This window comes from Arachis stenosperma, chromosome 5 (genome assembly GCF_014773155.1).
Source record: "Arachis stenosperma cultivar V10309 chromosome 5, arast.V10309.gnm1.PFL2, whole genome shotgun sequence".
Lineage (NCBI taxonomy): Eukaryota > Viridiplantae > Streptophyta > Magnoliopsida > Fabales > Fabaceae > Arachis > Arachis stenosperma.
In genome coordinates this window covers 121,808,565-121,880,653 of record NC_080381.1, presented here as the reverse complement: position 1 = coordinate 121,880,653, position 72,089 = coordinate 121,808,565, and the positions used below count along the sequence as shown (strand labels likewise).

At 34.1% G+C, this 72,089-nt stretch overlaps 6 protein-coding genes and 1 pseudogene across 7 annotated transcripts; 3 read left to right on the top strand and 4 right to left on the bottom strand.

Annotated features, from left to right (window-relative positions):
- Positions 1 to 12,161: 12,161 nt before the first annotated feature.
- On the bottom strand, positions 12,162 to 12,617 carry LOC130981281 (uncharacterized). The gene has a single exon (XM_057904882.1). The coding sequence runs from the start codon at positions 12,615 to 12,617 to the stop codon at positions 12,162 to 12,164; it is 456 nt and encodes a 151-aa protein (XP_057760865.1).
- Positions 12,618 to 41,650: 29,033 nt separating this feature from the next.
- Positions 41,651 to 42,832, top strand: LOC130981280 (uncharacterized; annotated as a pseudogene).
- Positions 42,833 to 48,877: 6,045 nt separating this feature from the next.
- LOC130981279 (uncharacterized) lies at positions 48,878 to 50,059 on the top strand. The gene has a single exon (XM_057904881.1). It carries the CDS (start codon positions 48,878 to 48,880, stop codon positions 50,057 to 50,059), a length of 1,182 nt encoding a protein of 393 aa, XP_057760864.1.
- A 625-nt stretch (positions 50,060 to 50,684) lies between these two features.
- LOC130981770 (proteasome subunit beta type-7-B) lies at positions 50,685 to 54,295 on the top strand. The gene is made up of 8 exons (XM_057905461.1): positions 50,685 to 50,959; positions 51,433 to 51,574; positions 52,019 to 52,115; positions 52,196 to 52,265; positions 52,366 to 52,470; positions 53,176 to 53,274; positions 53,368 to 53,455; positions 53,942 to 54,295. Exons 1-8 carry the CDS (start codon positions 50,816 to 50,818, stop codon positions 54,016 to 54,018), a joined length of 822 nt encoding a protein of 273 aa, XP_057761444.1. The 5' UTR covers positions 50,685 to 50,815; the 3' UTR covers positions 54,019 to 54,295.
- A 128-nt stretch (positions 54,296 to 54,423) lies between these two features.
- Positions 54,424 to 56,593, bottom strand: LOC130981769 (senescence/dehydration-associated protein At4g35985, chloroplastic-like). The gene is made up of 6 exons (XM_057905460.1): positions 56,263 to 56,593; positions 55,822 to 56,172; positions 55,445 to 55,560; positions 55,190 to 55,356; positions 54,989 to 55,073; positions 54,424 to 54,734 (listed from the first exon to the last, which is right to left on the bottom strand). The coding sequence occupies exons 1-6, from the start codon at positions 56,512 to 56,514 to the stop codon at positions 54,560 to 54,562; spliced, it is 1,146 nt and encodes a 381-aa protein (XP_057761443.1). The 5' UTR covers positions 56,515 to 56,593; the 3' UTR covers positions 54,424 to 54,559.
- A 957-nt stretch (positions 56,594 to 57,550) lies between these two features.
- Positions 57,551 to 61,928, bottom strand: LOC130979108 (uncharacterized). Of its 2 annotated transcripts, none has more exons than XM_057902466.1 (14): positions 61,842 to 61,928; positions 61,170 to 61,225; positions 60,840 to 61,014; positions 60,534 to 60,635; positions 60,356 to 60,427; positions 60,025 to 60,141; positions 59,851 to 59,928; positions 59,702 to 59,764; positions 59,499 to 59,595; positions 59,296 to 59,374; positions 59,006 to 59,217; positions 58,276 to 58,421; positions 57,997 to 58,119; positions 57,551 to 57,908 (listed from the first exon to the last, which is right to left on the bottom strand). In XM_057902466.1, exons 1-14 carry the CDS (start codon positions 61,926 to 61,928, stop codon positions 57,753 to 57,755), a joined length of 1,563 nt encoding a protein of 520 aa, XP_057758449.1. In that variant the 3' UTR covers positions 57,551 to 57,752. The 2 variants fall into 2 exon arrangements, with proteins under 2 accessions (XP_057758449.1, XP_057758450.1); XM_057902467.1 differs by having other exon boundaries at positions 58,276 to 58,418.
- A 2,144-nt stretch (positions 61,929 to 64,072) lies between these two features.
- Positions 64,073 to 68,918, bottom strand: LOC130979105 (serpin-ZX-like). Its single transcript, XM_057902464.1, has 3 exons — positions 67,636 to 68,918; positions 66,515 to 66,901; positions 64,073 to 64,682 (listed from the first exon to the last, which is right to left on the bottom strand). Exons 1-3 carry the CDS (start codon positions 68,104 to 68,106, stop codon positions 64,266 to 64,268), a joined length of 1,275 nt encoding a protein of 424 aa, XP_057758447.1. The 5' UTR covers positions 68,107 to 68,918; the 3' UTR covers positions 64,073 to 64,265.
- Positions 68,919 to 72,089: the final 3,171 nt, after the last annotated feature.

Here is a 72,089-nt window from a genome sequence, read left to right as displayed (position 1 = left end):
AATTCTTAAGGCCATAATCATGTTCTATCCAAGAAGAGCACAGCTACTAGTGCTTGTGACTTTGATTCTTTAATCGAGACAACAAAATTTACAATTATAAGCAAAACAAGAGTAGCGAGAATTAAGAACCAGATTGCATGTCAGCATTAGCTCTTAAAAGATTCACCCACTGGCTTATTCAGAACGGACATCATCATTGGCGCTAGTAGTTTAAAGACAGTTTACAAGAGCCAATTTGAACAAGATCAGATTGTAGCTATCAAAAGATTGGATTTGCATCAATTCTATGCAAAGACACCTCAACTAGTTTTGTACATGGTTTCTTGGCACCAACAAGGAAATGTACAAAAACACCTCAACTAGCACACTTAATACTGATTCTTCTCAAATAGCATTGAAGAGATATTTTCTCAATTTGCAACCATCCAAAAATGAAGCAAGCGAGACAACATTATATTATTTTCATGGTTGGCCTTTTATTATATTAGCATATTTTGCGTCTTATACTCATAACTTTTTTCAGTGTCTTCCACTTGATAATTAAATACACATCACTCTCTAAAGATTGTCTACACCAAAACCAATTCCTCCTACTCTTTTAGACTGCAAACTGCAGTATTCCATTCCAACCATATATTTGCATAAAAAATATGCTTTCAAGTTCACTCCCCCATAATTAACTAGATTGAATTTTTACCTTTTTCGATTATAAAAAGCAACACATGTATCTAACAGATCATCATTTCAACTTTTAGTCTTTTAGGTAGCGAGTATATCATTCCACCAACTTCTCAAATGATGAAAGTAATGTATACCATTCCTTTATTTCAATCGGATCAAGTATGCAATATCTCAAATGTTTCATATCATAAAAGCCATCTATTCAAATCAAATTGGATCAACTATATCATGTCAAGTTTTGGATCAAGTATGTCATGCCACCAACTTTTCAATTCATAAAAGCAATGTATACAATTCTTTACTTCAAATTGGGTCAAGTATGTAATCTCAAAATTTTCAAATCTTAAAAGCTATCTTCAATATCAAATTGGGTCAAGTACATCATATTACCTTCTTATATCATAAAAACAACCTATACCATCTTTATTTTAAATTGGGTCTAAGTATTATATATCAATCTTTAACTATGATTACCTTCATTAATCCTTCTCTTTTATGCTTCTCTTTTTCAAGGAGCAAAACATTTTTATTTAATATGTTCAGCAGATGAACAATGCGAAATCATGACCAAAGCATATTAATTAAACCATATTTTTCTACAGTCAAGCTGTTAAAAAAATCATGGGTCAAAGTTAAACACTGCACCAACTTCAAGATGCCTTTAGTATTGGGTCTTCAAGAAGCAAAATTGGATAAACAGCATGCATCAATCTTTCCGCATCTTAAATCACAAAGCAACAAAAAGAGCACAATAGGTGGCAGAAGAGTTGTTTTATGTAGTTAGAAGATATGCTCTTTGACCATAAAAAAAGAAAAGAAAATATGCTTATCCAAGTTTCAGTGTCTTCCACATGATAACCACACATCAATCTCTAAAGATTGTCTACACCACAGGAATTCCTCCTACTCCTTTATACTGCAGTTTGTAGTACTCCATTCACAATCATAGATTTACATCAAAAACAGCCCTTAAATAGTTAAACCCCTGTTATTGTAACACCCTAACATGCTTCCCATATTCAAGCCCACATAATCTGTTCCCAGCGCCAGCATAAATTCAGTATATCATATCAAAACATTATAAACTTTAGGGTCAAGTATAGATATCACCATCCTCTCGAACAAAAGAAGCTAACACCATTTATTTTAGGGTCAAATATAGATATCACAATCCTCTCGAACAAAAGAAGCTAACACCATTTTATTTCAGATTCTAAGGTCAACGTATTTCCATCTTTTCCGATTATAAAAGCCACACATCATCCAACGGACATTTTCAATTTTTGGGTCAAGTAGATCATGTCCCCTTTATTTCAAATTGGGTCCAAGTATGTTGTATCTCGATCTTTTCAAGATCATAAAAGCCATGTTTAATCATTCATCATAAAAGCAACCGTATATCACCCTTTTTTTCAAATTGGGTTCAAGTATGTCATATCTCGATCTTTTCAAGATCATAAAAGCAAACGTATATCACCCTTTTTCCAAATTGGGTCCAATTATATCGTATATCGATCTTTTCAAGATCATAAAAGCAACGTTGTACCATCATTCATCCTCCTCTTTTATTCGGGCTTGGAACCGGCTATGTAAAAATTTTTGCAACAAAGTTTTACATAGGCAGAGTTATGAATGCCATGCATCCCAGGTTTCATAACATTCCAAACATTTGGGTGGATTAACATTTCTTTTAACATGTTCAAAAGAGTCATGCATATAATCGCAAAGCTCTACCACGCCATCAGATCAACTAATTTGTTTATCCCACGAATGACTTTAGTCACATTGATATCCAACATTTTTTTTAATAGTTACATACTCACCCCACAAAATTCTTTCCAAATTCAAATGTTAAAACAAATTTTTTTCAAATGAAAAATACAAGAACTTTTTAAAAGATATGCAGAGGAATTGTTTTATGTAGTTAGAAGATATGCTTATGAAGTGATCATCAAAAGAATAGCTTACCCATAATTCTTAGCGAAGACTGAAATCATAGTTGCTGGAAGCTGTGTTTGATTACCAACCTTAGAACACAAATGCCAAGAAGTAACGTGTAGCAATACTAGTGATAAAACTATACAAAATATGATTACAACAGTGTTTATCCCAACATATGTAAACAAGTTGAACAATTGATGTACAATAATATTTTCATTTTGCAAGGCCCCATATTATAAATTAGTAAATTCACATTGCAACTACAGTTTTTAAAAAATATAAACAGTTCAGGATCCTTTGATGAGAGAGTTTGGCAATCAATAATATCAAAAATACTTTTTGCATTGTTTGCCTAATAGCACAAGAGATAAAAGAAAATATAAACAGTTCACGGGTGTCAGAGAAAAAAGATGAAAGAAAATTAGCATATTGACAATCAGTAATCCACTATACTTATGAAAAACATGTTAACAACGCAACTAATGAATTACTTTACCACCTAAGAACCACCAAGAATAAATTGATTATACTGACTCTACTAAAATTGACAATATACGTGTAAGGCTTGACCACCCCAAGGCCCCAACTTCCATTTAGTACACAAGAGTTCTTTAACACGCCACAAAATTAAAGAGGCCCCCCTTTTTTTTGTATCTAAATTTTAAAACATTTATAATAATATCATTGCTTAATTTCAAAACACCAAAGCTTCAACTTGTCTTGTAACAATAAAAAAGTAAAACCGAAGAAACTCTAAAATAGAAACTTCTTGGTTCTTGAGGAATTGCCATTTACTAACTAATAATGCAGTGGAAAAGTTTCATTTTTTTTCAAAAAAATCCCATTATAACATGCAAGAAAAAGAAAAAGAACAAAAGAAATATACCCTCTTCATGAGACTCATCCTCCTTCTCGTTGATGATAAGACTTGGCTAATTGGCTTCTTAAAAATTGAGAGGCTTGGTAGGTAAAAATATAACCATTGATGAACACAGCAACTCCTTTTCGTTGATGATAAGACTTGGCTTCTTCTGAAAACACAGCAACATCTTTTGTTTCCAAAACAGTTATGAACTGCTACAATTGTGAAAGTAAAACAAGACAGAAAAGGGAAAGAAAGATAGAGTGATGAATGAAGAATAAAGAATAATTTGCCTCGAAATCCTTGGGGAAGCGAGAGAACCGATGCATCACGCATTGTGAAAGATTAAAAACCAATGGCATCACGAAATGTAAAGAGAGAAAGAAGAACCCTAATGGCAATGCTCTTGTAAAGAGTGTTTTTCTTTTTTAGGTTTAGCATTGACGCTAAACGAGGTCGGTGGCTAACTTATAATTAACACTACTTTTTTTTTTTGGTATGGTAATTAACACTACTTCAGGACCAACAAAAATAAACTTCTTCGAGCCCAACATGACCCATTTTACAAACCAAAAACCAAAACAAAAATCTAAAAGTGTATTTAGTTTGCATTTTTTTTGTTTTTGTTTTTATCTGTTTTCTGAATTTTTTAATAAAAAAATAAAAACAGAAGGTAAAAATAAAAAATAAGATTTTATTGTTTTTACTGTTTTTATTTTTTTTAGTTTTTACTTTTTCTTTTATAAAATTCTTAAAATAGAAAATACTAAAAATAAAAACAAAAAATAAAAATGCAAATCAAACACACTCTGAGCTAACCGACAACGACAATAATAAATTAATAATGGATTAATCTTTTATTTTTGCAAAAGTTGTTAATTTTAGTTTTGGATTTGATTCTTAGAATTTAATTTTTGATATTGTGTAAATAATTTTATACGTGTATCCAATTACGTAATGTCATATCAGTAAAAATAATTATCTTTTATATTGACTGCATAAATAGTCATCCAAAAAAATAGATATAATTATTTTATTCTACCAATGCATCAAAATTAAACTTTTGATCCTTATACATAAAAATTTTGATTTAGGTACAAATATATTTCAATAACCATTTATTTTTAAGCTTGGTCTGATTCAATTGAAATGATAAGACCCGGTTTATTAGTTTTTTTTTTGACGAAATGGATTACCTTTTCTCTTGTAATATAAATAAATGGCAAATAAAATTCAATAATTAAGCTTGAACACAGAGTTTGAAGTTTGAAGTTTGAAGCTTGAAGTTAGACTGCTAAGGAGAAGTGAAGAAGATAATCGCATTGGATCTGATTAAATTGAATAAAAATGAGTTTGTTGAGTCCAAAAATGGAGAAGCTAGTGAAAAGGGTAACCATTGCTGCAACCGTCATCGCTTCCTATTTCCTCTTGACCGCTGATTATGGCCCTCAGTCCAACGCTCTCGACCTTGTGTGTAATCTTTCTTTTTCTGTCATTCAAAAGCTTTAATCTTTACCCTTTTCTTCATCTGGTTCCTTTTCTATATTATTGTTATTATTATTGGATAGATGTTCTAATTTTTCCCAAACTTCTCAGTTGATTTTCTGGTTTATGGGCTATTACTTATTAGTTGCAAGCTTCATGGCTGCAATTTAAAATTTTTTTGTCTCAAACAAAGCTCAAGTTAGCTCATCTAATATTTGGTATTGGTTATTATCATATTCTATTCGAAAAACTTTGAACAAAGGAGTGTTTCTGAGGTATTCAAATTGATACCTATTGAATGAATGTTGATCTCAATTTAAAACTTTATTCAGAATCTACTGATGAATTGGGGGTTGGACCACCATGATTATTCTACTCGTGCATGGTTCCCTTCTCAAAAACTATTCAAATAATCAAATATCAATACTTTCATTTTTGCAAGTACATGCAATTGCTTGTGGATGAGCTATAAAATGTTGCACTAATAACTAACTATGTATATTAGAAATTATGGCCTTGAAATAGAGATAAGTATGTGCCTTTTGTAATTAGAATGCTATTTCTAGAACCTCTTTTCTAGTTGTACTCTGAAAATTAATTTCCTCATCTGAGTCACCTTTTCAAGTATCATTGAATAAACTTTGTTAATAGAATGCATAGTTTGAGCCCTTGATGCTTATGTGCTTCACTGGCAAGAGTGCCTCAATGTCAATACATCAATCTACGATTTTCAAAACCTAAAAGCTTCAGAACATGTTTGATTTACAGTTTTTATTAAAAGCATCTGTTAGTCTTATTATTTAAGTTTATGTTATCTTAATGGCATGTTAAGAAGCAAATACTTTTAGCTTAGAGTACCGTGAAGGAGTACATTTTCGGATCAAAGAGAGTCTCAAGAAAATCACATGGCGAAATTGGACAACGGCAAGGAGAATCCATAAACTTATCTTCATACTATGATCATAAACATTTGATTCATCTTATTGAGGGAAGGTTTTCTTTTTAGCCATTTGCATATGTGAATTAATGTTGTCTAATAGAATGATTTAATGACAAAAAATATTCGATATACTCATTTTACATGAGAAAATGTGCCGACTCAAGTTCAGTACCAATGGCATAAATGGCATAAATATTTTGTTTATCTTTTGTTAACTTTCCTCCCCTTTTATTTGGATCCTGTGGCCTATCATATAAAATGATGCATTCACAAGTGTATATTTTCGTTAAGAACCAACCTTCATACTGTGTAAAGTGAGCAAATAGCTCTCATCATTATTGAATGAGCAGCATATCCAACATTATAACACCTAAGTATGATGAAGAGAGGAAAAACAAAAACACCGCAAAAAAAAATATTAGATATGTACTCTTCACCTATAATAATCGTTAAAATATCATTTAATATGTTTTATGCTCTTTACTCTTACTTTTTCTCTACAACCAACATATTATTATTTTCTCTCCAATTCCTTTCATCAAGTAAAAGATAAGAAGAAAAAATATTTTTACTTTCTTCATCCAAGTAACGAGACTATAGGTATTTTTCTTCCCATTTTTTACTTCTCATCCAACTTTTTTTTTCATTCAATCAAAAACGTCGATGTCACAAGATTCAAGGAACCAACAAATGAACACAATATCTTGGCATTCCAACAAAAAATAGTGAAAATACAAGGCCATGATCAACAAAGCTATTCACTTTTCACACTTTTAGCCTTTTATAAAATGAAAAAAAATGAAAAATTTTGCCAGAAGTAAGGAGCCATGCTTCAATGAATCAAATCATAAAATAAATTGAACATCCTAACCAGCCCAACAAAAAAGGGAAAGGGGTGTGTCATAACCAACACTCATCTAATCCAATCACTGTTCCTTGAAGTAGTAGTCTTAAAAAAACACATTTAACTTTGTTGTTGTGGATCTATGGTGTAATTCAATGATGAAATCTTTGTAATAATTAATCTTGTGGAGGTGGTGGTTGTCATCATCATCATGCAGAACATAAATCAGCAAGAAAGGTTTGTATCTGTACAAAGCCTTATTCACTTTTGTTTAGCATTTGAACTCTTTTTAGCTTCAAGTGTTGTAACTTCTTTAATTGCTACTTGTGCTTTATTTTCCATTCCAAGTCCTCCAAGTGCAACAGATTCAAGATAAAATGCAGTGTGCCATACAGGAAAAATCACTCTTGTCTGTACTGCATCGTTCAACGCTTATTGACACATATCGCTAATAAGATAACACAAACTGCGTCGTGCATAGACTGTAGGAGAAACCATCGTTCCGGCATCAATGAACTGTGTATAATACAATTAAGTCACATTTAGATAAATATTGTAGTCCGATTAAACGGCTAAAAAGAATGGATTCAGAAATTCTACCAAAATTATTCCTTTATCAACAAAATATTGATGTGAAACTCTAGTTACCAGAAAGCGGGATATTCGATTAGTAGCACTGATCCCATTAGTGTTAACACTCTTCGGTGCATGAGCAGGATCATCCTGAATCAATTCTCCCTCCTCCTCTACCTTTATCAATTAATAAGCCAGAATCAACGTAAACTATATCATATGCTTCCTCCTACGATCTATTCTAATCCTCTAATGTGCAAAAAGAACCAAATTACATGAAAATAAGAAGATTATAATGTTATTACCCCTGACAACAGCAGAAGAAAGTCGGCGTTTAGCAGGAGGTTGACCTTCCGGTTCATTCCTGTCTCCTTGTATGTCAAATTACACTATTTAACCAAATCCCTAAACTTAGATTACAAGAAAGATAATATTTTCTGCTCTAGAAAAGAAGGGAGAGGGGGAGTGAGACTGACATGGGGAGGAAAGGGTTCTCGGCAAGGAGCTGAGAAGGGATCCCTTCAAAGGCCTCAAGGACCACGAAGCCGCTCCGTAATTTGAGAAAATTGAACAAAAAAGAAGCAGAATCGATGAATGAATTGGAGAGAGTGGAAGTAGAGTGGTGTGGTAATTGGCGAGAGAGTAATGAGTGACCTCGCGCTGTTGGCGGAGAAGCTCATCGATCTCATTGCTGCTCCTCCGACTTCTCCACCGCAGTGCCTGCGTCGACGGTTTTCCCATGTCGCCCATTGCCTTCCGTCTGGTGTACCTAAACTCGGCCAGGTTCCGATCTACGCCTCTACTTCAGCAGCGCTCTACCACTCCCTTTGCTCCGCCTGTGGGCCCCTTTTTTGAACAATTTTATTATCTTTTTGTGGTGGTTTTGTTGTTGACTTTCCTAGCCTTTTATGGCTGTTAACAAAAAATGCGTTTAATTTCTATCCCTTTTTTGGATAAAGGGTTTAAGATTAATTGGTATGTGCATGCTTTTCTACAATTTTTTCTTTGTTAGGTTTTTTTATGAAAAAAGCCCCTTCGATCTTTTTGTTTTGGAAAAACCTTTTTATCTGGGTAGGCTGTGTTTTGTCTAAGTTATTTGGATTTTTCAAAGACTTGTGACAGCTTCTGCCTTTATTTTTTATGGTTTTCCTTTTATCTCTTTTTGCATTACTCATAAATTCAAATTTTCTTATTTGAATTGTTCATAACTTAGGTTATTTTTGCGATGCATTTCAATTCTTTCTCGGTTTTTCCGACTTATTGGTCGTGGTATTTCCGAGTTATCATGATCTGCTTTTATAACCTCTTTACACCGACTTGTACCTCATCATTTTATCCTGCCGACCACGTAGGTCAAGCATGGGATTTTTACGTTTTGTCAAGCTTAAGTCGGCGCATTTCGTAGAAAAATGATAATAACTAACGGAATTTTACAAAGAGACATAGAGAAAGATCTTTATTTATTGGTGAAGGTACTTTTTGCTACTAAGGGGTTAAAAATGGTTGTCTCTTAGCCTCCACTTTGATGCCTCGTTAAAACCCCCTTCGGAAAAACCCTTCTTTTTGGAAAAAAACCATGAAGTCGGAAAAAAGAGTATATTAGGGAGTGAAATTCGCTTTTAACTATAGTACCTTTTCATATTACAAGCATGTCAAGACCTAGGTAATCCGTGTTGTTCAAGTTGGTCACCTTGTAGTAGCATTTTTCTAGGACCTCACTAATTTTGGGGTGTTGCGATTACTGTTGCCTCCGCTTCTCTTCACTTCTGCCAACAAAGGTTAGATTTTCTTTCTCCTTTTCTTAGTGCTTTATTTTGTGCATTTAGAAGAGTTTTTCTTGTTTGCAATAAGTTTATGGTATATCTAGTGACTCTATTCTTTTTGAGGGACTGCTTTGGCCTTTTAGAGACCCTACTTTTGATCTTTTTTCCATTTTCCTCTATAGGTCTCGTCGCCTTTCTCCTATTTCTTTTTACTAGAAAAAGATGACTTCTCATGTTTCTAAGTGGGTAGATGATACGGTTCTTGGGGAGAGTCCCTTAGTAGACACAGACTATATCACCGATCTCTGCATCCACTATAGGATTTTTGGCTCTGATGATGATGAGCCCAAGTATGAGTTGATTGCCCCGGGTCCTAAAGACCGGGTTTGTTTTGGGGAAGCTACTGAAGCTGACCCTCATTTCTTTTTATGTACGATTGTTCGTTTACCCGTCTGGGGGTTCTTCTACCATTTTCTGACTTTGAAATAGCTGTATTGTCTCATTGTCGCGTCGCTCCCACCCAGCTTCACCCTAACTCTTGGGATTTCATGAAAATTTACCAACTTGTTAGCTGAGAATTAGATTTTCTGACTACTTTGAAGATTTTCTTTTATATTTTTCATATGACCAAGCCCTTCAGTGGGCAAAATAATATGCAGCAGTGTGTATCTTTCCGGGCCATTCAAGGTCGGAGAGTTTTCTCCATGTTTGACGAGTCCTTTCATGATTTCAAGAATTTTTTCTTCAAAATCCAAGCAGTAGAGGGTCACCATCCCTTTTTCCTTGATGAACATTCCAGCCCCCTCTTTCCTCTATATTGGCTAAAGGCTTCTTCTGTAGAAAAGTACGGTCCAGATGATTTGGATGAAGTTGAGGAGGCCATAGTGGGGTTCTTCCAGGAAGCTTGGGGGAGAGCCCCTTACCTGAATACCAAAAAATTTCTTCAGGGGTCTCCGAGTTTCGTGCGGACCCAATTAGGTAGCTGCGTTGTTGATTTTGATAACTTCCGACTTGTAATCTTTCGATTTGTTGCTTCCAACTTATGGTCTTCCAATTTGTAGACTAATTCTTTGTTTTCTACTTTTTCAGAGATGGTGAAGAAAGGTTCTAGCACCTCTTACCAAAAAATCCAGGAGGCCAAGAAGAGGTCTCAGGCCCAGGTTGTTGCTGCCAGGGCTGCTGGTGCTCCTCCTTCTCCTCCTCTCCCTCTTGAACTGGGGACTTCTCGTCCGATCTTGGTAACTTTGTCTTCTGCTTCTCCTCTTCCTCCTCCCATCCCCCAGCCTGTTCCTCCCCTGAACCCACCCAAAAAAATTGCAAGACTTCTGGCTCATCTTCTGGGGATTTATACTTTGATGGTCCCAAGTTCGTTCAGAATCACATCTTTTCACATACTCAAATTAGTATGGATGATGCTTTCGTTCGAAACCATCTTAATATTATGGTTCAGGGGAGTGTTCAGGCAGCTGGGGTATGCATGAGGCTCCTTGATATTTTGGAAAAAACTCTCCTTAGCTCTTTGGGCTCTACCCAAAAGGTTGAGGAATTGAAGGAGAGGATCTTCTTTTATCAAGAGGAAGAGAAATGCTTAAGGAGGAGGTCGCTGAGCTAAGGGAGGAGAGGACTCAACTCCAGGAGAGGGAGAAGAGGTTGATGGGCAGTGTGCCATGGCGGAGGGCCTTAAGAAAAAGGCGGAGCAGAATTATGTCAGGCTTTTTGGGGAGAATCTTGACATGAAGAAGAAGCTGGCAAGAGGTCAGGAGGCTTATCAGGATCTGGAGGACTCCATGGCGGAGAGCTCGGAGGAGGCCTGGAGGATCTTCAAGGAACAAGTCGGCGTTATCGCTCCTGGCCTGGACCTTTCCCCTCTCGATCCTAATAAGATAGTCGTGAATGGGGCTATTATTTCTCCTCCCCGACCTTAGACTGACTCCGATCTGAAGACTCGCGGACAGAGGATAATAGAGTCTCCTCCTCGTGAGGAGTAACAAGAAGGAGACCTGCCGAGTTCTTCAGAGGTTCCCGCTCAAGATCCTGAAGAGACTGCTCCATCCTCCCCTGCTGCTGATCCGACCTCCCTTTCTGCTGGTGATTCCAATCTTTCTTCCACTTAATTGATTTCTGGCTATTTTGGGGCATGGCTTATGGGCCCCTTTTTTGAACAATTTTATTATCTTTTTGTGGTGGTTTTGTTGTTGACTTTCCTAGCCTTTTATGGCTGTTAACAAAAAATGCGTTTAATTTCTATCCCTTTTTTAGATAAGGGGTTTAAGATTAATTGGTGTGTGCATGCTTTTCTGCAATTTTTTCTTTGTTAGGTTTTTTTATGAAAAAAGCCCCTTCGATCTTTTTGTTTTGGAAAAAACTTTTATCTGGGCATGCTGTGTTTTGTCTAAGCTATTTGGATTTTTCAAAGACTTGAGACAGCTTCTGCCTTTATTTTTTATGGTTTTCCTTTTATCTCTTTTTGCATTCGTCATAAATTCAAATTTTCTTATTTGAATTGTTCATAACTTAGGTTATTTTCGCGATGCATTTCAATTCTTTCTTAGTTTTTCCAACTTATTGGTCGTGGTATTTCCGAGTTATCATGATTTGCTTTTATAATCTCTTTACACCGAGTTGTACCTCGTCATTTTATCCTGCGGACCACGTAGGTCAAGCATGGAATTTTTACGTTTTGTCATGTTTAAGTCGGCGCGTTTCGTAGAAAAATGATAATAACTAACGGAATTTTACAAAGAGACGTAGAGAAAGATCTTTATTTATTGTTGAAGGTACTTTTTGCTACTAAGGGGTTAAAAATGATTGTCCCTTAGCCTCCACTTTGATGCCTCGTTAAAACCCCCTTCGGGAAAACCCTTCTTTTTGGAAAAAAATCATGAAGTCAGAAAAAAGAGTATATCAGGGAGTGAAGTTCGCTTTAACTATAGTACATTTTCATATTACAAGCATGTCAGGACCTAGGTAATTCGTGCCGTTCAAGTCGGTCACCTTGTAGTAGCCTTTTTCTAGGACTTCACTAATTTTGTATTGCCCTTTCTAGTTAGCAGCAAGCTTTCCATCTCTAGACTAGTTGATGCCAATATCATTTCTGATCAAAACCAAGTCGTCTGCTGTGAAGCTTTTTCGAATGACTTTCTTATTGTATCTGTTTGTCATCCTTTGCTTCAGCGCTGCTTCTCTTATTTGGGCTTGTTCTCGGACTTCGGGAAGTAACTCGAGTTCTTCTTTGTGCCCCTGTACGTTATCGACCTCGCCGTAGAAGTTCACCATTGGACTTTGCTCATTGATTTCAACTGGTATCATGACTTCTATGCCATAAGCAAGTCGGAAAGGTGTTTCTCCTGTCGTAGACTGAGGTGTAATCCGATATGCCCATAATACTTGAGGGAGTTTCTCAGTCCATGCTCCCTTTGCCTCTTCTAACATTTTCATTAAACCTGCCAGTATAACTTTATTTGCTGCCTCGGTTTGTCCATTTGCTTGTAGGTGCTCTACCGAAGTGAACTGATACTTGATCTGCATGCTAGCTACTAGGTTTTTGAAGGAAGAGTCGGTAAACTGAGTGCCATTATCAGTGGTGATGGAATGGAGGTACCCTATACCTTGTGATAATGTTCTTGTAGAGGAACTTCCGACTTCTCTGGGCTATGATGATAGCTAACGGTTCTGCTTCTATCCACTTTGTGAAGTAGTCTACTCCCACTATTAGATATTTTACTTGTCCATGCACTTGAAAAAAGGGTCCTAATAGATCCAATCTCCATTTTGCAAAAGGTCCTGGAGAAGTTATGCTAATGAGCTCCTCGGGAGGAGCGACGTTGAAGTTTGCATGCATTTGGCATGGCTGATACTTCTTCATGAACTCGGTGGCATCTTTTTGCAAGGTTAGCCAGTAGAACCTAGCTCGGATTACTTTTTTAGCCAACGACCTTGCTCAGAGATGATTTCCACAGATACCGTTGTGGACTTCCTCAAGTACCTCGGTTGTTTTTGAGGTCGGAACGCACTTCAATAATGGTGTCGATATTTCCCTTTTATAGAGAATATTTTCCACCAAGATATAGTTCTGTGCTTTCCTTCGGATTTTCTTGGCCTCTGTTTTTGTGACAGAGGGTTCTTGGAGAGTTTCTTGGATCAGGCTTCTATTACTCCCTCCTAGCTTGGTACTTGCTAGTTTGGAGAGGGCGTCTGCTCTGCTGTTAAGATCCCGGGTTATGTGTTTGACCTCAGTTTCGGCAAATCGTCCTAGATACTCCAAGGTTTTGTCTAAGTACCTTTTCATATTAGGGTCTTTCACTTGGTACTCTCTATTGATTTGTAAAGTCACCACCTGAGAGTTGCTGAACACAACTACTTTGGTTGCGCCGACTTCTTTTGCTAGTATTAACCCTACAATCAAGGCTTCATATTCTACTTGATTGTTGGAGGCTGAAAAATCAAATTTGAGAGAGACTTCTACCTGAGTTTCCTCTTGGTTGACTAAGATTATGCCTGCACCACTTCCAACTTTGTTGAAGGATCCATCTACGTATAGCTTCCATGTAGTGGAAGTTTCCTCTTGATCTCCTGCATATTCTGCCACGAAGTCGGTGAGGCATTGGACTTTGATTGCCGTCCAAGTTTCGTACTTAAGTTCGAACTCGGATAGCTCTATGGCCCATTGAACCATTCTAACCACAATATCTATCTTCTGGAGGATTTGCTTCATGGGTTGGTTCGTTCAAACTCTTATTGTGTGAGTTTGAAAATAAGGTCGTAGCCTTCGAAAGGCTACTATTAAGGCATACGCAAACTTCTCCAATTTTTGATACCTTAATTCAGGGCCTTGTAGAACTTTGCTGGTAAAGTATACAGGATGCTGCTCGACCTCGTCTTCCTGTATTAGAGCTGATGCTATAGCTTTGTTAGCTACGGACAAATACAGGACGAGTTCTTTCCCAACTTTAGGTCGGGTCAGAATAGGAAGCTGGCTTAAAAACCTTTTGAACTCCTGGAATGCTTCTTCACACTCAGGAGTCCATTCGAACTGGCATCTTTTCTTAGAAGAGAGAAGAGTGGTAGGGATCTTAACACCAATCCTTCCAAGAACATGGAGAGGACTGCAAGTCGGCCATTCAATTGCTGGATCTCCCTTAAGCAAGTCGGATTTTTCATTTCTAGGATTGCTTTACACTTGTCGGTGTTGGCTTCAATTCCTCTTTGTGTAAGCATAAATCCCAAAAATTTCCCTGCTCTACCGCGAAGGTGCACTTTGTGGGATTTAACCTCATCCCATGCATCCTTATGGTGTTGAAGACTTGCGAGAGGTCCGTCAAGAGATCGGCCTTATCCTTGGCTTTTACTAGCATGTCGTCTATGTAGACTTCCATTAAGCTCCCAAGGTGAGGTGCAAACACTTTATTCATCAGCTTTTGATATGTGGCTCCATCGTTTTTTAACCCAAAAGTCATGACCACATAGCAGTAGTTTGCTCTTGGTGTGATGAAAGATGTTTTTTCTTGATCCGGCTTATACATCGAAATTTAATTATATCCCGAGTATGCATCCATGAACGACAAGTATTGATACCCCGAGCTGGAGTTTACGAAGGTATCAATGTTTGGAAGTGGATATGGGTCTTTGGGACACGCCTTATTTAGGTCAGTGTAATCGACGCACATCCTCCACTTGCCGTTTTACTTTTTGACCAGCAACACATTTGCGAGCCATGCCGGGTCTTTGACCTCTTTAATGAAGCCGGCTTCTAGGAGGGCATGTACTTGCTCTTCTACCACTTGGGCCCGCTCTGGTCCGAGCTTCCGTCTTCTTTGCTGAACAGGTCACGATCCGGAGTATACTGACAGTTTATGCGACATGAGTTCGAGATCTATCCCTGACATGTCAGAGGCTTTTCAGGCGAAGAGGTCAGAATTCTCTCGTAGGTGCCTTATAAGCTTCTGTTTCAGCCTTCTTTCAGGTTGGCTCTTATGCTGGTATTTTTTCCTTCCTCTTTTTCGACCTGTATCTCTTCAGTCTTTCCCCCGGGTTGTGGTTGCAACTCTTCCTTAGCTCTGACTCCTCCGAGCTCAATAGTGTGAACCTCCTTACCTTTTACTCTCAAGTTTAGGCTGTTGTTGTAGCATTTTCTCACCAGTTTTTTATCTCCCCCTGATGGTTGCTATTCCCTCTGGCATTGGAAATTTCATGCAAAGGTAGGGGGTGGATACCACTGCTCCGAGGCGATTTAGGATTGTCCTGCCTATTAAAGCATTATAAGCCGACCCACATCAACGACTATGAAGTCGATGGTCAAAGTTTTGGATTTTACCCCCTTTTCTGAAAGTTGTATGTAGGGATATGAATTCTAGTAGCTTTATTGGTGTATCCCCCAACCCATATAGAGTGTCGGGGTAAACTCTTAACTCCTTTTCATCCAACCCTAGCTTATCAAATACCAGTTTGAACAGGATGTCGGCTGAGCTTCCCTGATCCACTAGGGTTCTGTGAAGATGGACATTGGCAAGGATCATGGTTATCACAACTGGATCATCATGTCCAGGAATGATACCTTTCCCATTTTCTTTAGTAAAAGAGATGGTTGGGAGGTCGAGCACTTCGCCCCCGACCTGGTAGATTTTCTTCATGTGCCTCTTACGAGATGACTTTGTGAGGCCGCCTCCACCGAATCCCCCGAAATCATATGTATATGTCTTTCCGGGATCTGTGATGGTGGGTCTCTTCGGTCCTCGTCATCTCGTTTTCTCTTGCCATTATGGTCCGACCTTTCCATGAGATATATTTATCTAGCCGACCTCCTCTAACCAGTTTTTCTATCACATTTTTGAGGTCGTAACAATCATTTGTGGAGTGACCATATAACTTATGGTAATCACAGTAGTCGCTGCGACTCCCCTCCTTTTTATTTTTGATGAGCCTAGGGGGAAGTAGTCTTTCAGTATGACAGATTTTCCTGTAGACATCAACTAGGGAAACTCGTAGAGGAGTATAGGAGTGGTATCTCCTAGGCCTCTTAGGGCCAACTTCCTCTTTCTTCTTGGGCTCTCTCTCTTTCTCTTTTGATGAGTGAGAATGCCCTTGTTGCCAACTTGACTCTCGAAGCCTGGAATTTTGCTCCATGTTGATGTACTTCTCAGCTCTTTTCTGTACATCACTCAAGGATGTTGGGTGCCTCTTCGAGATGGACTAGGAGAAGGGGCATTCTCGGAGTCCATTTACTAGGCCCATAATCACTGCCTCCGTGGGCAGGTCTTGGATCTCCAAAGACGCTTTGTTGAACCTTTCCATGTAGTCCCTCAAAGGTTCTCCGACCTCCTATTTCACTCCCAGGAGACTTGGTGCGTGCTTTACTTTTTTCTTTTAGATTGAGAATTGAATGAGGAACTTCCGCGAGAAGTCGTCGAAGCTAATGACTGACCTTGGGGGGAGGCCATCGAACCATTTCATCGCTGCTTTAGTAAGGGTTGTCGGGAAAGCCTTACAGCGAGTAGCATCAGAAGCGTCAGCCAGGTACATTCGACTTTTAAAGTTGCTTAAATGATGCCTTGGATCAATAGTTCCGTCGTAGAGGTCCATATCAGGGCTTTTAAAGTTTCTTTGAACTTTTTCCCTCATTATGTCGTCATTGAACGGATATGCTCCTCCCAAAGGAGAGTCTTCTCAGCCACTGCGAGAGCTTCGACCTTTGAGAGCGGACTCTAATCTCAGGAGCTTTTCCTCAAAACTCCTTTTGTCGCTCAATCTCATTCCTCAGATTTCTCTCTGCCTCCCACTGACGTTCCAGTTCTTGCTCCAACTGCTCCAGGCGCCCCTGGTGTCCGTAGAACAATCCCATGAAGTCAGTTGCATGAGATTGTCCCTCTTTTCCTGATTTACGCCCTCTAGAGGAGTTTTTCTTCGGGTCTTTTACCCATGAAGTGCCTTCTCTATGCTGGTTGGTCGCTCCTTGATGAGTGACCATATCCCTGTTGTCGTTTCCAGCGTCCTGATTCTCTTGCTCAGAATCAGGCACTGTGTTTCCATCTTCGTGCAAGTTGTCCGCCATCACTGGTTGATCTCTTGAGTCCCCGGCAACGACGCCAATGTTACGTTAGGTAACCGGAGATTAATGGGCTGAACTTGTAAAGTTGGCCCAATCATTTGAAGGAGGGGATCTCTGACTCAGTTTGCGCTCGGGAGCCGCCATCCGACTTGTATGTGTGAAGGAATGGGGGTGGTACCTGCAAGGACACTTTGATGCCTAAGTCAGCAAAGGGTTTTTACAGGTTTATAGAGTATTAAAACTTAGAGATACCTGAGGGGTATCAGTGTATTTATAGTCGTGATCCAATAACCACCGTTGAAGTAGTTCCACCTTTTAAGGTGGATAACTGTCCCTTAATCTTAGAGAAGTTGAGATATAGCTCCTGAAAGGGGATTGAGAGATTTTAAAGGCAGTTACTTATTTGAATAAGTGTTATCTGTCAGCTATCCTCAAAGCCCGACTTCTTGGAAAGAAAGAGTGAGTAGAATTCGACCTTTTCGAGGGAGGTCAGTTGTCAATAAAGGCCAATCTTTGGATTGGGCCTTCTTGGCTTATTTAGTCCTGGGCTTTAATGTTGAGGCAGGGTATGAAGAGTAAATATGCAAATAATAATACTGGGTTCTTGGAGGTTAAAACTGAAATCGTGAACGGCTTTCAAGGACTCCATTACCCTTGACCAAAATGAAACACTTTCAAATTGGATTGAAATCCACTCTCATTGCAACTGATCTAGCATTCAATGTGACCCTTCTTCAAGCCTTCAAATTCTTGATATTTCAAATTCATTTATTGGTCATATTTCTTATCAGTTAAGTCATTGCACTCAACTCATTCAGCTTAGAATCTTTGAGAATTCTCTCTCAAACCCAATCCCTCCCGAGTTAGGAAACTTGAAATGAAAAGATTGCAGTATTTGGATTAGAAACTAACTTCTTGAATGGAACCCTTCCTGAGACCATATTCAACATCATTTGCAGTATTTGTGCTTCATAATTTGAAATTTCTAACCTTGAACTACAACTATTACATGGATCCATCCTTCCTAGGATTTCCAATTGTACTATCCTGGTAAATGTAGGTTTATCTTTAAATTCATTCACTGACAAAATTTTTTAGGGCTCTTTTAGGATGGCTAATCTTACTTTAAAACCTAGTATTCAAAATAATCTCAGTTGAAATACCAGATTCTATCTCATATAGCCTGATATGTTTTCATACTTGGACCTCCATGATAACAAGCTTCATGGTTCATTCCAAGAAGCATTGGGAATTTTAATAAGCTTGTGATGTTGGATCTTTCTCACAACCACCTCAGAAGATCAATTCCTAGTGATACCATTCATTGTACACTTCAAACACAAGCAGGTGTATCTCAACCTTTCTTATAACAATTTTGCTGGAAGCATTCCAGAGTTGGGCATGTTGGAAATGGTACAAGGCCATTGATATTTCAAACAATTATCTTTGAAGTGTCAATCCCAAGAGAATTGCCAAGTGCAAAAATCTTTTCAATCTTGATTTTTTCAGAAATAAGATTTCAGGTCTAATTCCGGTAGAAGGTTTTAGTCACACAGACTTGCTTGAAAACTTGAACTTTTCAACAAACATATAGATGGTCAAATCCCTGAAAGTCTTGGCACAACTTGAGCATCTCACATCCATAAATCTTTCTCAGAATAACTTGAAGGGAATACAATTCCTCATGGCTTTGCCAATCTCTCCAATCAGATGTAACTTGAGGGCCCTGAGGCTGAGCCGACGAATGGAACATTTTCACATATCAATGCATCTAATATGAAGGGGAATCAGGATCTTTGTGGAAGAAATTCTTAAGGCCATAATCATGTTCTATTCAAGAAGAGCATAGCTACTAGTGCTTGTGACTTTGATTCTTTAATCGAAACAACAAACTTTGCAATTATAAGCAAAACAAAAGTAGCAACAATCAAGAACCAGATTGCATGTCAGCATTAGCTCTTAAAAAATTCAACCACTGGCTTATTCAGAACAGATATCATCATTGACGCTAGTAGTTTGAAGACAGTTTACAAGAGCCAATTTGAACAAGATCAGATTGTAGCTATCAAAAGATTGGATTTGCATCAATTCTATGCAAAGACACCTCAACTAGTTTTGTATATGGTTTCTTGGCAAGAAAATGTACAAAAACACCTCAACTAGCACACTTAATACTGATTCTTCTCAAATAGCATTGAAGAGATATTTTCTCAATTTGCAACCATCCAAAAATGAAGCAAGGGAGACAACATTATATTATTTTCATGATTGGCCTATTATTATATTAGCATATTTTGCGTCTCATACTTAACTTTTTTCAGTGTCTTCCACTTGATAATTAAATACACATCACTCTCTAAAGATTATCTACACCAAAACCAATTCCTCCTACTCTTCTAAACTGCAAACTGCAGTATTTCATTCCAACCATATATTTGCATAAAAAATATGCTTTCCATGTTTATTCCCCCATAATTAACTAAATTGAATTTTAACCTTTTTCGATTATAAAAATCAACACATGTATCTAACAGATCATCATTTCAACTTTTAGTCCTTTAGGTAGCGAGTATATCATTCCACCAACTTCTCAAATGATGAAAGTAATGTATACCATTCCTTTATTTCAATTGGATCAAGTATGCAATATCTCAAATGTTTTGGATCATAAAAGCTATCTATTCAAATCAAATTGGATCAACTATATCATGTCAAGTTTTGGATCAAGTATGTCATGCCACTAACTTTTCAATTCATAAAAGCAATGTATACAATTCTTTACTTCAAATTGGATCAAGTATGTAATCTCAATTTTCAGATCATAAAAGCTATCTTCAAGATCAAATTGGGTCAAGTACATCATATTACCTTCTTATATCATAAAAGCAACCTATACCATCTTTATTTTAAATTGGGTCTAAGTATTATATATCAATCTTTAACTATGATTACCTTCATTAATCCTTCTCTTTTATGCTTCTCTTTTTCAAGGAGTAAAACATTTTTATTTAATATGTTCAGCAGATGAACAATGCGAAATCATGACCAAAGCATATTAATTAAACCATATTTTTCTACAGTCAAGCTGTTAAAAAAAATCATGGGTCAAAGTTAAACACTGCACCAACTTTAAGATGCCTTTAGTATTGGGTCTTCAAGAAGCTAAATTGGATAAACATCATGCATCAATCTTTCCGCATCTTAAATCACGAAACAACAAAAAGAGCACAATAGATGGCAGAAGAGTTGTTTTATGTAGTTGGAAGATATGCTCTTGACCATTAAAAAAAAAGAAGATATGCTTGACCATTAAAAAAAAAAAAGAAGATATGCTTATCCAAGTTTCAGTGTCTTCCACATGATAACCAGGCATCAATCTCTAAAGATTGTCTACACCACAGGAATTCCTCCTACTCTTCTATACTGCAGTTTGCAATATTCCATTCACAATCATAGATTTACATCAAAAACAGCCCTTAAACAGTTAAACCTCTGTCATTGTAACATCCTAACATGCTTCCCATATTCAAGCCCATAAAATCTGTTCCCAGCGCCAGCATAAATTCAGTATATCATATCAAAACATTATAAACTTTAGGGTCAAGTATAGATATCACCATCCTCTCGAACAAAAAAAGCTAACACCATTTATTTTAGGGTCAAGTATAGATATCACAATCCTCTCAGAACAAAAGAAGCTAACACCATTTTATTTCAGATTCTAAGGTCAATGTATTTCCATCTTTTTCGATTATAAAAGGCACACATGTCATCCAACGGACATTTTCAATTTTTGGGTCTTGTAGATCATGTCCCCTTTTTTCTCATATCATAAAAGCGGATGCATATCATCCTTTATTTCAAATTGGGTCCAAGTATGTTGTATCTCGATCTTTTCAAGATCATAAAAGCCATGTTTACCATCATTCATCATAAAAGCAACCGTATATCACCCTTTTTTTCAAATTGGGTTCAAGTATGTCATATCTCGATCTTTTCAAGATCATAAAAGCAAACGTATATCACCCTTATTCCAAATCGGGTCCAATTATATCGTATCTCGATCTTTTCAAGATCATAAAAGCAAACGTATATCACCCTTTTTTTCAAATTGGGTCCAATTACATCGTATCGCGATCTTTTCAAGATCATAAAAGCCACGTTGTACCATCATTCATCCTCCTCTTTTATCCGGACTTGGAACTGGCTATGTAAAAATTTTTGCAACAAAGTTTTACATAGGCAGAGTTATGAATGCCATGCATACCAGGTTTCATAACATTCCAAACATTTGGGTGTACTAACATTTCTTTTAACACGTTCAAAAGAGTCATGCATATAATCGCAAAGTTCTACCATGCCATCAGATAAACTAATTTCTTTATCCCACGAATGACTTTAGTCACATTGATATCCAACATTTTTTTAATAGTTACATACTCAACCCACAAAATTCTTTTCAAATTCAAATGTTAAAACAATTTTTTTTCGAATGAAAAATACAAGAACTTTTTAAAAGAAATGCAGAGGAATTGTTTTATGTAGTTAGAAGATATGCTTATGAAGTGATCATCAAAAGAATAGCTTACCCATAATTCTTAGCGAAGACTGAAATCACAGTTGCTGGAAGCTGTGTTTGATTACCAACCTTAGACCACAATGCCAAGAAGTAACGTGTAGCAATACTAGTGATAAAACTATACAAAATATGATTACAACAGTGCTTATCCCAACATATGTAAACAAGTTCAACAATTGATGTATAATAATATTTTCATTTTGCAAGGCCCTATATTATAAATCAGTAAATTCACATTGCAACTACAGTTTTTTAAAAATATAAACAGTTCAGGATCTTTTGATGAGAGAGTTTGGCAATCAATAATACCAAAAATACTTTTTGCATTGTTTGCCTAATAGCACAAGAGATAAAAGAAAATATAATCAGTTCACGGGTGTCAGAGAAAAAAGATGAAAGAAAATTAGCATATTGACAATCAGTAATCCACTATACTTATGAAAAACATGTTAACAACGCAACTAATGAATTACTTTACCACCTGAGAACCACCAAGAATAAATTGATGATACTGACTCTACTAAAATTGACAATATAGGTGTAAGGCTTGACCACCCCCAAGGCCCCAACTTCCATTCAGTACACAAGAGTTCTTTAACACGCCGCAAAATTAAAGAGGCCCCCCTATTTTTTTTCTTTTGTATCTAAATTTTAAAACATTTATAAGAAAATCATTGCTTAATTTCAAAACACCAAAGCTTCAACTTGTCTTGTAACAATAAAAAAGCAAAATCGAAGAAACTCTAAAATAGAAACTTCTTGATTCTTGAGGAATTGCCATTTACTAACTAATAATGCAGTGGAAAAGTTTCATTTTTTTTTTAAAAAATCCCATTATAACATGCAAGAAAAAGAAAAAGAACAAAAGAAAGATACCCTCTTCATGATACTCATCCTCCTTCTCGTTGATGATAAGACTTGGCTAATTGGCTTCTTAAAAATTGAGAGGCTTGGTAGGTAAAAATATAACCATTGATGAACACAACAACTCCTTCTCATTGATGATAAGACTTGGCTTCTTCTGAAAACACAGCAACATCTTTTGTTTCCAAAACAGTTATGAACTGCTACAACTGTGAAAGTAAAACAAGACAGAAAAGGAAAAGAAAGATAGAGTGATGAATGAAGAATAAAAGATAATTTGCCTCGAAATCCTTGGGGAAGCGAGAGAACCGATGCATCACGCATTGTGAAAGATCAAAAACCAATGGCATCACGAAATGTAAAGAGAGAAAGAAGAACCCTAATGGCAATGCTCTTGTAAAGACTATTTTTCTTTTCTAGGTCTAGCATTGACGCAAAATCAGGTCGGTGGTTAACTTATAATTAACACTACTTCAGGACCAACAAAAATAAACTTCTTCGAGCCCAACATGATCCATTTTACAAACCAAAAACCAAAACAAAAATCTAAAAGTGTATTTAGTTTGCATTTTTGTTGTTTTTATTTTTACTTTTATCTGTTTTCTGAATTTTTTAATAAAAAAATGAAAACAGAAGGTAAAAATAAAAAATAAAATAATAACTGTTTTTATTTTTTAGTTTTTATTTTTTCTTTCATAAAATTATTAAAATAAAAAATACTAAAAATAAAAACAAAAAAACAAAAACGCAAATTAAACACACTCTGAGCTAACCGATAACGACAATAATAAATTAATAATGGATTAATCTTTTATTTTTGCAAAAATTGTTAATTTTAGTTTTGGATTTGATTCTTATAATTTAATTTTTGATATCGTGTAAATAATTTTATACGTGTATCCAATTACGTAATGTCATATCAGTAAAAATAATTATCTTTTATATTGACTGTATAAATAATCATCCAAAAAAATAGATGTAATTATTTTATTCTATCAATGCATTAAAATTAAATTTTTTATCCTTATACATAAAAATTTAGATGTAATTATTTCAATAACCATTTATTTTTAATTTGTTGCCTTTATTTTATTTGGTTTTTGGTCAATAAAAAATTGTTATGTATGTTTTAAATTTATATAGAAATTTGTAAACGTCGTGTATTGGTCTAATTTAAAAGTTTTATATCACAGGCTTTTTTATTATAATAAGCAAAGAAAAATCATTATTTCCTCAAATACGCATGGATGATAATAATGCCAAGAATACGCAGGTCCATTTCAAGCCAAGCACCCACAAAATGGGTTTAGCCTCAAATTCACTCCAGCCACCCACAAAATGGGCTAAAGAATCTGACACAACTCCAAGTCAAGCCTAGCCTAAACAAAATGGCAAAAATCTGTGGTAGCGGCAGCAAAATGGGCTCAAGCTGGGTGACCACGAGTTGGACCAACCCGTGACCTGCGAACGCGAAATGGACCATCTCCTATGCGGCGCTCACGAGATGGTCACTTCAGTGGCAGTAGTAACGAAATGGCAAGACTGCAATTTTCCAGTGCAATAGTTCCCGTACACGCATGCATTGGATGCATGGGGTGGCAAGCTTAGGAATCATGCATTGCTGTGTTTATATAAAGGGCAGTTGGGTAGGGGACCAAGTGTTCTTCATGCAGTGAAAATTAGTGGTAGGAAATGTTAGGAGTAGATACTTTCAATGCTCCGATGATAAGAAAACATCATCGAAACTTGTTGGTCAGATTTAATGTGCATTTTCTGATATGCAAACGAGTTGGCAACTGCAACGGGCATTCTGTAAGTCAACTTCGTGATTTTCTTCTTTCCTATTAGACCGGTATTCATCAGGATCACGTTCTTCAGCTCCTCCAAAGACGTCTGCGGCGGGATCATTATCCACAGTAGATCATCACAAACAAATGTAACACCTTCAGATGTAACAGAAATTTCTCCATTAGGATATACGACAACGTACACATTTTCGGTGGCCATAGACACAACAAAATAGCATCTACAAAATTTTAAAAAGAAAGGAAACACATAGAGATAGGAGAGAGTTGCTTGAGATGAATGTTTCGGTGAGACACCAAAAAATTCCAACCATGCTTTCAAACTGTCTTCCACGCCCCTTTATACAGCGAATTCCTGGCTCCATTTTGTGTGGAGTACAACTGCTATGGTTCCTTTTTGCGTCTGGCCAGGCAGAGTTATCCAATTCGCATGTACCACCAGCAAATTGGCCCAATTCGCAGTTGCTGAGTTAGAGATGCCCATTTCATGGGCGCTGACCTTGAATTGAAATTCTGGCCCATTTCGTGGGTGGCTGGAGTGAATTGGAGGCCAAACCCATTTCGTGGGTGCTTGGCTTGAAATGGACCTGCGTATTCTTGGCATTATTATCCTCCATGCGTATTTGAGGAAATAATCATTTTTCTTTGCTTATTATAATAAAAAAGCCGATTATATTTATCTTTTTCAATTAAAAAATTTGATTAAGAGCACTCACTTCATCAATTATATAACAAAAAAATAATAATTTTAGTTGGTTTTTTTAAATAAATATCTTTTTAAATACCTGTCAAAGATGTCAATCCAAATTTTCAATTCAATCTAGCTAAAGATGAAAAAAAAACAAGAAAGAAATAAGAATTCAAAAGATAAGAAAAGGAGAAAGGAGAGAAGAAAGAAGATTAGGATGGATGGAAGAGAAAAGACTTAGAGAAGGGAGAAAAAAAAAAGAAAAAAAATAAAAGAGGAGAAGAAAGAGATGATAGAAAAAGTGAAAAATAAAGGACATAAGATGATTTTTATTACATTTCTCTTTTTTTTTTGACATTATCATAAAATTTACCCATTATTTATAGAAGTACATCTATCATGCATGTCTGCGATTTCTTTTTGTTCATCATTCCATGCCTTATTGGTCAAGACATGTACAAATGATGATCATTGGATGTCTCTTTTATCATTTTTTATACTTTTCTTTTTTCTTATCCTTCAATTGATCATTGGATGGTTCTTTTATCATTCTTTTATACTTTTCTAATTCATTTGTAGTCATTTTGCTTCAGAATCTGGAATTAGAATAAAACATCTATTTCTCGTACAAGTGAATCAAAATTAAACTCATTTGATTTTCATTATATTAGTGTTGTGGTAGCTTGATGAATAGGTTCTTAAAATTGTTATCTTGTTTTTTATGTGATTTTTTGTGGTGTTATGAATTCTGTGACATGGGAGCCACTGTTATACATATATCGTTTTTTTCTACTATAGATTTAAAAATTTCTGAGAGTGAAAAGGGGCTTATTTCACAAAGCAATTGTGTTGGTATGGCCGATGACAATAATTTTCTTACTTTTGCTATTTGATTATGAGGCAGTTGAGTGAATATTAGTTGTTTTTAATGTCATTTTGATAAGAAACTGATTTATTCTAAGAACTTATTATCGGTTTTTGGTTATCTCATTAACTACTCCCGTGATAGAAATTTTCCAGTGATAAAAATCGTTGTTCAACATCATCTATTTCTCGCTTTCTTAATTCCTTTCCCTTGTTTATTGTTTATTCCAAATCGAAGTAATTGTGACTCTATTGTGTATACTCTATTGTCTATAAATTATATAAAATAAATATTTTAAAGAGTTGGAAGGTTAATTATATCATTTAAGATAATTAAATAAATACCATTGTTCATACCCTGGTCCAATAATAAAGGCCCAGGATCAAGCAAAAGACCTAATCCAAAGGGTTGGGCCTCACCAGTACCAATCTTCATCCCATGAAGTCGGTACTCACTACGACTTGTTCTAAAGAAGTCGGGCACGAGGGTTAGCTGGCGGATAAGCACTCATTCAAATGAGTAACTGCCCCTAGAATCTCTCTAACCACTTCTACGAGCCATATCCTAACCTCCCTAAGATAATGGGACGGTTACCACCCTAAAAATATGGCACTATTCCAACGGTGGTTATTGGTTCACCACTATAAATACACTGACACCCCTTAGGTATCTCTAAGTTCCAATACATTCTAAACTTGCTTAACCCCATGCTGACTTAGGCATCGGAGTGTCTTTGCAGGTACCACCCCCCATCTCTTGGAACACACAACTCGGAGGTGGCTCCCAGACGTAAACCAAGTCGGAGACCACACTCCTCCAGCGCTTGGGCCTCAAACAAGTCCAACCACCATCCGGTTCTAGGTAAGCCCCGGAACATTGGCGCCGTTGCCGGGCACCCGAGAGATCGACCACTAATGGCGGACAGATTCCCCGAAGAGGGTCATGTGGAGACAGATTCTAAACAAGAGAATCTGGACACAGGCAATAACGATGCAGACTTCACCCTCCACCAGGGAACTAATGATCAACACAGGGAAGGTACCTCCGGAGTAAAAAACCCGAAGGTAAACTCTTCAGAAGGGCGCGAATCAGAGAAAGAGGGACCATCCCATGTAACTGAACTCATGGGATTAGTCCACAGTCGCCTAGAACAGTTAGAACAAGAACGGGAGCGACAAAAGGAAACTGAAAAGAACCTAAGAAAGGAGATGGAACGACGAAAAGAGTTAGAAAGGAAACTCTTAAAGTTAGAATCCTCCCTCAAAGGTCGCAACTCCCATGACGAACGAGAAGAGCCGCCCTTAGGAGGGGAGGATCCTTTCAGCGAGGACATAATGAGGGCAAAAGTTCCGAGGAACTTCAAAAGCCCCGATATGGACCTCTATGACGGAACCACGGATCCAAAGCATCACCTGAGCAATTTCAAAAGTCGGATGTACCTAGCTGATGCTTCCGACGCTACGCGATGCAAAGCTTTCCCGACCACTCTATCGAAAGCAGCGATAAAGTGGTTCGACAGCCTCCCCCCGAGGTCGGTTAGCAGTTTTGAAGACCTCTCAAGGAAGTTTTTGATGAGGTTCTCTATCCAGAAAGATAAAGTGAAACATGCACCGAGCCTCCTGAAATAAAACAGGAGGTCGGAGAATCCTTACGAGCCTATATGGAAAGGTTCAACAAAGCATGTTTAGAGATTCAAGACCTGCCCACAGGGGCAGTCATAATGGGGTTAGTCAATGAACTCAAAGAAAGTCCCTTCTCACAGTCCATATCTAAAAGGCACCTCGTTTCTCTAAGTGATGTACAAGAAAGAGCTGAAAAGTACATCAATATGGAGGAAAATGCTAAGCTGAGAGACCTGAGTTGGCGACCTGGGCTCCCTCCCTCAACGAAAGAGAGGGAAAGGGAAACCAAGAAAAAGGAGGAACTCGGTCTCGAGAGACCAAGACAATACCACTCTTATACTCCTCTGAAAGTTTCTATAGTGGATGTATACAGAGAGATTTGTAATACTGAAAGACTGCCACCCCCTAGACCCATTAAAAATAAAAAAGGGGGGAGCTGCAGCGACTACTGTGAGTACCATAAAATATATGGTCACTCCACAAACAACTGTTACGACCTTAAAAATGTGATAGAAAAGCTGGCTAGAGAAGGTCGGCTTGATAGATATCTCATAGAAAGGTCGGACGGTCATGGAAAGAGAAAGCGAGACGATATGGATAGAAGAGACCCACCGTCGCAGACTCCGGAAAGACATATCCATATGATCTCAGGAGGGTTCGCGGGAGGGGGACTCACCAAATCCTCTCGCAAAAGATATCTCAAAAGAGTCTACCAGGTCGGAGAGGAGTCATCCGACCTCCCTACCATTTCATTCACAAAAGAAGATGGGTAAGGAATAATCCCTGGACACGATGATCCAGTAGTAATAACTATGATCCTGGCAAATGCCCATCTCCACAGAACCCTAGTAGACCAAGGAAGCTCAGCGGACATCCTTTTTAAGCCCGCTTTTGACAAACTAGGGTTGGATGAGAAAGAATTAAGAGCCTACCCCGACACCTTGTATGGATTAGGTGACACGCCCATAAAACCACTGGGATTTTTTCCCCTCCACACCACCTTTGGAAAAGGGGAAAAATCAAAGACTCTGAGTATAGACTTCATAGTCATTGATGTGGGGTCAGCATATAATGCTTTAATCGGCAGAGCTACCCTTAATCGACTCGGAGCAGTAGTATCCACTCCCCACCTTTGCATGAAATTCCCGACTTCAGCGGGGATAGCAACGGTAAGGGGAGACCAAAAGTTGGCAAGGAAATGCTACAATGAAAGCCTAAATCTGAGAGGAAAGGGCAGAGAAGTTCACACAATAGAGCTCGGCGGTGCAAGGGCCAGAGAAGAGCTGCGACCACAACCGAGAGGAAAAACCGAAGAGATACAGGTCAGCAAAGAGGAAGGGAAAAAACTCATGTAGGAGCCAACCTAGGGGAAACCCTAAAACAAGGGTTGACTAAGCTCCTAAGAGATAACTCCGATCTCTTCGCCTGGAAGGCCTCCAACATGCCTGGGATAGACCCCGAGCTCATGTCCCACAAGCTCTCGGTTTATCCGGGATCCTGACCTGTACAACAAAGAAGACGCAAGCTCGGCCCAGAACGAGCCCTAATAGTAGAAGAACAAGTGCAGGCGCTCCTGGAAGCTGGCTTCATCAGAGAAGTCAAGTACCCAACATGGCTAGCCAATGTAGTGCTAGTCAAAAAACAAAATGGCAAATGGAGAATGTGTGTCGACTATACCGACTTAAATAAGGCATGTCCCAATGACCCTTATCCACTGCCAAGTATTGATACCCTAGTGGACTCCAGCTCGGGGTATCAATACTTATCATTCATGGATGCCTACTCGGGATATAATCAAATCCCAATGTATGAGCCAGACCAGGAGAAGACATCATTCATCACACCCAGAGCTAATTTCTGCTACGTGGTCATGCCATTCGGATTAAAAAATGCAGGAGCCACATATCAAAGGTCGATGAATAAAGTGTTTGCCTCTCACCTTGGGAGCCTAATGGAAGTATACGTCGACGACATGCTGGTAAAGACCAAGAAAAAAGTCGACCTCTTGTCAGACCTCTCACAAGTAAGGATGCACGGGATGAGACTAAATCCCGCAAAGTGTGCCTTCGCGGTGGAGGCAGGGAAATTTCTAGGATTTATGCTAACACAAAGAGGGATCGAAGCAAATCCCGATAAGTGTAGAGCCATCCTAGAGATGAAAATCCCGACTTGTTTGAGAGAGGTCCAGCAGCTGAATGGCCGACTTGCAGCCCTCTCCAGATTTTTGGCAAGATCAGCGCTAAAATCCCTTCCACTGTTCTCCTTATTGAGAAAGGGATGTCAGTTTGAATGGACCCCTGAATGCGAGGAGGCGTTCCAGGAATTCAAAAAGTTCTTAAGCCAACCTCCTATTCTGACCCGACCCGTATCTGGAAAAGACCTCGTCCTATACTTATCTGTAGCAGACAAGGCTGTCTCATCAGCCCTGATAAGAGAAGATGAGGTCGGACAACATCTAGTATATTTCATCAGTAAAGTTCTATAAGGCCATGAGCTAAGGTACCACAAACTAGAGAAGTTTGCCTACTCCTTAGTAATAGCCTCACGAAGGCTACGGCCTTACTTTCAAGCTCACACAATAAGAGTCCGTACGAACCAACCCATGAAGCAAATCCTCCAAAAGATGGATGTTGTAGGGAGAATGGTTCAATGGGCAATAGAGCTTTCTGAGTTTGACTTAAGATACGAAACTCGGACGGCGATTAAAGCCCAATGCCTCACCGATTTCATTGCAGAATACGCAGGGGATCAGGAGGAAAAACCAACTAAATGGGAACTCTATGTAGATGGATCCTCCAAAAAAAACAAGAAGCGGTACAGGCATAATATTGGTAGATGAAAGAGGAACCCAGATAGAGGTTTTCCTAAAATTTGAATTCCCAGCTTCAAATAATCAAGCAGAGTATGAAGCCTTGATTGTTGGATTAAAGCTGGCAGAAGAAGTCGGTGCTACAAAGGTGATGATATACAGTGACTCACAAGTGGTGACCTCCCAGATAAGCGGAGAGTATCAGGCAAAGGACCCAAATATGAAGAGGTACTTGGAGAAAACTCTGGAACACATTGGGCGCTTTGCAGAAACCGAGGTTAAACACATAACTCGGGATCTAAACAGCAGAGCAGACGCCCTATCCAAGTTAGCAAGTACCAAACCGGGAGGGAACAACAGAAGCCTGATCCAAGAAACCCTCTAGGAACCCTCAGTGGTAAAAATAGAAGACAAACAAGAAGTCCTTGAGGTAGTCGGTTTAAACCTCGGATGGATGAACCCCTTGGTCGAATACATAAAATTTGACATCCTTCCAAAAGAGGAAAAAGAGGCCAGGAAAATCCGGAGGGAAGCACAACATTACACTTTGGTGAGGAATACTCTCTACAGAAGAGGGATATCAACACCATTGTTAAAGTGCGTACCGACCTCAAGAACCACCGAGGTGTTAGAGGAAATCCACAGTGGAATCTGCTGAAATCATCTCGGAGCAAGGTCACTAGCCAGGAAAGTAATCCGAGCTGGATTCTACTGGCCGACCTTGCAGAAAGATGCCACAGAATTTGTGAAAAAATGCCAACCATGTCAGATGCATGCAAATTTCCACGTGGCTCCCCCAGAGGAGCTCATCAGTATCACTTCTCCATGGCCCTTTGCAAAATGGGGAATGGATTTGTTAGGTCCTTTTCCCCAAGCGCCAGGACAAGTCAAATACCTGATCGTGAAAATAGATTACTTCACAAATTGGATAGAAGCAGAACCATTGGCCACCATCACTGCTCAAAGAAGTCGGATGTTCCTCTACAAAAATATCATCACAAGATATGGGATACCTTATTCCATTATTACAGACAATGGAACCCAATTCACCGATTCTACCTTCAGAAGCCTAGTAGCCAGTATGAAAATAAAACACCAGTTCACCTCGGTGGAACACCCACAAGCTAATGGGCAGGCCGAGGCAGCCAACAAAGTCATACTGGCAGGGCTAAAAAGAAGATTACAAGAGGCAAAAGGAGCCTGGGCCGAAGAGCTCCCCCAAGTACTATGGGCTTACAGAACAACGCCCCAATCCGTCACTGGAAAAACGCCCTTCCGACTAGTCTATGGCGTAGAAGCAATGATACCAATAGAAATCAATGAACAAAGCCCAAGGGTAATTCTCCATGACGAGATCGGAAACATACAGGGGCACAAAGAGGAGCTCGACTTGCTCCCAGAAGTCCGAGAAGAAGCCCAGATAAGAGAAGCAGCGTTGAAGCAAAGGATGACTACAAGGTACAACAAAAAAGTCATTCGAAGAACATTTTCCCCAAATGACTTGGTCTTAATCAGAAACGACATTGGAGTCAACAAATCAGGGGAAGGAAAACTCGCTGCTAATTGGAAGGGACCATACAAAATCAATGAGGTCTTAGGAAAAGGCTATTATAAAGTGACCGACCTAGACGGCACTGAATTACAGAGGTCGTGGCATGCTTGTAATATGAAAAGGTACTACAGCTAAAAGCGAACTCTACTCCCTGATGTACTCTTTTCCCAACTTTATGATTTTTTCCCAAAATCAAAGGGTTTTTTTCTGGAGGAGGGTTTTTAACGAGGCATCATAGTAGAGGCTAAGGGAAAATAGGCTATTAAAACCCTTAGTAGCAAGAAGGTACCTCCCCAATTAATAAAGATCTTTTTTCATTTACAATATCTCTTATAAACTCCTTTCTATTTTCTAAGTCTTTCTACGAAACGCACCGACTTAAGCTCGACAAAACGTGAAAATCCCATGAACCGACCTAGATGGTCGTCAGGATAAAACGACGAGGTACAAGTTGGTGTAATGAGGTTATAAAAGTTGATCGTAAAAAACTCGGAGACATCCCGACTCATAAGTCGAAAGGAAAAATCGAGTAGAAAAAAACAAATCGCAAAAATAACCTAAATCATAAAGAACTCAATAAAACAAAGTTGAGTATAAGGAATAACAAAAAAAGAGATCGAAAAAACCTAGGAAAAAGCTTAAAGGTTGTCCTAAAGTCCTTAAACAAAAAGGCTCAGAAAAACAGACAAGCCAAAGGGAAAGGTTTTCAGAAAAAGATCAAGGAGACTTCGAAAAACCAAAATCAGAAAAGCATGCACGCATAAGGTAACTTAAACCCTTATCCAAAAAAGGGTATTTATCTTGTTAATTTAAAAACCCTTATTAAAAAAGGGTATTTTTAAATATTTTGTTTATGGCCTTAAAAGGCCAAAAGAAATTGTTCAACAAACACCACCAACAAACAAATATAAAGAGTTTAAAAAAGGGGGACCCACAGGCCGAGCCCCCATATAGCCACATAAAGTTATTTCTGCAGAGGAGTAGACGGATCACCACCACTAGAGTCAGGAGGAGCTCCACCAGGACCGGAAAAAGAGACGTCCACAGGAGATGAAGAGGAAGTCGGAGGAACAACAGAAGAGCTCGGAGCATCCTTAGAACGAGGAGGGGACTCAATGATCCTCTGCCCCCGGGTCTTCAATTCTGACTCGAAAACGATCACGGGGGCAGGAGGATCCACAATTGCACCATCGATGACGACTTTGTCAGGATCCAAAGGAGAAAGATCCAAGTCGGGAGCAATGACTCCGACTTGCTCCTTAAAGATCCTCCAAGCCTCCTCGGCACCATCAGCAATAGAGTCCTCCAACTCGGTATATGCCTTTCGAGAATTCAGCAGATCATTCTTCACAGACACAAGATCTTCAAATAAACTTTGATAGCTAGCCTGCGCTGTCTTCCTCAAGTCCATCTCCATGTTGCATCGAGCTTGCAACTTCCTCTTCTTTTCCCGGAGGTTATCTCTCTCCCCCTTCAACTTGGCAACTTCCTCCTTCAACTCCCTTTCATGCTCTTGAAACATAAGAAGCCTCCCTTCCAGCTCTTCGACCTTCGAGGTCATTCCCAAAGAGCTGAGGGGAACCTTCTCAAAAATGTCTAAGAGTTTACCGCAAACACCCGCCGCCTTAAGGCTCTCCTCAACCAGAGTGGTAAGGTGGCTCCGAACAGAAACATCATCCATGCTTATGCGAACATGGGGGTAGATGTTCTTTCGGACGAATGCAAGAGCATCCGCCTTAACCTCGGAAGAGCCAGACTCTAAAGTCTTGCGCTTCTTCTTCTCTGGCTCAGGGGAAGGTCGGGCGGAGGGGGGCGGCTGAGAGAAAACCGAAGAAGAAATCACAATGGGCTGGGAAGGAGTCCCAACGTTCCGAGGAGGAGGAGGAGGAGAGATAACCGCCTTAGCACCACCAGTCCTGGCGCGAGACCTTGCTCTAGCCTCCTGGACTCTCTGATAAGACTCCTGAGCATTTGTCTTCGCCATCTCTAAAAAAATAATAGATGATAGATTAAGCCAAGTCGGAACCCTAAAACAAACAAATGAAAACTACCTAGCTGTGCCTGAACAAAGGTCGGAGACCCCTGGAAAAACTTTTTAGTGTCCAAATATGGGGCCCTCCCCAACGCTTCTCGGAGGAACCCTACAATGGCTGCTTCTACCTCATCCAGGTCGTCCAGACCATATTTCTCACAGGGGGAGGCCTCCAGCCAGTATAAAGGAAAACGGGGAGAAGAATTATCATCCAGGAAAAAGGGGTGGTGACCCTCTACAGCTTGCACTTTGAAGAAATAATTTTTGAAGTCATGGAAAGATTCATCAAAAAGGGTGAAAACTCTCCGACCTTGTATGGCTCGGAAAGACACCCACTGTTGCTTATTGTTTAGCCCACTAAAGGGTTTGGTCATATGAAAAAGATAGAAAAAAATCTTCAAAGAGGTCGGAAACTCCAAAGCATGGCTAATAAATTGATAAATTTTCAAAAAACTCCAAGAGTTGGGGTGAAGCTGAGTAGGGACAACTCGACAGTGATGCAAAACAGACATCTCGAAATCTGAAAAAGGAAGAAAAACACCCAAACGGGTGATCATACACTCATACATAAAGAAAAAATGAGGGGCCGCCTCGTCGCCCCTCCCAAAACAAACCCGGTCTTCTGGACCCGGGACCACCAACTCATACTTCGGCTCGTCTTCCTCAGAAGTACAAATTCTGTGGCGAGTACGAAGATGAGTGATAAACTCGGTATCGACCAAAGGTTCCTCCCCTAGGACCGTGACATCAACCCACAGAGAAAGAACATCTACGGAAGCCATTTCTTTTCTTAAAAAGGGTGACAAAAACCTACAAAGGAAAAGAAAAATCAAAAACACGGTCTCTAAAGGGAGGGAATACGGAACTAAAGTCCACAAACCAACCTATCTATCTAAAAATAAAAGCATGCAAATATAAGGCATGTTACGAAAGAAGAAAAGCTAACCTTTATCCAAAAATGAAGGTTGGAAGAAGCAGAAGTCTCCGAAACACAAGAGCGCAGCATGAACGAAGGAAGAGGAAATTTGAAAAATCGCAGAAACGAAAAAATGAAAGAGAGGGAAAGTATTTATAAACATGCTAAGGGGCATAATGGTAAAAGTGGGGCAGTCATTAATAAGAATGCACCGTTACCAAGACCTACGCACATCCCTAACGGACACGACGCTTGATTAGACGTAACTGTCAGAACCAAAAGTACACGGAAAGTCACGTCGGTTTCAAACTATCACGTCGGTCCGCCGACAAGTCGGCTACGACCCCGAGCAGAATACTCGAACCCAAATCTTGAAAAAATTGGGCTCGAGTAGGGGCACTGTTCATACCCTGACCCAATAATAAAGGCCCAGGATCAAGCAAAAGACCTAATCCAAAGGGTTGGGCCTCACCAGTACCAATCTTCATCCCATGAAGTCGGTACTCACTACGACTTGTTCTAAAGAAGTCGGGCACGAGGGTTAGCTGGCGGATAAGCACTCATTCAAATGAGTAACTGCCCCTAGAATCTCTCTAACCACTTCTACGAGCCATATCCTAACCTCCCTAAGATAATGGGACGGTTACCACCCTAAAAATATGGCACTACTCCAACGGTGGTTATTAGTTCACCACTATAAATACACTGACACCCCTCAGGTATCTCTAAGTTCCAATACATTCTAAACCTGCTTAACCCCATGCTGACTTAGGCATCGGAGTGTCTTTGCAGGTACCACTCCCCATCTCTTGGAACACACAACTCGGAGGCGGCTCCCAGACGTAAACCAAGTCGGAGACCACACTCCTCCAGCGCTTGGGCCTCAAACAAGTCCAACCACCATCCGGTTCTAGATAAGCCACGGAACAACCATTAAATAACAAAATTACAAATTATTACCAACAAAAAAACTCTTCCAAGCTAGTTTGAAAATATTTACAAATAAAAAATATTTACATATTCAACATTTTATAACCGACAAATAATCTAAATCCTATAATTATATTATGTGAACAACCTATCTTAATCGAGGTATTAATAGATTGAATAATAATATTCTTATACATAAACCATAATACAACATTAAAATTGTTCAAATAAAATAACAAAATTAAATGAATAAAATCACTAACCTCATTCTAATATTAAATATTCTAATGTGTCATCTCTTATTTAATTTGTTGATATTCACTAAACACACCATAAAAGGGTCCTATTACATAGAATAATCTTTAAAAAAAATTTCAAACTTTTTTTAAACTTAAAACATTTTTATCCTTTTTCGATTTTAATCTAGTTTGCAGCTCATATACAAAGATATTCTTTTTATATCTCGTTGATATTTTTTTATTAAAGATAAAAGACTTGAATCTATAACCTCTAACTAAATATTAAAAGACTATATTATTTGGATTATAATTCATTTAGATTATAATTGATTGGCATGTTAATACTTACAACGTGGAAAAATCTAAATTTTAATCTTATTTACAAATAAAATATATTTAAAATTTTTAACACATCTCTCTTTAAAAAAGAGATTTATTTATTTCTTTCAGGGTGTATAGAAAGCAAGCAGTGTAATGCGGGATAGAATCGTAAATATCACTACATTTAAAAATAATATATATATATATATATATATATATATATATATATATATATATATATATATATATCTTTATCTTTATAGTAATACAAATGGGGAGCTCATTTGCTGACGTGGCGTTCATACGTTGAGTCTGGGAGTTTATTTGCTTACGTGTCGTCACTAGAAATTTTTAGATTTATATTTTTAAATTATAAATTATTATTTGCTCGGGTTGTTATTTTCAAATTTTAAGTTTGGGTTGTTTTACTTAGGTTGTTATTTTTTAAATTTTAAATTATTTTATTTGTTTGAATTATTTTACTTAGGTTGTTATTTTTTAAATTTTAAATTATTTTATTTAAGTTGTTATTTTTTAAATTTTATTTAGATTTTATTTAGATTATTCTTTTTTATATTTTAACACTATTTTTTAAAAATCTGTTAATTCTTTTTAGCATAATTTTTTAAAATTTTGTTGATTTTTTTTAAATTGCAGCTACATAAATTCTTTTAAAGAAATTTAGAGTTTTAAAAAAATTTACGTTAATTATTCTTCGGTTGTTACATACTAATATTACAATAAATAAATATTTACGTTAGTTTAGAATTTTTAAATTATTATTTATTTAAGTTGTTATTTTTAAATTTTAAATTTTAAATTTGGGTTGTTTTACTTAGTTTGTTATTTTTTAAATTTTAAATTAAAGTCAACCAAATTTTAAAAAATTTAGTTATGATGCAATTATAAAAGGATAAGTTATGAGAGATGTAAAACACCACAATTTAAAGTACATCAATTCCTTTTTTTACATATATCCAAAATCTCCCTACTTATTCCAATAGCTGACATTCACAAAATTGCTGACATCAATTCTACAATCGACAATTTATGTGTACGTATACGAGTGATATGGTTATGGACACTATCAAGTTATGAAAATTCTCCATTGCCATGCTCAATTGAGATGGTTTGACTCGATGAAGACGCGAGTTTTTTACTAATATCCTTTTATCCATGACTCCAAGGTTATTTATTTATTTATTTAAATTAAAGTCTATGTACATTGGATTAGATATTAAATAAGTCTATATTTAACTTTTTCTTATGTTGTTTTCTTTTTTAAGCAGGTATCGAATAAAGCTTAGTGTCATTGATGATTCTGACTGTGTGCATGTTATGTAGTCTTTGACAAGGAGGCAAAACAAGTTTTAGAAGAGAGCTTTGTAGAGATACTTGATCCACTCCTATTGGTAAGATCTAACCAATATTTATTTCTAAAAGCATTAGTGAAGATATTTTTATTGGTACTTTTTATATTATTTATTATTAATATATTATTAATATCCTGCAGAAAGGAGATCTATCAGATACACCTACACTTTTACTCAACCTAATTGATAAGATCTTTTTCTTCATCGTTGAAGTTCAAATATATGATATTTCATATTTTTCACCTTCTTATAAAGTTAAGAAGATGACTAATAATGTGGATCTCATAAATAAATTCAAAGAGGCTCACCCTATTCAAATTGTGAGTATATAAGTGTACTTCTATTAAAAATTAATTTTTTTTTGCTTTCTTGGTCATTAGTAGTATCTAATTTATAAATAATAATTAATTATAATTTTAGGATGTTGACTACACCGGTGGTTTGTTTCCAATTTCAAAGACATCCTCAATCATTGAAGGGGAGAAAGTAGAAGGTACTAAGGTATTTGTTCAAAAAATATTTTTTTTTGTTTGTTCTCTCAAAATTAGATCTTAATTTTATTCAAAAAATATTAGTGAGATAAAACCAAAGGTTAGAAAGTAGTCTTTAATTTAACGTGATTTTTTGTACAGAATTTGTTGCTTGAATTCTCCATTGAAGTTGCGGCCAATGATGAATCTGAATTGTTGGAAAGTGTTATTACACCAACTAAGTGACTATCTTCGGAGTCGAAAGATTCGAAGGTGGAAGGAGATACCTCAACTTACAAGAAGATCAAAATTGAGAAAGAAACTTGAGAATTTGGATGCACATGTTTTGGAATCTCTTTTAGAGTCTATCTAATAGAATAATGCCAAGCATATGTTTGTTTTGGTAGAAACATTTTTTTTTCTTGAGTTGTTATTTTTTTTTTTGTTCTTTTCGATTTTTATGTTTGGAATTTAGAATTTTTTTAAATATAAATTGAAGTTATTTGGTTATTACTTGTGGTTTTATTTTTAATTTGATTCTCACCGTTGATATTCTGATAATTTTTAATTTAATATTTAATTTCATAAAGTTATAAATTTCTTCTTTGAATTATTATTGATACAATTAAGTTAGTTATTAATTTTTAATGTGTACTTATTTAAAAAAATCTATTTGGTAAGTTAGACATGAGAAAAAATTGTAAAAAAATTAGTGTCTCAAGTTAAAAATTAGTGTTTCAGCATTTTAGAGAGACACAAAATACATATTTTTAATGGGTGTTTGTGTATGACTATGTCTTTCATCATTTTTTGTCTCAGTAAACAAACACCATACATGTACTACGCCATCATATGTGTACTACTTTATTTTTTTAATAATATAAAAAATTTCATATTAAAAATGTATTATGTATAATGTATATATATTTTTAATTGGTTAAAAAATTTATTTATTTGATATTTTTAGGTATATATTGAAAGATGTAAGAAGTCCAAAGAGAAGTAAGATTATATTGAAGAGAAAATTGATATTAAAAAACAAAGAAAATACAAAGTAGAGCACAATTCAAGGTAGATTTCATATAAAAAAATAAATTAATTATTTCATCATTTTTATTTTTAGGTTAGAATAATATATTTTTTTTATTTGGTATTTTTAAGTATGTCAGTTCTATATATTTAGTTTTTATTTGGTATACAAAATAACTAACATGTCATGAGTATTTTGACCGAATGAAAACCCATAAAATACAATATTTTGTATATATTATTTAGCTATTGACAAGTAATAAATTATTAATTTACATTGTCTTCGTAATATGTTACTAAATTTGTTTATGAAAAAATTACAGGAAATTCGAGTGATAGTTCTAATAGTGTACATTTTCAATCGGTGTTGTCGAACATTACAAATAGCATTAATACAGATTTATTTTTGGATGATTTTTTTGAAACTTACTTATGGGAATGTACATGCACTTTATGTATTTTGATTTTCCTACTATTTATTCAATTATAAACTTTAACAGAAAATATGTTCAAAACTAATATCTCGAGTTATCTTATTAGGTAATAACCCAACACCACATTGATCAAGGTCTCCAACTATTAATCTACACTCTGTAGATGAAAAAAAAATGATGTTCCAATATTAGTGATATTAGTAATTCAGGTATCACACATGAAGCATATGATAGTTCATGTCATCAGACAAGTCAACAACAACTTCAACAAACATCAAATTAGGGGTGCACATGGGGCCGGGTGAAGCCGGGTTTGCGTTGACCCGAACCCGACCCTAAATAATGACCGGGTCTATTTATGAGACCCTTACCCGGCCATAGACCCGATGAAATCGTATTACTTTCGAGCCACACTAAAGCCGGATCTAGACCAGGTGAAGCCCGGGTCTTGATCAACTTTATCACGACATTACCAAAAGTTGGATTCTACATCTCTTAAACCTCTAAATTTTGGAAAATAATTATTCCATAACATCACAACATTCACATAATAACACAAGAATCAACCCTTCTTCAAAATTAAAGCATAACCACAATCAATACTAATATTGTCTAATAACACCAAATATTTAAATCAATACAAATAACATAATGTTATGCATTCTAAACATAAAATATTAACTTATAGTCTTATAATGACTAATAACACAAAATATTAAGGTTTACAATACTTAAATTCCACATAAGAATAGCCATAATCCATCACTAATAACACAAAATATTAATTGTGTATGATGACTGGGCCACCGGGCCGAGTTCGGGTGACCCGAGATATGGCCCAGACCCGACCCGAAATAATGACCGGGTCTATTTTTGAGACCCTTATCCGACCCTAAACCCGGTGAAATCACACCAAATTAGCCCCTAAAGTGTTCGGGACCGGGCCGGATCTTCGAGCCGGGTCGGGCCATGTGCACCCCTACATCAAATAATATCTACCAGTTACTATGTTAATATGTTTTTATTACTTAAAGACCAAACATTTAACTTTTTAATTGGTCTATTAAAAACAATCATTGGTATATGCTAAATAATTATTATAGATTCATTGGAGTACACAAATGGAATTAGATTGCAAAGGGATGTAAGACTGAATAGGAAGACTATGCTACTTCAAAAGAGACATGGTAAGATAAGCATGATAGATTGTAATTATCACAAAGCTAAAATTTTACTTCTTTTATCTTTAATACTAGCTTCATAATATATATTCATAATTCAGCTGATTCAAACATTTAACATATATTCATTTTTTTTATAATATAAAGTACTTGATGTATTATCTCTAATGATTACAGGAGCAAGTACATTTAATTCAAATTTAGATACTAAAGAATTAGAAGAAGTGTGCATATCTGAAAAAAAAGACACCTAATACAAAGAGAAACATTTTTGAAGGAATTGACTACAAATCTTTCAAAAAATTTTCATGAAGTTGAGGATATTACTGAAAATACGACTATTTTAGATGATTCTATGCAAATTTAATACCCAGCCATATTCGATGTTGCTGAGAATACAAGTAATTTAAGAAGTAGCAATATCAGCACTTTATTATTTACTATTGTTATGCTTTTTATAAACAAAAAATTATCGTTTAATGTTCAAGTTTTAAAATTTAAACTAAGATATGGTTATATATTATAATTTTTGTATTTGAACATTGATTGATTGTAAAACTTAAATCTTGAGGTTGGCACAACAAAATTGTATTATATGATCTCATCTTTTTAATCCATAAATTGCATTCTTCGGTAATCTTTTATGAATATTAATTTTATACTTAACATGGTGAAAAAAAGGTATATTTTTATATAAAGTATTTGTTGCAGATATAACTAAAACAATTTATTATCTTGGTGATTATTAGATGTGATAGATATTGGTGACCTAGAATTTTTTGTCGGCATTGCGACGCCATGATGTGGTATGAGGAGAGATCAGAGAAGTCCAAAACAGGATCCAATTTTGAGTTCTCAATATGTTGTATGCGAGGGAAGGTACAACTGCCGTTTTAAAGCACTTGATCGGACGCTCAAGAATCTTATGTCAGTTACCGATCAACATAAGACACATCAACCATTTGGTGGTAAGATTGTTGTTCTAGGAGGTGATTTCAGACAGATACTTCCGGTGATTTCGAAAGGAAGTAGACACGATATATTAGCATCCGCTATTAACTCATCCCATCTGTGGTCATTTTGTAAGGTTTTGAAACTGCATACGAATATAAGGCTTCTAATGTCTTCTTCGAATCAAGATGAAGGTGAAATGAAGATATTTGCTAATTGGATACTTGATGTTGGAAATGGAAATATTGGCTCTGTTGTTAGTGATGAATCAAAAGTTGAAATTCCAGATGATCTATTGATTACAACTACTGATGATCCTCTCTCTCATTTGGTAGACTTTGCATATCTAAATTTGTTGCAAAACATGTCAGATTACAAGTATTTTCAGAGTATAGCAATTCTTGCACCCACACTTAAGAGTGTCGAGAAGGTAAACAATTTTGTCTTGACAATCTTTCCAGGGATGGAAAAGGAGTATTTGAGCTCTGACACAACATGTCAAGCTGATGAAAATGAAGATGTAAAACAAGAGTGGTTCACACCAGAGTTTCTAAATGACATCAAATGTTCGGGACTACTCAATCACAAGTTGACTTTGAAGTCATGAGTCGCTATAATGCTAATGCGAAACATAGACCAGACTTCAGGTTTATGCAACGGGACAAGATTAATAGTTAACAAACTTGGCAGCAACGTAATTGGAGCGATGGTAGTGACTGGTAGAAATATTGGAGATAAAGTGTACATTCCAAGAATGAACTTGATCCCTTCAGATTCAGGATTGCCATTTAAGTTCCAACGGAGACAATTTTCATTAACAGTATGCTTTGCAATGACCATTAACATGAGTCAGGGTCAATCATTATCACATGTATAGCTTTATTTGCCAAAATCAGTGTTCACCTATAGACAACTTTATGTTGCTTTGTCAAGAGTTAAGAGTCGCAGTGGCCTCAGGATTTTAATTCTAAACGAAGACGGCAATCCAAAGTCATCAACAACAAATGTCGTGTTCAAAGAGGTTTTTAATAATATTTAGGTAAGAATAATATTATTTTCATTTAAATAGCATGTTATGATTTACACTTTTGTACAAATCTTTACTATAGATATAACTAATTTATCTATAACTCTTTTTTCAAATTTGAAATGAAATGTGTAACAAGGAGCACAACATCCAATGATTTTCTAATGAAGTTAGTAAGATACTAGGTTGTCGATAAATTTTTATTAGCTTTTTGATATAAAATTTAGAGTAAAATTAACATGCTATTATTACAGTTATATATGTTCTTATTTTTTTATCTCCCTCCTTATGGTTCAAGAATATTATAAACTTCGAACTCTTCTATTCATATTTTACTTTGAATAAAGATAAAACAACATATTTAACAAGTTTATTATATAACGATGATGATAGTGTTATACTAAATTTAAAAAATATATGATTATAAAATATTATTTTTAATTTAACTTATCAAATTTAAATATAAGTCCGTGCATCGCACGGGTTTAACACTAGTAGTAATACAAATGGGGAGCCAATTTGCTGACGTGGCGCTCATACGTTAAGTCTGGGAGTTTATTTGCTTACGTGTCGTGACTAGAAATTTTTAGATTTATATTTATAAATTATAAATTATTATTTGCTCGGGTTGTTATTTTCAAATTTTAAGTTTGGGTTGTTTTACATAGGTTGTTATTTTTTAAATTTTAAATTATTTTATTTGTTTGGGTTGTTTTAGTTAGGTTGTTATTTTTTAAATTTCAAATTATTTTATTTAAATTGTTATTTTTTTAATTTTATTTAGATTTTACTTAAGTTGTTCTTTTTTATATTATAACACTATTTTTTAAATATCTGTTAATTCTTTTTAGCATTATTTTTTAAAATTTTGTTGATTTTTTTTTTAAATTGCAGCTACATAAATTCTTTTAAAGAAATTTAGAGTTTTACAAAAATTTACGTTAATTATTCTTCGGTTGTTACATACTAATATTACAATAAATAAATATTTATGTTAGTTTAGAATTTTTAAATTATTATTTATTTAAGTTGTTATTTTTAAATTTTAAATTTGGGTTGTTTTACTTAATTTGTTATTTTTTAAATTTTAAATTAAAGTCAACCAAACTTTATAAAATTTAGTTATGATGCAACTATAAAAGGATAAGTTATGAGAGATGTAAAGTACCACAATTTAAAGTACATCAATCCCTTTTTTTACATATATCCAAAATCTCCCTACTTATTCCAATGACTGATATCCACAAAATTGCTGACATCAATCCTACAATCGACAATTTGTGTGTACGTATATGAGTGATATGGTTATGGACACTGTTAAGTTACGGAAATTCTCTATTGCCATACTCAATTGAGATGGTTTGACTCGACGAAGACGCGAGTTTTCTACTAATATCCTTTTATCCATGACTCCAAGGTTATTTATTTATTTATTTAAATTAAAGTCTATGTACATTGGATTAGATATTAAATAAGTCTATATTTAACTTTTTCTTATGTTGTTTTCTTTTTTAAGCAGGTATCGAATAAAGCTTAGTGTCATTGATGATTCTGACTGTGTGCATGTTATGTAGTCTTTGACAAGGAGGCAAAACAAGTTTTAGAAGAGAGCTTTGTAGAGATACTTGATCCACTCCTATTGGTAAGATCTAACCAATATTTATTTCTAAAAGCATTAGTGAAGATATTTTTATTGGTACTTTTTATATTATTTATTATTAATATATTATGTAATATTCTGCAAAAAGGAGATCTATCAGATACACCTACACTTTTACTCAACCTAATTGATAAGATCTTTCTCTTCATCGTTGAAGTTCAAATATATGATATTTCATATTTTTCACCTTCTTATAAAGTTAAGAAGATGACTAATAATGTGGATCTCATAAATAAATTCAAAGAGGCTCATCCTATTCAAATTGTGAGTATATATAAGTGTACTTCTATTAAAAATTAATTTATTTTTTGCTTTCTTGGTCATTAGTAGTATCTAATTTATAAATAATAATTAATTATAATTTTAGGATGTTGACTACACCGGTGGTTTGTTTTCAATTTCAAAGACATTCTTAATCATTGAAAGGGAGAAAGTAGAAGGTACTAAGGTATTTGTTCAAAAAATATTTTTTTTTGTTCTCTCAAAATTAGATCTTAATTTTATTTAAAAAATATTAGTGAGATAAAATCAAAGGTTAGAAAGAAGTCTTTAATTTAACGTGATTTTTTGTACAGAATTTGTTGCTTGAATTCTCCATTGAAGTTGCGGCCAATGATGAATCTGAATTGTTGGAAAGTGCTATTACACCAACTAAGTGACTATTTTCGGAGTCGAAAGATTCGAAGGTGAAAGGAGATACCTCAACTTACAAGAAGATCAAGATTGATAAAGAAACTTGAGAATTTGGATGCACATGTTTTGGAATCTCTTTTAGAGTCTATCTAATAGAATAATGCCAAGCATATATTTGTTTTGGTGGAAACATTATCTTTTCTTGAGTTGTTATTTTTCTTTTGGTCCTTTTCGATTTTTATGTTTGGAATTTAGAATTTTTTTAAATATAAATTGAAGTTATTTTGGTTATTACTTGTGGTTTTATTTTTAATTTGATTCTCACCGTTGATATTCTGATAATTTTTAATTTAATATTTAATGTCATAAAATTATAAATTTCTTCTTTGAATTATTGTTGATACAATTAAGTTAGTTATTAATTTTTAATGTGTACTTATTTAAAAAAATCTAATTATAATTTTTAATTAAAGTATTATGTTTATAATTTTAAATTTAAATTCAAATATACTTTTTTTTTTGAATTTTTACGTAAGCAATTGGGTTTGAGAACATTTTTTAAAAATTTATATAATTTATAAGTTACTATGCTAATTACAAAGGATTATAATAAAATAAATAGAATTATCAGTCTTATTAAGATGTGAAATTATTTATACAATTTAAAAAAATGTAATACTGTTTAAATTTTAGAAAAAGTATAATAAAATTAATACTGTTTATGATGAAACTAAAAAAATTATTTTTAAATTAACAAATTTCTATATTCCTAATGGACAACGGACGTTTGATTAGAAAATTTTATTTAAAAATTTAAAATTTATACTAGCTAATTAGAAAATTCTATTTTAAAAATTTTAAATTTGAATTTCTAATACTAATTTCTAATTAAGTAAGTTTTTAACCATTTCAATTTTTAAATTTAAATTTTTTTACTTGCCACATTTATAAATTTTTATTATTATCTTTTTAGATTGTCTCTCCACAGTAGAAATACTTTCATCTTTTTTTCTCTCTTTAAGTATTTTTTCTAAATTTACGTAATTTATAAGGTTATTAATTTTTAGATTGTATTTAATTTTATTTATTTTTATCGATAAATAATAGGATTGATACTATTTATGACGAAACTAATAAAAATTATTTTTAAATTAACAAATTTCTATATTCTTAATGAATAACAAACGTTTAATTAAAAAAATTTATTTAAAAATTTTAAATTTGCACTAGCTAATTAGAAAATTCTATTTAAAAATTTGAAATTTAAAACTCTAATACTAATTCCTAATTAAGTGGCTTCTTAACCGTTTTGATTTTTAAATTTAAATTTTTTTATTTGTCACATTTATAACTTTTTTTTCTATTTACTTCGTTTACATTGTTATTTTTTATATTATAACAATAGAGGTATTTTTATCTTTTTCTCTCTTTTTACTTATAAGTTGTTCATTTTCAATCTCTTTAACTATAAGTTAAATTTATTGATCGTGAGATTAAACTTATATTTATTTGAGAAAAGATACTTTTGTAAAAAAATATATATTATTTTCTGTAAAATATGTTTACGTAACTAAATAAATGAGAATAAAAAAGAAATTAAAGCAGCCATTCAAAATAAAATCTGTGCGATTTTACATAGACATAAGAAGACACTAATTTCATATTCTATTTGGTAAGTTATACATGAAAAAAAATTGTAAAAAAATTAGTGTCTCAAGTTAAAAATTAGTGTTTCAGCATTTTAGAGAGACACAAAATACATATTTTTAATAGGTGTTTGTGTATGAGTATGACTATGTCTTTTATCATTTTTGTCTCAGTAAACAAACACCATACATGTACTACGCTGTCATATGTGTACTACTTTATTTTTTTAATTATATATAAAATTTGATAATAAAAATGTATTATGTATAATGTATATATATTTTTAATTGGTTAAAAAATTTATTTATTTGATATTTTTAGGTATATATTGAAAGATGCAAGAAGTCCAAAGAGAAGTAAGATTATATTGTAGAGAAAATTAATATTAAAAAACAAAGAAAATACAAAGCAAAGCACAATTCAACGTAGATTTTATATAAAAAAATAAATTAATTATTTTATCATTTTTGTTTTTAGGTTAGAATAATATATTTTTTTATTTGGTATTTTTAAGTATGTCAGTTCTATATATTTAGTTTTTATTTGGTATACAAAATAACTAACATGTCATGAGTATTTTGGCCGAATGAAAACTCATAAAATACAATATTTTCTATATATTATTTAGCTATTGACAAGTAATAAATTATTAATTTACATTGTCTTCGTAATATGTTACTAAATTTGTTTATGAAAAAATTACAGAAAATTCGAGTGATAGTTCCAATGGTGTACATTTTCAATCGGTGTTGTCGAACATTACAAATAACATTAATACAGATTTTTTTTTGGATTATTTTTTTTGGAACTTACTTATGGGAATGTACATGCACTTTATGTATTTTGATTTTCCTACTATTTATTCAATTATAAACTTTAACAAAAAATATGTTCAAAACTAATATCTCGAGTTATCTTATTAGGTAATAACCCAACACCATATTGATCAAGGTCTCCAACTACTAATCTACACTCTGTAGATGAAAAAAATGATGTTCCAATATTAGTGATATTAGTAATTCGGGTATCACACATGAAGCATATGATAGTCCATGTCATCAGATAAGTCAACAACATCTTCAACAAACATCAAATAATATCTACCGGTTACTATGTTAATATGTTTTTATTACTTAAAGACCAAACATTTAACTTTTTAATTGGTCTATTAAAAACAATCATTGGTATATGCTAAATAATTATTATAGATTCATTGGAGTACACAAATGGAATTAGATTGCAAAGGGATGTAAGACTGAATAGGAAGACTATGCTACTTCAAAAGAGACATGGTAAGATAAGCATGATAGATTGTAATTATCACAAAGCTAATATTTTACTTCTTTTATCTTTAATACTACCTTCATAATATATATTCATAATTCAGCTGATTCCAACATTTAACATATATTCATTTTTCTTTTTTTATAATATAAAGTACTTGATATATTATCTCTAATGATTACAGGAGTAAGTACATTTAATTCAAATTTAGATAATTCAAATTTAGATACTACAGAATTATAAGAAGTGTGCATAGCTGAAAAAAAAAGACACCTAATACAAAGAGAAACATTTTTAAAGGAATTGACTACAAATCTTTCAAAAAATTTTCAAGAAGTTGAGGATATTACTGAAAATACGACTATTTTAGATGATTATGTGCAAATTTAATACCCAACCATATTCGATGTTGCTGAGAATACAAGTAATTTAAGAAGTAGCAATATCAGCACTTTATTATTTACTATTGTTATGCTTTTTATAAACAAAAAATTATCGTTTAGTGTTCAAGTTTTAAAATTTAAACTAAGATATGGTTATATATTATAATTTTTTTGTATTTGAACATTGATTGATTGTAAAACTTAAATCTTGAAGTTGGCACAATAAAATTGTATTATATGATCTCATCTTTTTAATCCATAAATTATATTTTTCGGTAATCTTTTATGAATATTATTTTTATACTTAACATGGTGAAAGAAAGGTATATTTTTATATAAAGTATTTGTTGCAGATATAACTAAAACAATTTATTATCTTGGTGATTATTAGATGTGATAGATATTGGTGACCCAGAATTTTTTGTCGGCATTGCGACGCCATGATGTGGTATGAGGAGAGATCAGAGAAGTCCAAAACAGGATCCAATTTTGAGTTCTCAATATGTTGTATGCGAGGGAATGTACAACTGCCGTTTTAAAGCACTTGATCGGACACTTAGGAATCTTATGTCAGTTACCGATCAACATAAGACACATCAACCATTTGGTGGTAAGATTGTTGTTCTAGGAGCTGACTTCAGGCAGATACTTCCGGTGATTTCGAAAGGAAGTAGACACGATATATTAGCATCCGCTATTAACTCATCCCATCTGTGGTCATTTTGTAAGGTTCTGAAACTGCATACGAATATGAGGCTTCTAATGTCTTCTTCGGATCAAGATGAAGGTGAAATGAAGATATTTGCTAATTGGATACCTGATGTTGGAAATGGAAATATTGGCTCTGTTGTTGGTGAGGAATCAGAAGTTGAAATTCCAGATGATCTATTGATTACAACTACTGATGATCTTCTCTCTCATTTGGTAGACTTTGCATATCTAAATTTGTTGCAAAACATGTCAGATTACAAGTATTTTCAGAGTAGAGCAATTCTTGCACCCACACTTAAGAGTGTCGAGAAGGTAAACAATTTTGTCTTGACAATCTTTCCAGGGATGGAAAAGGAGTATTTGAGCTCTGACACAACATGTCAAACTGATGAGAATGAAGATGTAAAACAAGAGTGGTTCACACCAGAGTTTCTAAATGACATCAAATGTTCGGGACTACTCAATCACAAGTTGACTTTGAAGTCAGGAGTCGCTATAATGCTACTGCGAAACATAGACCAGACTTTAGGTTTATGCAACGGGACAAGATTAATAGTTAACAAACTTGGCAGCAACGTAATTGGAGCGACGGTAGTGACCGGTAGAAATATTGGAGATAAAGTGTACATTCCAAGAATGAACTTGATCCCTTCAGATTCAGGATTGCCATTTAAGTTCCAACAGAGACAATTTTCATTAACAGTATGCTTTGCAATGACCATTAACATGAGTCAGGGTCAATCATTATCACATGTACAGCTTTATTTGCCAAAATCAGTGTTCACCCATGGACAACTTTATGTTGCTTTGTCAAGAATTAAGAGTCACAGTGGCCTCAGGATTTTAATTCTAAACGAATACGGCAATCCAAAGTCATCAACAACAAATGTCGTGTTCAAAGAGGTTTTTAATAATATTTAGGTAAGAATAATATTATTTTCATTTTAATAGCATGTTATGATTTACACTTTTGTACAAATCTTTACTATAGATATAACTAATTTATCTATAACTCTTTTTTCAAATTTGAAATGAAATGTGTAACAAGGAGCACAACATCCAATGATTTTCTAATGAAGTTAGTAAGATACTAGGTTGTCGATAAATTTTTATTAGCTTTTTGATATAAAATTTAGAGTAAAATTAACATGTTATTATTACAGTTATATATGTTCTTATTTTTTTATCTCCCTCCTTATGGTTCAAGAATATTATAAACTTTGAACTCTTCTATTCATATTTTACTTTGAATAAAGATAAAACAACATATTTAACACGTTTATTATATAACGATGATGATAGTGTTATACTAAATTTAAAAAATATATGATTATAAAATATTCTTTTTAATTTAACTTATTAAATTTAAATATAAGCCCGTGCATCGCACGGGTTTAACACTAGTATATATATATATATATATATATATAGTGTATATATATATATATATATATATATATATATATATTTTTTTTTTTTTGAAAAAAAAAAATAAAAAACACATTACTTTAACCCCTTGTGCACACAACACATCCTCAGTTCCTCATATAAGCGTAACTCTAACCCATTGTGCACACTTTCTAAAGCCTCTGCCTCTGTGATTCACCGTTCGTCTTCGACTCCTCTACGCCGGAGATCTTCTTTACTCTGTATTGTCGTTGCTTCTCCAATTAGAACATGGCTAAGTCGACCATCGATCTTCCTCCGAAGGGGGGTTTCAGTTTCGATCTCTGCAGAAGGAATGACATGCTTCAGAAGAAGGGTCTTAAGCCTCAGTCTTTTCTCAAGACAGGAACTACCATAGTCGGTTTGATTTTCCAGGTGCCTTCTCATTTTTTTAAGTCTTAGTCTCTTCATCTGTCCCTTAATTACTGTTATGTATTGTTTATTCGTGTTATTCTAGTTGGGGTTATTGGGCCATCACAATTCATAAGTAGCGTAATTAGCAGAGATTTAGAAAAAAAAATTGATTGCTTTCAACTCACGTTTGGAATTTTTCTCTTCATATCATTTCATGGACTCGTTCGTAGATGTATAGAAACCTGTTAGTATGCTCAATGGTTCGTTTAGGTCAAACCTGTTGAGACTATAAGAATGTAAAGTACTATAGTCAAGATTTATGGACTTAAGAATCTGTGCTTGAATTGTTTATGATAGAGGATGGGATACGATATATCTTGAATTGTGTGGTTCATCCCATTTAGTGAGAAAAGACTTGGTTTTTTCATTGTGAATTTCTATTTGTATAGCCTATTCTAATGTTAAAGTTCTCCACACAAATAAATTTGAACCAGGATGGTGTCATTCTTGGAGCAGATACAAGGGCCACTGAGGGACCCATAGTTGCTGATAAAAACTGTGAGAAAATTCATTATATGGCACCAAACATATATTGCTGTGGAGCAGGCACTGCTGCTGATACAGAGGCTGTAACTGGTATTTCATATTTGCTAAAACTGAATATTTCTCTTCTTTTTGTTACACCTGCATTTTTGGGCACATTTTAGTTGCAAGCACATGGTTTGGGGACTTTGATAAGTTCGGGTAAAGGATTGATATTAGACATGATGAATCACACCTACAAGCTTGTCGGATCTTGTTACAACTGTTATTTCATGCATCATGAATTCATTACTTTTTTTTTGGGTAAAAACATCCATTACTATTTTAACAGCTTGGTTTTTCAATTGTGAACCACAACACCTAATGCAGCCATAATAATTTGCTAAACATGCATTAGCCGTATCAGGCTGCCATTGTGGTCCACAATTTTATAGCCACTTCAATGTCAAAATTCAAACCATGTTATATTGTCTTTGTTTAGGTTTTGTTATTAATATCTTAGAACAACTCAGAATGAGATATTTGTTCTTGTGCTAGACATGGTTAGTTCACAGCTGCAATTGCATCGTTACCATACTGGTCGAGAATCAAGAGTTGTTACAGCACTGACCCTTCTAAAGAGACATCTTTTCAAGTTGAGTTTTGGATATTCTCTCAAGTTAACTTGCTCTCTGCATTAAACTCTTGTTCTTACTTACTGAACTTTTTGTCCAGTTACCAAGGTCATGTCTCAGCTGCATTAGTGCTTGGTGGGGTTGATGTCACTGGACCACATTTGCACACGGTTAGTTTGTTGCTAAAAGTTTTTATCTTCAATACTGAACTTTCTTTTTTAAATGCATATATGGTGTGATATTTCATGACTTCTGCTATATGGTTTTCAGATATATCCACATGGATCAACTGACACGCTCCCATTTGCAACAATGGGTTCTGGTTCCCTTGCTGCAATGTCAGTATTTGAGTCTAAATTCAAGGAGGGCTTAACTGTAAGTGACCATGTTAAGGCTTTGAAATTTGTGACAAAAGGCAGCTTTACAACTTATTAACACATCTGCATTTGGTTATATTCTGATATGGAATTCTATTTATTTATAACTGGGCTTGGTTTGTTTTTCCATGACAAACTGAAACATTCATGAGATTTGAAGAACTGAACTGTTAATATCTTGAATATGAGAAAACCCAAACCTGTTTGAAGAACTGAAGTGAACCATTTATATCCTCCAACTCTAGCTGTCTCGTCCTCAGAAGCCCTCAGACTTCTCATTAGTCTTCGGCTCCAAAAAAAAAAAAAAGTTGTTTGGACTATGTTTGCTAATGTCAGTTCCACTAAGAAGAGCACTCAGTTACAAAGCTTATGTGGAAGATTTTTGCTATTTGTTTTTATTTCCATAGACCTTGGCAGCCTTTGCTAGTTACCTGGACCAACCTGCCTCAGTCTTACTACCCATGCAACAATTTTTTAGGATTCTATTATCACAGAAAATAGTTTCAAGTAATTAGTGTATTACAGGGTGAGGTATCCCTGCCCCTTCTTTTTTATTGTTCATATACCATATCCAAAGAAACCTACCTTCAGATACAATGAAGTTTTTACCCATAATTGTGGTTTTTACCTCTGCTAAAAATTTCATCAAATTTATGTTGCAATTTGCAAAGCTTTTGATTTAGTGAGCATTTTCATGTTACAGAAGGATGAAGGAATAAAGATAGTATGTGAGGCAATACTTGCTGGTGTGTTTAATGACTTGGGAAGTGGAAGTAATGTTGATGTTTGTGTAATAACCAAGGTAAAGCATCTTGATCATTTGCCATGAGTTGGTCTTTTAGGGGAAATCTTCTTTTTTCTTCTCAAGTGCAAATTCTTATTTTATGCTGCACAGGGGCACAAGGAGTATCTTAGGAACCACATGCAGCCAAATCCTCGAACTTATGTTAATCCAAAGGGCTTTACCTTCTCGAAAAAGACTGGTTAGTAGCAAACTTTACTAATTTATTCCTACAATAGAGAGCACCTAAATAATATTTCGTTTGCTGCCAGACTCTATATCTTGCAAACAAGTAATTGACGCATTTTTTTAATATATCACAATTTTGCAAATTTGGTAACAAATCTTTTTCGTACAAATCAAGAACCACTTGGGCGTTTGCTGGTTTTCTTGGAGGGCCTTGATTTGTCCTTCATACTGCAAAACCCGTCTTTTCCTTTTTTCCCTCCTAAAACCAACTAAGAAATACACCTCAAGTGATTCGGGACAATACCCTTGCATTACAATGTTTTAAATTATTAAGTAAAGTAAAATTCTTGCTGAGGTGTTTGAGCAGATACACTTGGATTCATAACCAGTGATTCAAAATGCTTCTTCTATGTGTTTCTACTTTCTATGAACCATGAGTGTATCCAATGTGATATTGATGATACATTATATCTGATTAGAATATTTATATCTGGTACAGAGGTTCTTGCAACAACGATTACCCCACTGAAGGAGAAGGTGGAAGTGATTGAAGCAGGAGATGCTATGGAAGAGTAGTATCATTTACTAAAATAAATGTTACTCTTGATTGGTCTGGAACTTAGACTAACAGAATGTTTTTCATGTTTTATATCTCTACTTTTTTTTGCGTTACTTTGACTTTGTATTTACCCAACATTATTTGCATCATACTTCATCATTTGAAACAGTTGGGTTGAATGGTGAACGCACGTCTATTAAACAATGAATTTGATTAGCCGATGCAAATGTGTGTGTGCTAAGATTAGCTATTTGGAACATAAAATTTGTTAACGACTTAATCATTATTAAATAATGATCGAGGTTAGGGGTAATGACATAGTAAGCAAGCAGTTCCTTTTTTTTCTTTCTTTTTTTTTTAAAAAAAGTGAATACAGGTATTATTTTTACTTCAATAATACTTTTAGATAATATTTCTTGCAAGTTCTATCAAACAATGAATTTCTCCTTCATCAAATTGATTCTTGCAAAGTAAGCTTAGGGCTAATCAATACACCTATGTACAAGTAAAAAGATTATGCATTAACCGTCGCCAAACACAAAAGAGGATAGTTGGATTTTAATATCTAACACTTGGATTAGTCTTGGCAGCATTCCTCAGTGCCCCTTTTGTGGCTGCTGATGAAGCTGGATTAATGGCCTTCCGTATCTTAGCCACATTCCAAGCAGTGTTAGCAGCATGTCCTGCAGTTGCAAACACATGCTCTGTAGCCTCACCTGCTTCTTCTCCATACCTGTTATCCATGGATCCCACATCAAGTTATATGTGTATTTCTTGATAAGCAAGCAATGAATATTTCTTAAATACTTTATTGCGTTAGTATATGTTAGGTAGTTTTTTACAATGATTTGAATTTTTTATGAATGTCTATTGATTTAGTTTTAACAAATTAAATCCATAATGACATTGGTGTAAACACAAATAAGGAACTAAATTAAAATCTTAGTGTTCACTTATTAACCACTGTAATGGTGCAATGGCTTTTACCTATTGGAAACCATTCTGGTTGCAGCTTGGGAGGTGGCAGAAAGAGTCTGTTTTTCAGCAGCTTCAGCTGCTTCAAAAACTTTGTCTGCAACATTACAAGAAACCATAAATCAAATTGATGCTACTTATTCTTACAAATAAGAATGATGCTACTATGTTATAGATAGTCTTAAAGGTAAAGTAATGTTTTATATTACTTACTGACTGCATCAAGGGAGGCCAACAAAACTTCTCCAGGAAGCATCCTGAGAAACGCTTGTCCAGGTTGCGATTTGACGACTGGTGCCATCACTGATCCACTCATTATTCCAACTCCATCAAGCACTGATTTGCTTAACTTTTCTGTCATATTCGACAGTTTTCTCACCCTATATTATTGCAAAGCAAAGGTAATATAATTAATTAGTCTCCTCACTATCTTTGTTGTGTAAATGTTGAATGTAATGTTTTGAATACCGTTTAAGGTTTTCATTCATCTTCCCATTCTTTGTTCCATCATCAGACTTGATGCTCATGCCACCATTTCTCTTATCTCCACCACTGCTTAGGATGCTTTCTCCTCCTTTGTGGACCTGATTTTCAAGAAAATTATATCTACAAAATTAGTGGCATATAAACTAAGATTTTCTTTCTAGCAAGAAGAAATAATTGTCTAGGGAGCAACTTTAGATTTTCTAGCTACAGTTCATAGTCCATGTTATCAATTCATAGTCTCAATATTGTAAGAACAAGTCATGTTATTTGAACATCTAAGAAGGGATGTTAATCAGATATCCAACATGATTCAAGGGCGAAAACAAAAAATTTTATAGCAACTAATAATATTTGTAAACCTGGTTGGTGTAAGCATTACTGCACATGAAGATACCCTTAACAATCTGACCAGTCCCTCCAGCAATTGCCTTGGCAAGAAAGTGATTGTAATCTTCAACTTTTGGAGCAAACTCCTTCCAATCAAGATCACCATTCTTCTCCTTACTCCATTTCAATCCAGAAAAGCAAGAGTGCTCCTTCAAAAAAGAATCCAGGGACTCCATACTCCCAAGGCACTGCTCCGGAAAAGTTACTCCATAGCTGAGGGGCTCACCACCATCTTTCACAGGCAAGGTGAATAGGTAATGGAGTGCATCCATCTTCACCACCGGCTCGTCTTTCGTCAAAGGCCACTGAAGTTCATTTCCAACCTATATTGCACAAATACAAGTATTGAACAATCTTATGAACGTATTGTGGTTGTTTTAGTACTTCTGTCGAAATTTGGGCACAGAGCTTACTCTTATGATGGTGGCTAGAGACACACTATCATCCATGATTTTGATGATCATAAACTGGCCTTGAGCCAGCTCAAGAGCTTCTCCTTCATCCATCAGATGAACTCTGCATACTGGGATCTGCATCAAGATTTCATGTGTGAGGCCCTTGGTTTTAGGCCTTGATGAGAATTGTTCAGAATAACCTGAAGGAGCCATGGAGGTTTCTCTGGAATAAGGTTCTGGTTCATAAGATTTTGAGCCATTGCAACCCATCTTTGATTTTTGTGCTTTGTGTTTGTGTTTCTTGGGACCAATTTTGGAATGTTAATGGAGATAAGAAGCATAAGGACAAGTTCTTATTGTTGCTGATATTGGATTCTTTTGTTCATTGCTTTATTCTGTTCTTGAAAGAATAATTCGGTGTTAAGTTAATGTGGCTTTGAGTGGAATATATGAGGGAAAAAAAAAAAGAATATTGAGCATGTTTGTTGTTGAATAATCTGCAGCAGCATCACAACTTGCACTCCAAGTGTGAAAGCAGATACTTTATTATATATTTATATAACTGCATGATTCTTTTCTCTGCACCATTCTTTTCTCTGCATGATTCTTTTGGTCTATTTGGATGTGAATTCTATCTAAACTGGTAGATTGAATTCCTAATTCTTCTTTCTTTTCTCTATTTCTCTTCTATGATTGTTGCATAATAGCAACTATAATTTTTTTTTTCTGGAGAATCTTTTTTTAGTTCATTTTTGAGGAATACTTTACTTCAATTGTAGTAAATGTTAATGATAGATTCTTGTCTTAACTCTTATGGTTATTATTTGGATTTTCTTTTTTCCTTAATAAAATAAAGCAGTTTTCTTGAGATAAAGTACATAATTTAAACAAACTAAAAAATGGAAACAGCAAAACATTAGAACTTCCTATTTTCTAAAGTCTATATATCAGATTCCTGGAGAGCTGAATGTATGATCGCTTGATCAGATTCACAAATGCAGCAAAACTAAAGAGGAAAAATGTACAACAGTTCTGAAATTGAGCCAGTTTAAACCACTTGCACCAAAACACTTGCTAACCATAACGCCAAATCTGAATGATAAATCATAAAGCTCGAATACATTCTTCAAGATTGGTGTATTTTATTTATAGAGCCATACACATAATCCTTTTGGTGCTACTGAAAGAAACAAGATACATATTTATGCTTTATTTTCTAATTTTTCTTTCAAAAATACAAAAATACAGAATAGAATTGTTAGATTTACAAGAAATCAGGCCCCCCATGAGCTGAATAATCATTTTTTTCGTAACAAGGATTCTAAACAATGATGAATAACTAAAATAAATAATAACAATATTGATCTACCAAAAATCTCTTGTTTTCAAGATCAATCTGCCCCATCATGCCTCAAAAAACTGGGGCAGAGACACACTATAGTATTAGTATAGCTACCTAGACAGTGACTTGCATGCTGCATGAAGCATAGTTCTATATATATAAATAGTTAGTGATATTTCTTTGTTTGGCGCCTCTTCTTTCCCTTATTATGATTATTGGCATGTGAGCCTTTATAAGCCAACTCTTTCTTGCCATACAAGTATTTTCTTGCCAAGTCTGTGAAAACTGGGTGCATATCCTGTGTTCCTTGAGTTCTCTCAATCTGAACATTATACAACAAAATCATAATTAATAACATAATTAAGATATGATGGTTGGTGAAATTAGCATATAAAATTCGACCAACTTACCCTGCTGACTTTACCATCTTTCAAATAGTATCTGATGCCAGACCAATTGATAGATTGAGAGAAGTGAGAGCGAATGGCGCAAATAGTGTATAGGAAGTTACCTACCAACATTGCTAGGAACACCTGTTCAACATTCCAAAGAATTGTTATCATTACTTTGGTATTTTTAGGAAGCTTCGGACTCTAGCATTTTGTTCTTTTGTACTTATCATCTAATCATCACCTCTGATACTCTCTATCCTATGATGATAAAGTAAGTTTGGAGAAATGAATACTTACAAGACACCAGTTATAGGAACCTAGATGAAGTGGGGGTGCTTCTGGGGACAATATATTGCAAAGTCTAACTTCTATCCTTGTCAAGTTCCACATTGAAAAAAGGGCAAGAAGAGTGCATCCTGCCAGCAAGCCCACCAATCTTACTCCTAAGGAAACACAAGCCGTTAGAATGCTTGAGTTTTCTGAGGGAAAAATTTTTCATCCTTTTTTGCATACTTTGTGTTTTCATGAATGCTTTCATTAGTAAAAATGGAATATAAATAAGGAAGAACATAAATAATACACTATAAAATATTACAGTAAACTGCCATACCTAATTTCTCTTTCTTTCTCTTAAAACCTCACACAATCAATGTGTACTGCAAACTTAGATCAAGTTCTTTATACCTAACTCCATGTTATGAGTGCAAACTTTTAATTTTAAATTACTCTTTCTTAAGGGCAACCAGGTGCACAAGCATTCCACTCAAAAGGTGTAATGTACGCAACCTAACCTGATAATTACATCAGTGGTTGTTTCCACGGCTTGAACCCGTGACCTTGAGGTCACATGGAGACAACTCAACCGTTGCTCCAAGGTTCCCCTTCTTAGAGAGAAAATAAAAATGCACTTGTCATTGTTCAATTTGTGAATAGGTTAAAATAGATATATAGCATGAAAGATCCTTATCAGGAGAGTTCTGACACATTCACAAACAACCTACCTAAAAGGGAAAGAAAGTGTTCTCACCCCCATAAACATAGGTATTTTCTTCAATTGATTGGCCATTCATGTAAAGTCTAAGTGCTGCCACAACATGAACCACTGCCATAAAAAATGGTGCTACAAATCCCCATGACAAATAGCAGTGCACAACAAATAATGCACGGTTCATTATCTGATTCACTTTGAACGTGTATGACTCCAAAACAAATGTTTGTTTTCTCAAATAGTTCCAATACCTGCATACAATTTTAAAATAGTTACCATCATAGAATATATGAAGAAAGAAAAAAAAAACATTAATTGTCACAACAAACCTTGCAAAATTAAGATCAGTTGCAAGGGGATGAGGAAAGACAGCAACTGGGGGAGAAGAAACTAGCTTCTTGTGAGCCCCTGAATTTGACAATAGTATGGCCATAAACACAACATGCATGGTAGCCATTAGTCCCTCTATTCAAGGTTTGAGAACAACTATCACATTGATAAAAGTTAATGTATCTAGATACAAAAGGTATACCAGCTACGGCCGAAAGAGTCATGTCATCAGAATATCCACCGTATCGAAGACTGGAGACTACGCCATAATTGTCTTTCCTAAAGTCCACAGCATGCATCTAGAGGAAAATTGAATATACTTAGAATTGATTAAATTTTAAGTTTTTAAGACATTAATCATATTCTTTTGTGTGGCAACTACAATAAAAAGTAGAAGCTACTTGCCATCATGCATCCTCCCCAAAGAAAGAATGTTTTTCCACCTGTGGCAAATCCCATTGAACAAGGCTGGAAAAAAAATGTGAAGAAACATATTATGCAGACTTATAAACATAGATTCTAATAAATAAAAAAGCAAGAGGGTAGTTGTGTACCATATGGTATTCATAGATGCAGTAACTTCCTAAACTTCCAGATGGTAAATCAAGAGGGTATCCGGTTTGAATAAATATCTATTAAGCATGAAAATAGTAAAATTCTAAACACATGTAACCATAGAAATGATCTGATTGTTAAAATAGGGAAACAGAATCATGTAAATTATATACCTCAGGATTCTTTTCCATTTCATAAGTTAGGCTTCCAATAGTTCCAGGATGAAGCCTAACATCATCATCCAAGAACAATACATACTTGCTGTCCTTGTGCATTTTCTCCACTCCAACCTGCCCAGGTTCCAATACTATGCAATTTTAGTGAATTTGATTTGTGGTTTGTTTTGGTACATAAATTGCTGTTTGTGGTGATTAACTTACAACAAGTATTCATTTAGAGCGAATTCAGAATCAAAGATGAAAAAAGTGAAGTTCAAATGTATAACAAGGTCCTACTTTGCATTCAAATATGCTAGACAAGTGAAATTAAGAAAAAATCTCATACCAACTGATTATGAATCTTTTGACTACAAGTTGTTGACAAACCAGCTACAATAACCTTAGCATCAATAGCACTCTGCATATACCAATTGATTATCAGTACAAGGGGAACAAATTAATAGAATCAAGCCCACTTTGATGATCAAAAGGGAAAAGCCTCAAGATGAAGTTTTTAGTTGTACCCCAAATTCCGATATCAGTTCTGATACAGCATTGTAAGCAGGGTCGTCTCTACTTTCTACCACTAACAGAAATTCTAGAGGGCCACCATAAAGTGATGTTAACTGCACATGTAACAGAAACAATAATCATATATAAAAACTTGCATATTCAAAATGAAAATAGTTTGATATACTTTCTACAAACTTATAGAACAATGTAATTCATGATTATACACAAATAAAAGTTGTTTGATTATGCACTATACTAATTTCAATCTTGATAGAAATTTGGCATATATGAATTGTTTCAGAACTAGTCTTTTATACCTGACTCCTCCAGTTGTGGAGATTGTGCTCTCCAAACCCTTTTAAGGGCATAATTACTGTCACTCTTGGCAGATTAACCTGATTGGAATGCTCAAGTTGATTGATATCATGACAAAGGAAAGCAAAACTATTACCCTTATCCATACTTCTCTTTATTCTTTTTCTCTCTTTGTTCCTGATATGCCAAAAAAATCTCATGTAAGTTTCTTTGTATCATCATAATAGTATTTTCATGCTTCTATAGTACATTTAATGTATGTTCCAAAAATATTATAAAAACAAAAGAGTAGGCGATTGTAGATGTTTCTGGAGCACGCATTAAACGAGTACCTGATATGAGCAGCAAGGGCCCATCCAATAGCAAGAACTAAGGAAATTAAACATCCCTGCAGAGCAAACACAAGTGTTTATGTTTTTATGACATGTTATCAAGATAGATTTTCAATTCTCTAAAGGGGGAAATTCCTTTCTATAACTATGCTAGAACTGAGTACCATAGTGAGGATAAGACAAATCCATGCTTTATGCTCTCGAATTTTCGAAAGGTATCTCCCAACTATTCGGGTTTCTAAGGTCATTGCGCGTCTTTACCATCATGCCAACACTCGTATTGGTTGACAATTACTATATTGACACATTGCTTGGCCCCCAAGTATCAACTATGAAGTACATATTCCTAGATGCTAAATACTTCAAAGCAATTAACATGCTTCACAAGCCATGAACTTAACACAAATTCATGCATTTTCTAAAAATTACCCCACAAAAAAAATGTCCATGTAGCATCTCCAAAAAGGGACAACACAACTCATCATATGATATAGTAAATGAAATAATCAAAGTAATCAAATTTTCAGGAAGAAAAGAAGGCAATGCTCATTTTACCAAGGAAATTTCATGTATTTTCTAAAAGGAGTTGAATGTTAAAATTTGTTTTCCAATTGGAGGAAAATAAAAAAGCATTACTTGAATCACCAAAAAAGAAGAGTGAAATGTGAAAACCTGATAATGAACGTAAATGGCGAAAGGATAGGAGAGGTATCTACAGGCAGAGAAGAGAAACAAATCGAAATACTCTAATAAAGTCATTGATATTACAATGATCCTTTTTCTTTTTCTTCTTTTTCTTCTTTGTCTTTCTTTTTCTCTTTCTCTTCCTCCTTTTCTTCCTTTGAAACTCTCTGACTCAAACACAAGACAAGCTAGAATATTTCATTGATCTAGCTGACCCCATTTTCTTTATTCCATTTTCACCACACAAATCAACACAACCTCTCTTTCTTTCTCTCTCCATTCTATGTCTCTGATTATTAGTGAGAGAGACACACACACACCTAAAATAGAGAACAGGGGAAGTGGCCGTTGGATTGGTGGTTATTTTTAGTTATACGTATTATCAACTATTTTATACATCAATATTATATATATGTATATATATATAACAAAAAGAATAACAGTCACAATGACTATCTATTGTTTGAGCAAGCTTTTTAATGGTTAATAATCAAAATGGTTCTCTCAAGTCTCATACATGAATTAATAGTCTTGGAAAGATCAACATTTCATTAGTCTTTGGTCCGTTAAATAATAAATTAATAACACGAATTAACATATGACACATTATCAAACTAACTTGATTCAATATTGTAGGAAAATTTTCTGAAATAAATTAAAAAAATTATTTATTTTCCAAAATAAATATTTTTATTTTTATTTTTCGAAATATATTTTTTTTAGTTGAAACAAGTTTGCCCACTGCAACCCTGGACTTGCATATTTTATTAAGGAAAGTTCGCCCATGGCATCCACCAATTTCATTGAAACTAATAAATTCGTCCAAACTTGTTCCTATTTTCTTATCATTTAGATGGTATTGGTGCATTTTTATTTTTCATTTAATTCACATAATTTAATTTAATTTGATAAAAATAAAATTATGTTTATTCGGTTTTAAAAAAATAAATGGTTTAAAATCGACAATTTTAAATTAAAAAATTAATGTAATCATATTATTTTTAAATTAAAAAATTATAAATAAAACACTCTTATTATTTTAAACTTTTTAATTTAAATAAATGTATTCATATTTTTTTAATTATTTTAAAATTAATACGAAAAGAATTATTTAAAATTTTAAATAAACATACACGTCTGATTTTAATTAGCATTTAGCAAGTTTGCCGTTGCATTAAGCAAACTTGCTTCAAACACCACAAAAAATATATATTTCAGAGATTAAAGATGAAATAATTTATTTTTGGAAATAAATAATTTTTTTATTTATTTCAAAAAATTTGACCAATATTGTATCTTTCAAGAGGTGTTAGATAATTTTATAGGCTAATGATAGACCCTTAAATGAATTTTAAATTCGCAACGAATTAATTTTTGGTCTGTTAAGTGTGGGGAGATACTGTATACAATAAATAAAAAAAATGATAAAAACTCACATGAAATAGTTTTCTTGTAAAAATAATAGTTAAAAATTATTAAACAATAATTTAGTCAAATTTATTAAATTATATAATGATTCTCAACTATCAATTTTAAATAAAGGCATTGCATTTGAGTTTTTACCAAAAAAATTTGAGACGTCAAACAATAAAATTGATGTATATGTAAACATTGTGAAAAATCATTTTGACCATAAAGCCAATGAAAATATTTTCTTGTTAGATAATAAACATAATCATTTAGCTTACCTCTTAATATTAGTACAAACAAGTTTTATTATCACCATGAAAAGAAATTCTAAATTAATTTTTCATTTCATGTCTTTTTTAGATTAAAGCTTTTTTATGGCCTTAATTCATGGATCTATGATTAGGTTATTGCTTTGCATGCAATGCATGCACAAACCTTACAAAACTCTACTTTCTTTTATTAATTAGTGCTTTCCGTAATAAAAAGAGTGTTCCATTCTCTTTCATTTTATATTGGTAAACAAAAAACTGTGTACACAAAAAGAAATTAATTATTATGTATTTATATATAAATATATATATTATTTATTTTATATTTTAATATATATTTTATATTAATAACTCAAGTATATGCATACAGTTCGAGTGATTAATTTTAGCATATACTTAGTACGGTTGAAAAAATATTATTTCTAATTATTGACAATTAAAAATTCTGATCAAAAGAGACATTTTTAGAAATTAAATCAGCGGTCTATATTATTAAGCCATATACAAAAAGTAACAAAAAATATAAACCATACCTATCAAAATGGATTCAAATTAGCCTATTTAAATAAATACCAATAAGCTAGTCAATTAAGCATTTGCATCGAACAAAAATTCACTCCTTAACGAACAATATTCGTCTTCATATCATACAGTTCGACCAATAACTCATCTTCGCTTAATAAATCAGCAACCTAGTAACTTGAGTTTTTTGGTATATTGATAACCAATGGCATCAACCATCAAGAGGATTGAGCACTTGACCAACAAAGAGAACAGTTCCAGTATACTTTTCTCTGATCAGAAACAAGAATGGATGGTCTGCAATAAAGTTAAAACGAGGAGGAGGCTTCTTCGTTGTTCTTCCTGATGAAGTCGTAGGTAATTGCGCCCTTGCAGCTGCAACAGCTTTAGTCCCTTCTTCGTTCACTTCAATGATGCATTTCTGGATAATGTCGGAAATATACGCAGCTCTCTCTTCCACAATTTCAGTGAAAGCTCCTTCCATGAATGGTAACACCAAACCCATCTCCTTTAACATTGGAGAAGCCTCAACCTTGAAAGATAACTTAAATCTTGGGATCTTTAACATGCCTAATATTTTATGATCGCTCGGGAGCATCTTTGCAAGAGATTCAGATTCAGTACACACCTATATATATATATACAAAAATGTTATATCACACAAAAAAAAAATAACTATAAAATCAATTATCATATATCTGTATATAATATATATGTTATTTAACTTATTTTTAATATATATTTTATATCCCAACATATATTCTATACAAATAATTTATTTTGTAGTTGATTTTTTTTTAATAAACCAAGTATGATTCATATGTACACACGAAAATTTTTATTTTTTTTCAATTATGACAACATATAAAATAATAATAATATTATTAGCTAAAAGTCTAGCTATTAAATTAATTATTCATATATAATACATATTAAAATATAAAATATATATTAAAAATAATAAAAATATTCATACATATATATACAAATAAAAAATATTGTATATACATACTAAAATTATTCAGCATATTGATTATCCTATATTTGTATTTAAGTATATATATTATTTAACTCATTTTTAATGTGTATATTATATTTTAACGTGTATCATACATATATGAATAGCAAATTTGGTATAGTTAATTTTTATATATAAGTAATATGATTAATAGACAAATATATGATAATTTATTTAATGATTAATTTTTTTGTGTAAATAGTATTTTTGATATTGAAAATATGTTATAATTATATTTATCAAAATTAATAATATATTTAAGAACAACAATAATATTTAACTTTTCCTTATAAATTATTTTTAGAAAAAAGAACTCTTAATTATTCACTAACAAAGAATTTTCTAAGGCTATATTAAAAAGAGCATACAAATAAAGAATCTTCTAAGGCTACATTAAAAAGAACAAACAAACGCATGTATATCATCTCTTAAATTTTTTTCAGGGAAAACAAACAAATATTTTCTATTAACTTTTAGGATAAGTATGAAGAAACAACAAATATCAGCCACAATTACTAGTTGGTATAAATTTCAGATTCACAGAATTTTTTTCCCTAAACGTTTCGTAACTTTTGTTTTAGTAATACTCTTTTGTTAAAGGATTCAAACAAACATTATTATGTCAAATAAAAAAACATTAAATAGCGATTAAAAAAATCATTCTTGGATACATTTATAAAAAAAAAACCTATTTTAGGTAATGAAACTTATCAAAATTCCTTCGGTTAAATAGCAAACACATAATTTTGGCATAAAAAATTAATTGCTCTTTAAAATTTATTTCCTTCCCTTGCCATATGAATGCAAATAGAAGTATTGGTAGCTATGTGTGTCAAAATTGGTAAGAATAAACTAACTGTCATCTCTAATAATAAAAGATTGAATAATGTTTAACAAAATTTCTAAAACATTTAATGGAACTACTTAACATTTTATGTGATTAAAATGGTCAACACTCTAAATAGTTAGAGTAAATATTTTTTTCAATTCTTAACCATTTGTCTAAGACAAAATTATCTTTAACAATAATTCAATTTTTTTATTCTATTTCTAATTATTCAAATAATTAATTTAAATTGTCCATAACACAGATTATTATTTACAGAAATTACTTTTTCTAATATTATTCGTATGATTAAAAATCATTTAGACTAATTACTTCAATGATTAAAAAAATTAATTAAGAATTTTTGAATTGTGAAAGATAGTCTTTGTAATAAGTACAGAAGAATTTGAATCATTTAAATTTTGAATTTCACTTTAAATAGTAAAATGTAATCTCTTATCATTTATTTCATAAGTGAGACTAAGAGAAAATATGAGAGAGAAAATATTTAAAAATAAAAGATCACACTTTACCTTCTAAAATAAAAACTTAGAAGATTCAAATTCGGTCGAAAATCCAAAAAGAATATTTACTCACATGATTATTACCTACATACCTTTTGGACCAAAGCCGGCAAGCCGTTGATTTCATCAGGAAGAAAAATGTGCATGGTATACCTCCTTTTGGGGACATTTTCTCTGGCTTCCCTGTAATTAAGACTTAGGACTTTGAAATCTTGATAATGATGAGCAATGGCGTAATAGTGGTGACTTCCATCCATGAAGGGAACCTTCACTGAGCCACCCCCATCTAAGAGATGAAAGTCACCATCCCGTGTATCCATTTTTCTGAAGGTGCCGCTGTCTCTCCATAATCCTTTGAAGTAGAGTGTGTTAGCCATGATCACGTCCTTCAATTGGATTGAATCAGGATCAATGATGTTGTTAATAACGCCTTTGGTCTCTCTTTCAGCCCATGAGTTAATCTCCTTCGCTACTTCACCCTTTCAAGTCACCATCAAATAAACTAGTTTTTTAAAAAAAAATTATAGATATCTAATAGAAAAAGTACAAGTAGACAAAATATTACTAAATAATGTGAACAATAGAATTAAAAAAATAAATTAATTTTAAATTTAATTAATGATATGAATAATTAATATTTAATAATAATCAAATTTAAGGTCTTTTATTCATTTTTTTTAAAAAGTCATTAGTTACCTAACATAACCCGATTAAATATGATCTAATTAAGAGGGTCAAACATAAAATTGTGATATTTAAGTGATTGGCATATTAATTTGTCCTGGATTTTTGCGTTATTTAGCAATCAAATCAAATATTAAAATGAGTTTAATCTTAATACTCTTTTAACTTAACATATGTATTTTATATTTTTAATATATATTTTATATAACTAATTTGTTTAATGACGAATTTTAATCAGCATGGTTGAAATTTTAATATAAGTGATGGATAAAATAAATTTTTAACAATTTTATTATAAGATAATAATATTTCACAAAAACAATATACGCATAAAAGATCAACTTTTAAATGAATTATTATAAATTTATATATAAATATATATTATTTAATTTATTTTAAATATATATTTATATTTATATTTAAAAATATATTTTAGGCAGGTAACTGATTTTTAATTTACATATCATATCATTGTTAAAAAAATATTATTATAGAAAAAATTAGTCCTCCAATCCTACTAAAAATTTACCTTGTTTGTGAAATCAAGTGAAGTTAAGGTGGATTTGTAAATATTCTCCAAAATTTGTGAGAAGGAAAGCTTTAGAGATAGGTTTTTGTCAACCCAAACACCATTCGCGTAAGAGAGGAGAGGTCCGCCACTCGAAGAAGGGTCGACAAGCACGGAGGACAAGAGCTGAGTTGCCACAGAGTTGAGATCGTTGATGGATTCTGATCGGAGAAACGAGAGGAGTTCGTCACAAATCGCGCCGTTGGATCCGGCGGCGACTATGCTAAGAAGGAGTTTGATGCACAAAGGCGAAAAAGCAACGTTCTTGTAACCGCCGCTTTTTTTGGAGAGTAGCAAGTGATTTGCAAGCCTGAATTCAGGAGTGATCACCGGAGCGGACGTTGCTTTTTCACCATCGTTGGCGTCAGGGGCGGCGGCGGCAGCCTCGTCGGGAGCAGAGTTGGAGAGTGATTTCCTTTTCCTTGTCATCATTTTGTGAAACTAATCAATGATGATGCATAGTTGATTCTCTAGTCTATGTATATATATAGGCAGCGAAACAAAATCCCTATTTTAGTGCGTCGATTTGCTTTGTCAGTTGTTAGAATCTATTATTATTAATCGTTTATTTAATTTGATTGAGATAAAGATCAACTAATTTAATATTTTATTTAACTATATTAATTATAAATATAACCAATTAATTATATTAATTATTTAATTTAATTAAAATAAATAAATTAATTTTGTTTTAATTTATATTAATTTTTTGTCACAGGTATCTCAGGCATAGTTGTCAAAACCGGACCGGACTGGCCGGTTCGACCGGAAAACCGGTGAACCGGACCTCATACCGGTCCGGTCCAAGTTTAGGACTGTTCAAGGCAAAGAACCGGTATGAACCGGTCAAATCCGGAATGAACCGGTGAAAACCGAACCGGACCGAACCGTGTGGGTGGCAGTTGAAGGGAAACTTATGACGCATCGGCGCACCTGCGTTCCACCGTACTCCATATGCTCCATGTCTTGCCAAGTGTCATGGCTTATGAATTTTGAAAATTTTTCCAAAATGGCCACCATGGGTTTCGAACCCTGGAGTTTAGAATGCAACGAGAACGACTCCACCACCCAGCTGCAATGTCTTTTGTAATTTTATGGACAAATTTCAATATATTATAGTAATCTTTTATTTTATTTATATTCAATTTATTTTAATTATAAAATCACTTAATTTTAAATCAATTATATTTTATTTAACTATAAATTTTATTAAATATATACAAATTAAAAAGATAAATAAAAAAATTTTATTAATCACAATTTATTTTTTTCATGATTATATGATATCTATTAATATTATTTTTTTAATAAATTATATTTCTTTTGTAACTTTTTTAATAAATTATACAATAATAGATAAAGACTCATATGCAGTTATTTTTATATAAAGTTGATAGTTGAAAATTGTTAGATGATATTTAGTCAAACTTGTCAAATCATCTGATGATTCTTAAATATCAACTTCACATGAAAACAATTGTATGTGAGTTTTTACCTATAATAACATAATAATAAAATAAATATAAACTAATTAATAAAGTATTAAAATTTGAAAATAATAATTATTTTTATAAAAATAAAATAAAATTACTTATAATAAAAAAATAATTAAATTTGATATAATTATTTAATTATACTGGGTTGACCGGTTCGACCAGTGACCCACCGGTTGAACCAGTGACCTAGTGACCCAGTAACCTGACCGGGTCGATCACCGGTTCGGTTCTGATAACTATGATCTCAGGAATAGAAATCAACTTATTACCGTTCAATCACACAAATACTAATACTACAAATATATACTCTATGGCTACAAAATTTAAGTCTGCATCCTCTAAACCAATATCTTTACCATCCTTTATCACATTCTATTCCTGATCCAAAATTTTTGCAAAAATTTTTTTATTCTATTAAAAAAGTTCTTGAAATGTCACGCTAACAAAATGTTATGATTCATGAATTTGATGCTTTATACAAAACAAGAACTTGGGATCTTGTAGATCCTCCGTCAAATAGCACTGATCTTGGTTTTAAATAAGTCTTTATTATCAAATGATTCGCTTTTGGTGAGGTCAAATGTTATAAAGATAGGTAGTTGCTTTGGAAAACCACAGATTAAAAGTGTTGATTCAGTAATTAAATATGCAACTATTTGGGTTATACTCACTATTGCCATATCTTTAAATTGGTTAATTCAATAATATGACTTTAATAATATTTTTTTAAATGACAAATTAAATGAAATTGTTTATATTACACAACCTCCAGGATTTGTATCTGCTAATTCTTCATATGTTTGTAGATTAAATAAGGTCATTTATGGCCTAAAATAGGCTCTCATGACCTGATATGTAATTTTAGCATAAACTCTTTCTCAATTTGGTTTCAAAAGTATTAGATCTGACCCTTCATTAGTCTTTTCTCAATTTCTACTTCTTATATCTACATTTTGGTATATGCTGATAATATTCTTGTCACGAGCAACAATTCTAAATCTATTGTATCTCTTATGTCAAAATTACACACTATTTTCTCTCTCAAACATCTTAGAATTCTAATTATTTTCTCTTATCAAATTAAATACATTCATAAATTAAAGAGCTAGCATGTAATATGCTAAATCAATCTCAACTCCCATGATATCATCAGAAAAATTATTCTAATTTGATGTTGAAACTTTTCATGATCCATCATATTATAGATCTATTGTTGGTATATTATAATATTGCACTCTCACTAGACCTAAAATCTATTTTACTGTAAATAAATGTAGTCAATTCATGCATCTCTCTCTCTCAATTTTTTTGTTGTTTGGCAAGGAAACTAAAAACCAAAAAAAGAAGAACAACCCTCTTAGAAAGAACAAAGCTAAGCTTAATCATAAAGCAAAACATGCATAACATCCCAATTCACCAACCAGTTAGTTGTGGACTAAGTTCACAGAACAATTTAAAAATAGCACCAACAATATAAAAACAGCTGCTCAATTACCATAATAATATAAAAACAGCATAAATCAACATATTATAATCAAATAACTAAATAACTAAAAAAATAAAACGCTTATCTGATAATGTGAAGGCAGAATGCAAGGGAGAAGAGGGAGACCAAGCATGGCCATGCAGAGACTAGTGAGAGGGAGGCAACAGTGACACGAGCCCCGTCGGATGAGAACACGACAATGACTACAAGAGAAACACACGACACAGGAGCAAGGAGACGCGATGACACAGTGAAGGCGAGCCATGGACGGAGGTGATGATGCAGTGCTGAAGATGCACAGTAGCCAGGACTAGACGCAGAAGAGCTGACGACGTGGAAGCAACTGTTCGGTGGACACGGTGGTAGATTTCTGAGTGTGACTATGTGAGAAAGTGAGAGGAAGGCGAGACGGAGGAGAGAACCAAGATGTGACTCGTGAGCACACGATGCGGTGGATCTGGCAAGAGGCACAGTGACAGAGGCGAAAGGCGCGACAACGGTGAACCTGAAGGATTACAAAGTGTTCATAACATGTAGCAGAAGTAATAAAGTAATTATATTAATTTATTTTGTGTTTAAAATTTTATCGAAGTAAAACGAGATAGATGCCAATATCTTCCCAACATGTTAAAACAAAAGGACAAAGGACAGAAACATCAAGTAAATAATAAGGTAAAGTATGGTTCCAAGGAGGTTGTCTCTTCCCAGGTACTCAAAAGCCAATTAACTAATGGCAATTTGTGAGAATAAATTGATTTGAAGGTAAATGATAATGAAGATATGAGGTTATTTGAGCAAAATCAATCACATCTACAAACGAACAAAGCAAAAGTGAAATATTAAAGCAAATTGTTCGACTTCATCATCTTTAACCTTTAACTTTACCCTACTCTATCTCTGTAATATGCACAATGCTATTTTTATTTTCATCTCAAATTCGAAATACTAACCTTTAACAGACTATGTTCCCACTTTATGCAATGTATGAGAACCCCCCAAAGTTACAATCTAAAGAGGGAAAAAAACATGTTAAAAGAAACAAACAAATTCTCATTCCATTTTTCATTCTACCATTCCTCAAGAATAACAAATCTCAAATTAAACCAACAAATACAAACATCAGCTTATCAGCATTGCAAAAATAGAGATATTATCATTGTTAAAGCCTGAATTCAACTAAAAGAAGAACTATAATTGTTTGTTGAATACGTATACTCAGCTATGAGCTTCACAGATAAGTTTTCTCTTGTATATACATCATGCCATAAATTGATCACAGTGACTGAACTGAATTCGTTCTTAGAAGCTTTTTTGCTTTACACTTCTCCACAACTGGATACTGGAATGATGAACTCAAGAAACTACAACAAGTAATTTAAAGTTATAGAGATAAGATCGAAAAATCTCAACTTTAAGTTCCTTCCAACTTAACA

Coding starts and splice junctions, on each gene's coding strand:
- LOC130981281 (XM_057904882.1), bottom strand. CDS start 12,617: ATGCAGATCAAGTATCAGTTCACTTCGGTAGAGCACCTACAAGCAAAT.
- LOC130981279 (XM_057904881.1), top strand. CDS start 48,878: ATGAGGAGAGATCAGAGAAGTCCAAAACAGGATCCAATTTTGAGTTCT.
- LOC130981770 (XM_057905461.1), top strand. CDS start 50,816: ATGGCTAAGTCGACCATCGATCTTCCTCCGAAGGGGGGTTTCAGTTTC. Junction 52,471..53,175: donor AATTCAAGGAGGGCTTAACT/GTAAGTGACCAT, acceptor TTCATGTTACAG/AAGGATGAAGGAATAAAGAT. Junction 53,456..53,941: donor TACCTTCTCGAAAAAGACTG/GTTAGTAGCAAA, acceptor TATCTGGTACAG/AGGTTCTTGCAACAACGATT.
- LOC130981769 (XM_057905460.1), bottom strand. CDS start 56,514: ATGGGTTGCAATGGCTCAAAATCTTATGAACCAGAACCTTATTCCAGA. Junction 55,561..55,821: donor GTAATGCTTACACCAACCAG/GTTTACAAATAT, acceptor CTTGAAAATCAG/GTCCACAAAGGAGGAGAAAG. Junction 55,074..55,189: donor GGCCTCCCTTGATGCAGTCA/GTAAGTAATATA, acceptor GTAATGTTGCAG/ACAAAGTTTTTGAAGCAGCT.
- LOC130979108 (XM_057902466.1), bottom strand. CDS start 61,928: ATGACTTTATTAGAGTATTTCGATTTGTTTCTCTTCTCTGCCTGTAGA. Junction 59,765..59,850: donor GCATCTATGAATACCATATG/GTACACAACTAC, acceptor TTTTTTTTCCAG/CCTTGTTCAATGGGATTTGC. Junction 57,909..57,996: donor AAGATGGTAAAGTCAGCAGG/GTAAGTTGGTCG, acceptor TATAATGTTCAG/ATTGAGAGAACTCAAGGAAC.
- LOC130979105 (XM_057902464.1), bottom strand. CDS start 68,106: ATGATGACAAGGAAAAGGAAATCACTCTCCAACTCTGCTCCCGACGAG. Junction 66,902..67,635: donor CACTTGATTTCACAAACAAG/GTAAATTTTTAG, acceptor GTGACTTGAAAG/GGTGAAGTAGCGAAGGAGAT. Junction 64,683..66,514: donor TGCCGGCTTTGGTCCAAAAG/GTATGTAGGTAA, acceptor ATATATATATAG/GTGTGTACTGAATCTGAATC.